The sequence below is a fragment of the Heteronotia binoei genome, chromosome 2, assembly GCF_032191835.1.
Source record: "Heteronotia binoei isolate CCM8104 ecotype False Entrance Well chromosome 2, APGP_CSIRO_Hbin_v1, whole genome shotgun sequence".
Taxonomy (NCBI): domain Eukaryota; kingdom Metazoa; phylum Chordata; class Lepidosauria; order Squamata; family Gekkonidae; genus Heteronotia; species Heteronotia binoei.
Genome location: NC_083224.1, coordinates 3,947,723 through 4,009,320, shown reverse-complemented (window position 1 = coordinate 4,009,320; position 61,598 = coordinate 3,947,723). Strand labels below are relative to the sequence as shown.

Below are 61,598 nucleotides of genomic sequence, written 5' to 3'. Positions count from 1 at the left end.
GGAAGTCAAGGTAAACAACATCTATTGGGTCTCCTTTGTCCACGTTTGTTCACCCCCTCAAAGAAATGTAACAGGTTAGTGAGGCAAGATCTTCCCTTACAGAACCCATGCTGAGTCTTCCTCAATAACCCGTGTTCATCAATGTGCCTACTCATTCTGTCCTTGATAATGCTTTCTACCAACTTTCCCGGTATTGAAGTCAGACTGACTGGCCTGTAATTTCCCGGATCTCCTCTGGAACCCTTTTTAAAGATGGGGGTGACATTTGCTACCTTCCAGTCCTCAGGAACGGAGGCAGATTTCAATGAAAGATTACAGATTTTTGTTAGAAGATCCACAAGTTCAACTTTGAGTTCTTTCAGAACTCTCGGATGAATGTCATCCGGACCCGGTGCCTTATTAGTTTTTGTCTATCAGTTGTAGGACCTCCTCTTTTGTCACCTCAATCTGACTCAGGTCTTTCACCACCCCTTCCAAAATTAGTGGTTCTGGGGTGGGCAAAAAGTTCTCATCTTCCACAGTGAAGACGGAGGCAAAAAATGCATTCAGATTCTCAGCCGTTTTCCCTATCCTTCTTCAGTAATCCTTTTACCCCATGGTCATCCAAGGGCCCCACTGCCTCCCTGGCTGGTTTCCTACTTCTAATATATTTGAAGAAAGTTTTATTGTTGGTCTTTATGTTTTTTGCAATATGCTCCTCATAGTCCCTTTTTGCCTGCCTGATCACAGTCTTGCATTTGATTTGCCACAGCCTGTGTTCCCTTTTACTAATCTCACTTGGACTGGTTTTCCACCGCTTAAAGAAGTCCTTACCTTTTACAGCTTCCATTACTTTGTTTGTTAACCACGCAGGCCTTTTCTTATGCCTGTTTGTGCCTTTCCTAACTTGTGGAATGTATTTTATCTGAGCTTCTAGGACCATGATGGCGAACCTATGACACGCGTGTCACTGGTGACACGCGAGGCAATTTGGCTGACACACCGGAAACCAAGGAGCGTGGCGAGCCGCGAGTCCTTCGGAGGCTGCTGAGCCCGTCTCGGAGGAGCAGCAGCTGCTAAGGTGAAGGCGAGAAGAGGCGGCAGCAGTGCAGCGGGCCGCCGCCTCTTTCCCCGGATCCAGGCCGGGGGTGGGGGTGGGAGGGAAGGTTGGCCGACGCTGCCAGCGCCTCGCCTTGACCTGGGGGTGGGAGGAGACAGCCTCCTGGCGCAACCCGTCCCCCACCCAAAGCAGAGGAAGCCAAACGCGCCTCCTCCTCCTCCTCGCAACAGGTCTGAGCTTTGCAACCCCCTTTTCCCGCCCTCCCCGGGGCCTGAGGAAATAGGTGGGTACAGCAAGAAAGAAAAAAAGAGCATTGCAAAAAAAGAGGAAGGGGGGGAAAGAAGTGCCCTCCTCGGCGGGTTGCGCCTTTGCAATGCCGGGGCTTTGCAAATGCAGGAGCAAGGCAGGCGTGTTTTTTTCTGTTTGTTTGCACGGAGCGGCTGGGGGGGGGGAGGCAGAGATGGCATTGCAGCAGTGTGTGTGGGGTGCAATGCCCGAGGGGGTGTCGCTCTTGGGCCTGTTGTGGGGCTGCCCCCCCTCCTCCTCCTCCTCCATCCGGTCCTGGGGTTTTTTTTTTGCAACCAACATGATCTTTCTCACTTTGCTCTCTCGCTCTTTCTCATGGCCGCCTGCCGGAGGCGGGGTTTCAGATTTAAAGGACAAGCTGCCCTTTTCAGCTTGGAAGAGGAGGAAGGGGGTGGGCGATGGGGGCTGTGTGTGGGTTGCAAAAGAGGGAGGGGAGCATTGGGTCGCCCCCCCTTGGCTTCCCTTGGCAAGCGCTGGAGGAGAAAAGGCGGGAAGAAAAAAAGATACACCCTTTCCCGCAGGATTACCAATCCCCAGGTGGGGGCAGGGGATCCCCCTCTCCCCAAAATACCCCCCCCCCCCAAGTTTCAAAATGATTGGACCAGGGGATCCAATTCTATGAGCCCCAAAAGATGGTGCCCCTATCCTTCATTATTTCTTATGGAAGAAAGGCATTTTAAAAGGTGTGCTGTCCCTTTAAATGTGATGGCCAGAACTCCCTTGGAGTTCAATTATGCTTGTCACACCCTTGTTCCTGGCTCCACCCCAATGTCTCCTGGCTCCACCCCCAAAGTCTCCTGGCTCCGCCCCCAAAGCCCCCAGATATTTCTTGAATTGGACTTGGCAACCCTAGTCTGACCTAGGCCGCAGACCGCGCACTGTGACACGTGACCCAAGGAAGACTACACTTTTTCCCGATTTTCGACACACCAAGCTGAAAAGGTTAGCCATCACTGTTCTAGGATTATAGTTTTAAATAATCTCCAAGCTTCCCCAAGGGTTTTGACCGAATTTACCTTTCCTTTCAGTTTCCTCCTCACATGCCTCCTCATCTCAGAGAATTTACCCCTTTTAAAGTTAAACGTGGTTGTGGTGGTCTTTTTGGGCAACTCCCTATTTATACAAATGGTGAAATCAATAACATTATGGTCACTGCTCCCAAGCGGCGCAATCACTTTTACATCTCTCATCAAGTCTTGGGCATTACTTAGGACCAAATCCAGGATCGCCCCACCCCTGGTAGGTTCTGAGACCATCTGCTCCATAGCACAGTTATTGAGAGCATCAAGAAACTCAATCTCTTTCTCTCGACCAGAACACATATTGACCCAATCAATCTGTGGGTAGTTAAAATCACCTATTATGACACAGTTTTTACGTTTAGCCGCTATCGTTAAGCTTTCCATCATATTATAATCGTCCTCTTTCTTTTGATTTGGTGGGCGATAACAAACTCCCATAGTTAAATTTTCTTTTGGGCCCTCTATTTCAACCCAAAGCATTTCTAAAAGGGAATCTAATTCTCTGACCTCAGTCTTATTGGATTGTATATCCTCTCTGACATACAGAGCCACCCCACCTCCAACCCTTCCCTCCCTATCCTTCCAATATAACTTATATCCAGGAATCACTGTGTCCCACTTATTCTCCTCATACCAACAAGTTTCTGAAATTCCCACAATGTCTATGTTTTCTCCCAACACTAAACATTCCAATTCACCAATTTTACTTCGAACACTTCTAGCATTTGCATACAAACATCTATAATTTCCCAGGCAAGCTAGGCCCGCCACCTTCCTCCTGCCACCTCGAGACTCTGGCAGACAGTCCATACTGTTTGTCACCATCACAGTGGACAACTCTGGTCCGTTACCTGGTAGAAAAATAGCAGCCAACCCTAAGATGAAAAAATGCGGACTTGGCAGTGGCTGCAACCTGGGCCTCCATAGTTAAGGCAGGCTCAAGTAGTACCCCCAAGCTCTTGACCCTGTGCGCCACCGTCAAGAACAAAAAGGGGAATTTTCCCTCCAAGACCATGGCGACCCAAGCAAAGGACCTCTGTCTTCGCTGGATTTAGTTTCAACCTACTCAGTCTGAGCCATCTAGCCACGGCTTGTAATGCCCGGTCCAGGTTTTCTGGGACACAGTCAGGCCGGCCGTCCATGAGTAGATAGAGTTGGGTGTCATCAGCGTACTAGTGGCAACCCAGCCCATACCTCCGGACCATCTGGGCAAGGGGGCGCATGTAGATGTTGAACAACATTGGGGAAAGAACTGCCCCCTGAGGCACCCCACAATCAAGCGTGTGCCTCTGGGACAACTCACCCCAAATCGCCACCCTTTGTCCCCGACCATCAAGGAACGAGGAGAGCCATTGTAGGGCCAACCCCAGAATCCCCGCGTCGGCGAGACGGCAAGTCAGTAGCTGGTGGTCGAACGCTGCCGATAGGTCTAACAACACCAGCACCGCCGAGCCACCTCAATCCAGATGCCGCTGGAGATCATCCATCAGAGCGACCAGCACTGTCTCCGTCCTGTGACCCGGACGAAAGCCGGACTGATGGGGGTCGAGGATGGAAGCATCCTCCAGAAAACTCTGCAACTGCAGTATTGAACGGGACATAGCTGGAGGAAACCCCCTCACCTGCTGCTCTGCCTGCCTCTTCTCCTCTGCCTGACTCAGGAGGAAACCTTCAGCCAAGGCCACCGCCTGGGAACTGGTCTCCGGCCCCACATCCTCTGACCCAGCACTGCATTTCCTGGGGCAGGAGGGCCAGGAACCGCTCCAGAACCACCACGTCCAGGACCTGCTTGTTGGTGCGCCTCTCCGGCTCCAGCCAGTGGTTGCAAAGGCGATGGAGCTGGCTGCAAACCTCTCGGGGCCCATCAGCCTCATGGTAGCAGAACTGCGTGAAGCGTTGGAAATGTGCGTCTGAGGTCACGGTGTCCTTAGGCAGGACCTCTGGCACAGGGCTTTCCCAGAATTCAACGTTGCTCCCAGCTTGGGTGGGATGGGGGCCTTTCCTTGCCGTCTTCCCAGCTACAGTTCCTTCTGGGTCCTGCTCTTCCATCTCCTTCCCTTTCTCTTGGGCCACCTCCAATTGTGTCCCTTTAGTGACTTGACTATAAAGAGAGGCTTCTTTCTGCGGTGGGGAAAAGAAAGACAGAGACAGTTACGTGTCACGAGGAAAGCAAATGAGAATTGCCCCGGTGGATCAGAAGAAAAGTGCTTCTTGTGGTTTGTAGTTCAGGCTTAGTTTCATTTTGCTATGTGATGTATGTAACATACCAAACTATTTTAGATATGGCTCCTTGGTTCTTTGGGAAAGTGAATTGTCTGCTTGGCTGTTGAAGGATGCTACGAGCTTAGCCTCTCCAGCAAAGAGGAGATCTTTGGGGGAGGCTGAAAACCAGCTCCTCAGGACTCTCCTCTCAACTAGAAAGAAACTCTCAGTGCACTTGCAGGGCTGAAGAGCATGACAACAGTTAATGACCCTCAGCATTCCACAATCAAAAAGGGTACATTTGCACATCAGTCTCCAATTTCCATATATTTATTTGCTTCCCCATGTTTCCCCCCAGAATTAGATACAAACAAATGCAGTCCCTACAATGGTCCGGGTGAGAAAGGCTCTGAGCTCCGCTCCCTTTACCCGTGCCAAGCTATACATCCTGAACCGTCCCATCCTGTAGCATACGAGGACCATATAAACTAAGCTTGTTATTCCTGTTGGGTCCTCACAATTAAACATCTTCACTGTGATGTGTGCTAATCTGCTGCTCACCCTCTTCCTATAGATATGGACTGCTAGCCTCCATTTCGGTGTATCTGAAGAAGTGTGCACAGCTCTAACGTGACCCTCTATAACCGGCATCTCCTGCCACCAAACTACACAAAATTGTGCTCGATGCCTAAAAAGAGCCCCTAAAACCAGTGCTGCTTGTTGTTTAAAGTGCCTGTATTCAAATGAGCCTGCTTCGGCGGGGAGGACCGGATACAAAACAAAAAAAAAAGTAAATGTAAAGTTTCACTGCTTCCCACCAATTCCCCTCTCAGGACTTGGCAGAACTCCCACCAACAGGTGCCGTTTCTCAGTACCCAGAAATACTGCCAGGAAAAGGGGGGGGGGGGGAGAGAAGGAGCCCTAAAGCTGCTTACAAGTACAAACAATGAGGTAAGGAGGATGACCCTCCACAAACATGAAAATAGTCATTGTAATATCACCCAAGCCCCTGAAAGCAGAGAATCCTAGAGTTGGAAGCGACCTCCATGGTCATCTAGCCCAACCCCCTGCACAATGCAGGGAACTCACAAGCACCTCCCCCTCAATCCAGAGGACCCTCATTGCTATCAGAGGGCCATGCAGCCTCTGTTGAAACACCTCCCAGGAAGGAGAGCCCAGTTAAAGCAGAGAATCCTAGAGTTGGAAGGGTCCTCCAGGGTCATCTAGCCCAACCCCCTGCACAATGCAGGGAACTCACAAGCACCTCCCCCTCAATCCAGAGGACCCTCATTGCTGTCAGAGGGCCATGCAGCCTCTGTTGAAACACCTCCCAGGAAGGAGAGCCCAGTTAAAGCACAGAATCCTAGAGTTGGAAAGGACCTCCAGGGTCATCTAGTCCAACTCCCTGCACAATGCAGGGAAATCACAAACCCCTCCCCCTAAATTCACAGCATCCTCATTGCTGTTAGAGGGCCATCCAGCCTCTGTTGAAAAACCTCCAAGGAAGCAGAGCCCAGTTAAAGCATAGAATCCTAGAGCTGGAAGGGACCTCAAGGGTCATCTAGTCCAACCCCCTCAAAATGCAGGGAACTCACAAGACCCTCCCCCTCAATCCAGAGGACCCTAAATGCTGTCAGAGGGCCATGCAGCCTCTGTTGAAACACCTCCCAGGAAGGAGAGCCCAGTTAAAGCATAGAATCCTAGAGATGGAAGGGACCTCCAGGGTCATCTAGCCCAACCTCCTGCACAATGCAGGGAACTCACAAGCACCTCCCCCTCAATCCACAGGACCCTCATTGCTGTCAGGGGGCCATCCAGCCTCTGTTGAAAAACCTCCCAGGAAGGCGAGCTCAGTTAAAGCATAGAATCCTAGAGTTGGAAGGGATCTCAAAGGTCATCTAGTCCAACTCCCTGCACAAAGCAGGAAACCCACAAACCCTGCCCCTTCAATCCATAGGATCCTAATTGCTGTTAGAGGGCCACCCAGTTTCTGTTGAAAAATCTCCCAGGAAGGAGAGCCCAGTTAAAGCATAGAATCCTAGAGTTGGAAGGGACCTCCAGGGTCATCTAGCCCAACCTCCTGCACAATGCAGGGAACTCACAAGCCCCTCCACCTCAATCCAGAGGACCCTCATTGCTGTCAAAGGGCCATGCAGCCTCTCTTTAGAAACCTCCAAGGAAGGAGATCCCAGTTAAAGCATAGAATCCTAGAGTTGGAAGGGATCTCCAGGGTCATCTAGTCCAACCCCATGCACAATGCAGGAAACTCACAGGCCCTTCCCCTTCAATCCACAGGACCCTCATTGCTGTCAGTGCGCCAACCAGCCTCTGTTGAAAAACCTCCCAGGAAGGAGAGCCCAGTTAAAGCAAAGAATCCTAGAGTTGGAAGGGACATCCAGGGTAATCTAGCCCACCCCCCGCACAATGCAGGGAACTCACAAACCCTGCCCCCTAAATTCACAGGATCCTCACTACTGTCAGAGGGCCATCCAGCCTCTGTTCAGAAACCTCCCAGGAAGGAGAGCTCAGTTAAAGCATAGAATCCTAGAGTTGGAAGGGATCTCAAAGGTCATCTAGTCCAACTCCCTGTACAAAGCAAGGAACTCACAAACCCCGCCCCTTCAATCCACAGGATCTTAATTGCTGTTAGAGGGCCACGCAGCTTCTGGTGAAAAATCTCCCAGGAAGGAGAGCCCAGTTAAAGCATAGAAGCCTAGAGTTTGAAGGGACCTCCAGGGTCATCTAGTCCAACCCCCTGCACAATGCAGGGAACTCACAAGCCCTTCCCCCTCAATCCACAGGACCCTCATTGATGTTAGACGGCCACCCAGCCTGTGTTAAAAAATCTCCCAGGAAGGAGAGCCCAGTTAAAGCATAGAATCCTAGAGTTGGAAGGGACATCCAGGGTCATCTAGTCCAACCCCCTGCACAATACAGGCAACTCACAAATACCACCCCCTAAATTTACAGGATCCTCACTGCTATCAGAGGGCCATCCAGCCTCTGTTTAGAAACCTCCCAGGAAGGAGAGCCCAGTTAAAGCATAGAAGCCTAGAGTTTGAAGGGACTTCCAGAGTCATCTAGTCCAACCCCCTGCACAATGCAGGGAACTCACAAGCCCCTCCCCCTCAATGCACAGGACCATCATTGCTGTCAGAGGGCCATGCAGGCTCTGTTGAAAAACCTCCCAGGAAGGAGAGCCCAGTTAAAGCATAGAATCCTAGAGTTGGAAGGGTCCTCTAGTCCAACCCCCTGCACAATACAGGAAACTCACAAACCCCTCCCCCTACATTCACAGGATCTTCATTGCTGTCAGATGGCCATCTAGCCATCTGCCTTATTTTCTTTCATTTTAATGGTTTTAACTGTTTAATTTTAAGTCTTATTGTGTGATTTAATTATATTATGATGTTGTAATCCGCCCTGAATCCGACTTGGGAAAGGGCGGACTAGAAATCTGCAAGATAACTAAAGAAAATAAATAAACCTCCAAGGAAGGAGAGCCCACCACCTCCCAAGGAAGCCTGTTCCATGCCGGACAGGCATTGCACACTGGAAGGGAGGAGTCTGGGGCGGAACAGGATATACGGCTTGGCATGGGGAAAGGGAGCTGCATTTAGATCCTCTCTCATCCGGACCATTGTACAAACTGGGAGCAAAAGCCCCCGCTCCCCGAGAAAGGGGGACCCAGGCTGTCTCCCGCACATCTCCCCTACCTGGACTGGAGGTAAAGCAGCCGTTTCCACACCTCCAGAAAGACAGCAGCTCAACAGCATCTCTCCACTGCCTGTTAGTGAGAGAAACGAGGAAGGGAGGGTGTTTGACTTCTTATTCCATTTGCTTTGTTGCTCCCTGCTTCACACCCCCTTCCCAGGTGTCCGACACGTTGCCCTGCGTACACTCAATACATTCTTTCACACTTTTTACTAAATCCTGGGAGAAGCAGAAGAGAAGAACCCATGAGCCTCGGGGTGAAAATCTCTGCCAACGTATTTCAGACTTCAAACGTGCCCTGGGAACTCTGGAGTTCCTAAAGTTACAGCATCCCTGCTGGATCAGAACACAAACCCAGGAATCCCATTCTTCTGCCGGCTGGGCCCTTGAGTCTGGGCTGGGGGTGGATATAATAATAATAATAATAATAACAACAACAACAACATTTTATTTATATCCCGCCCTCCCCGAGGCAGGCTCAGGGCGGCTAACAATATCAATTGATAAAACAGGTTATACAATAATTTAAGAACAATAAATAGCAAATTGATTAAAAATTCTAAAACAAAACATAATAAAATTAACATCGTGGTGCTATTTCAAATAGATGGTAGATCATTTAAGCAGTCTTTCAAGGTTTTAGTCGGTGAAGGCTTCACCAAAGAGGATGGTCTTGCAGGCCCTGCGGAATCGGTCAAGATCCCGCAGGGCCCGCACCTCCTCCGGGAGATGGTTCCATAAGTGAGGGCCTACAACGGAGAAAGCCCGAGTACGAGTACTCTGCAGCTTTACTTCCTTCGGCCCGGGGATAGTCAGCAGGTCCTTCCCTGCTGACCTCAGTGCTCTCTGGGGTTCGTATGGGGAAAGACAGTCCCTCAGGTAGGCAGGTCCTCGGCCATATAAGGCTTTAAAGGTAATGATCAGCACTTTGTAACGAATCCAGTGTGTAATTGGCAGCCAGTGCAGTCCGCGCAGCCCTGGCTGTATGTGCTCCCATTTTGGGAGCCCCAATAGCAGCCTAGCCGCCGCGTTCTGCACCAGCTGCAGCTTCCAGGTTCGGCACAGAGGCAGCCCCATGTAGAGGGCATTACAGTAGTCCAGTCTCGAGGTGACCGTTGCATGAATCACTGTTGCTAGGTCCCGGCGCTCTAGGAAGGGGGCCAACTGCCTTGCCCGCCTCAGGTGAAAAAAGGCTGACTTAGCAGTGGCTGCTATCTGGGCCTCCATTGATAATGAGGGCTCCAGTAGGACTCCCAAGCTCTTGACCCGGGGCGCGGCCTTCAGCGGCGCCCCGTCAAAGACCGGGAGAGATATTTCCCTCCCCAGAGCGCCCCGGCCCACGCAAAGGACTTCTGTCTTCGCTGGATTCAACTTCAACCCACTCAGCCTTAACCAAGACAGGTGGAAATGACATTGCATGAAATGTCACAATCGCTTTCAGCCCAAATCCCAGATGTCACTGGAGCATTTCTGGAGAATCCAGGGAAGGGGTGTCAAACACTCGGCCCGCGTGCCAGAAGTGGCCCGCCCAGGGCTTTGATTCGGTCCACGGAGCTCTTTTCTGCCCCTGTTGTCTTTACTCTTTGAACCCTGGAGGCTACCTCCCTTTCAGTTCTCAGGCTCTCTTAAGCTCTGAGGCAGAGTCTCCTTCAGTTGGCCGCTTCAAAAGCTCTTTGAAGACCTCCTTGAAGCTCCAAGGCTGAGTCTCAGTTCCTGGCTCTTCCTGCCTTTCTTTGCTGGCTGCTGCAAGGAAAACGTGGGTTGGATTTTAAGGTCAGTTCCATGTTTTCCTTGCAGCTTTGTCTTTGCTCTGCAATGGTTTTAAATGGAGTGGAGAGGGTTACATTTTCAGAGTTCCTATAGGCAGCTCAAACTCCCGCTTCCTGGAGTTGAGTCCTTGCAAACAAAAGGTTGATGCTTTCAGCCAGCTTATTTGTTGAATGGCCCTAATCTAGTAAGTACTCTAAGGTGGGAACCCACAGACAAAAAGGGATATTATACTGGAAAGCCATTGTCAACCTGAATAGACTTGGGGGTGGGCGAGAAGCTTACTTTTCTCCCTTTCTCACAATAGAAGAACTCCTGGCATTCAATGAAATTCATGAGCAGTCGGGTTAAAACGGATAAAAGGAAGTACTTCTTCACCCAAAGGGACTCACTGCCACAGGAGGTGGTGGTGGCTAAAGCATAGCCATCTTCAAGAGGGAGTTAGATATAAATATGGAGCAGAGGTCCATCAGTGGCTATTAGCCACAGTGTGCGTGTGTTTGTGTGTGTGGCCACTGTGTGACACAGAGTGTTGGACTGGATGGGCCACTGGCCTGATCCAACATGGTTTCTCTTATGTTCTTATGTAAGGAAGGTGAAATATGAATAATGAATGAGAGGACTTGCCCTCCACGAATCGGTCTGATCCCCTTGGAGAAGAATGAGGGTTAGTGGATATTGAGTGCTGTGTGTTCTGTGGAGACCTATTTAATTCTTTTCCTGGCCTTAATGCTCTCCCCATCACATTCACGGGGTGCCCCAATCGCCTCCAGGCACAAAGAGTCCTTACCAGAGGAGAGGGCATCTTGGGCACCCTCCTGGGCCTGCGCCCTCTGCCCTTGCTCCAAGGAAGCTCCGTCTGCCCCAGAGAATGCAGCTTCTGCCTTCACTGATGGTCCCCACATCTGAAACGGCAGGGAGGGAAAGGGGTCAGAGATGGGATGGAAAAGAGACTAGGCACTGGATCCTGCCCCACTCCCAGACTCTGCACCTTCCATCAGCAGACCTGGTCACTTATCTGGAGGGAGCAGAAATTATCTACTAGAACAGGCTGCTGAAAGAGGGATTTAAATCTCCCATTTGGAGGATTAACACTTGGACAAATTTCCCTCAGGGAAACCTCAGATTAGGTCAGATATGGAATGGGACGTAGCTGGAGGAAACCCCCTCACCTGCTGCTCTGCCTGCCTCTTCTCCTCTGCCTGACTCAGGAGGAAACCTTCGGCCAAGGCCACCGCCTGGGAACTGGCCTCCGGCCCACATCCTCTGACCCAGCACTGCATTTCCTGGGGCAGGAGGGCCAAGAACCGCTCCAGAACCACCATGTCCAGAACCTGCTTCTTGGTGCGCCTCTCCGGCTTCAGCCAGTGGTTGCAAAGGCGATGGAGCTGGCTGCAAACCTCTCGGGGCCCATCAGCCTCATGGTAGCAGAACTGCGTGAAGCGTTGGAAATGTGTGTCTGAGGTCACGGTGTCCTTAGGCAGAACCTCTGGCACAGGGCTTTCCCAGAATTCAATGTTGCTCCCAGCTTGGGTGGGACGGGGGCTTTTGCTTGCGATCTTAGAAGCTCCAGGTCCTTCTGGATCCTGCTCTTCCATCTCCTTCCCCTTCTCTTGGGCCACCTCCGACTGTGTCAATGTCCCTTTAGTGACTTGGCTATGAAGAGAGGCTTCTTTCTGGGGAGGGGGAAGGAGAGACAGAGAGAATTACATGTCACAAGGAAAGCAAATGAGAATCGCCCCGGTGGATCAGAAGAAAAGTGTTTCTTGTGGTTTGTAGATCAGGTTTTGTTTCATTTTGCTATGCAATTAGATCCAAGTAGTCAGCCATGTTGGTCTGAAGTAGTAGAACAAAACAGGAGTCAAGGGGCACCTTTAAGACCAACGTAGTTTTATTCAGAACATAAGCTTCCGTGTGCTCTCTAAGCACACTTCGTGAGACGAGGAATCCGGTACAGGGAGCAAAGCCACAAACAGCTGGTAGTCAGTGGCTCAGAATGCAAACTGGTACAAATTTAAGATCCAATCACAGCACAGTAAAATTGTCCGGTAGGGAGTGGTTTAGAATGCAAATTTAAGATTCAATGGCAGAATAGTGAGATTAACAGATGGAGCAAACCTTTGATCTGAGTAGCATGAGCATGCAAAAGCAATAAAACAGTAATATGTCAAAATGTGAGAATGTCTGTTAATGACTATATTGTACTAATCTGAGATATAAATACCTTCCTTTTGAGCCAGGCTTAATACCATAGAGTCATTGAGATTTTATTGTATCTGTAAATGTTTTAAATGGAATTGTATGAATCATTGTGTTGTGAGCCGCCCTGAGACACTTCGGTGAGAAGGGCGGGATATAAGTCCATCAAATAAATAAATAAATAAATAAGTATATCAGATTATAAACAAACAGATAAACAGCTGCAGAAATAATAAAACAGTCATATGCAGCTATTCTGTCATTGAATCTTAAATTAGCATTCTAAACCAATCCCTACCAGACAATTTTACTATACTGCGATTGGATCTTAAATTTGTACCAGTTTGCATTCTGAGCCACTGACTACCAGCTATGTGTGGCTTTGCTCCCTGTACCGGATTCCTCGTCTGATGAAGTGTGCTTAGAGACCACATGAAAGCTTAATGTTCTGAATAAAACTAAGTTGGTCTTCAAGGTACCACTTGACTCCTATTTTGTTTTGCTATGTAATGTAATGTAATGTACCAAACTATTTTAGATATGCCTCCTTGGTTCTTTGGGAAAGTTCACTGTCTCTGCTTGGCTCTTGAAGGATGTTACGAGCTTAACCTCTCATTACACTGGTCCAGTCTGTCTGATGGGGCTGATTCTTAAGGCAATCTGGGGCCCCCAAAGGGCCAGGGAGACTGGTGACCCCTTCATCCTTTTTTCTCTCCTTTCAATAGATGTGAAGTACTAGGAAGAGCACCTCTTCCAAGCACCAAGGAGGGGGCCCCCCTTCGATCTGTGGGGCTCACTTGGTCAGATCCTGGTCAGGTCTCCAGCAAAGAGATCTTTGGGGGAGGCTGAAAACCAGCTCCTCAGGGCTCTCCTCTCAACTAGAAGGAAACTCTCCGTGCACTTGCAGGGCTGAAGATCAAGACAACAGTTAATGACTCTCGGCATTCCACAATGAAAAAGGGTAGATTTGCACATCCGTCTCCAATTTCCATATATTTATTTGCTTCCCCATGTTTCCCTCCAGAATTAGATCCAAACAAATGCAGTCTCTACAATGGCCCGGGTGAGAAAGGCTCTGAACTCCACTCCCTTTACCCGTGCCAAGCCAGTCATCCTGTAACATATGAGGACCATATAAACTCAGCTTGAACGTGACCCTGTATAACCGGCATCTCCCAACACCAAATTACACAAAATTGTGTTCAGTGCCTACAAGGAGCCCCTAAAACCAGTCCTTCTTGTTGTTTAAAGTGCCTGTGTTCAAATAGAAAGTTTCACTACTTTCCACTAATTCCCCTCTCAGGACTTGGCAGAACTCCCACCAACAAGGGCCGGTTCTCAGTATCCACAAATACTGCCACAAAAAAGGGGGGGAGGGGGCAGAGCCCTAAAACTGCTTGCAAGTACAAACAATGAGGTAAGGAGGATGACCCCACACACACAGGAAAATAGTCATTGTAATATCACCCAAGCCCCTGAAAGCAGAGAATCCTAGAGTTGGAAGGGACCTCCAGGGTCATCTAGTCCAACCCCCTGCACAATGCAGGGAACTCGCAAGCCCCACCCCCTAAATCCACAGAACCCTCATTGCCGTCAGGGGGCCACCCAGCCTCTCTTGAAACACCTCCCAGGAAAGAGAGCCCAGTTAAAGCATAGAACTCTAGAGCTGGAAGGGACCTACAGGGTCATCTAGTCCAACCCCCTGAACAATGCAGGGAAGTCACAAGACCCTGCACCTCAATCCACAAGACCTTCATTGCTATCAGATGGCCATGCAGCCTCTGTTGAAAAACCTCCCAAGAAGGAGAGCCCAGTTAAAGCATAGAATCCTAGAGTTGGAAGGGACCTCCAGGGTCATCTAGTCCAGCTCCTGCAGAATGCAGGGAACTCACAAACATCTCCCCCTCAATTCACAGGATCCTAATTGCTGTCAGATGGCCATCCAGCCTCTGTTTAGAAACCTCCAAGCAAGGAGAGTCCATTTAAATCATAGAATCCTAGAATGGGAAGGGACCTCCAGGGTCATCTAGTGCAACCCCTGCTTAATGTAGGGAACTCACAAACCCCTCCCTCTGAATCCGGAAGACCCTCATTGCTGTCAGATGGCCATCTAGGCTCTGTTTAAAAAACCTCCCAGGAAGGAGAGCCCAGTTAAAGCACAGAATCCTAGAGCTGAAAGGGACCTCCAGGATCATGTAGTCCAACCCCCTGCACAATGCAGGGAACTCACAAGCCCCTCCCCCTCAATCCACGGGACCCTCATTGCTGTCAGAGGGCCATGCAGCCTCTGTTGAAACACCTCCCAGGAAGGAGAGCCCAGTTAAAGCATTGAATCCTAGAGTTGGAAGAGACCTACAGGGTCATCTAGTCCAACCCCCTGAACAATGCAGGGAAGTCACAAGCCCCTCCCCTCCATCCACAGGACCCTCATTGCTGTCAGGGGGCCCCGCAGCCTCTCTTGAAACCCCTCCCAGGAAGGGGAGCCCAGTTAAAGCATAGAATCCTAGAGTTGGAAGGGATCTCCAGGGTCATCCAGTCCAACCCCTGCACAATGCAGGGAACTCACAAGCCCCTCCCCTCAATCCACAGGACCCTCATTGCTGTCAGGGGGCCCCCGCAGCCTCTCTTGAAGCCCCTCCCAGGAAGGAGAGCCCAGTTAAAGCATAGAATCCTAGAGTTGGAAGAGACCTCCAGGGTCATCTAGTCCAACCCCCTGCACAATGCATGGACCTCACAAGCCCCTCCCCTCAATGCACAGGACCCTCACTGCTGTCAGGGGCCCCGCAGCCTCTCTTGAAGCCCCTCCCAGGAAGGAGAGGCGGGTCCTTCCCTGCAGGCTTCCGGAGCCCTCCCTGCTTGCCAAGCCCTCCCGCCTCCTTTCGCTGGGCTCCGTGCATTGAGCGAGCGGGGCTGCCTTCGGGGAGCCAGAGCCGGCGTGCAAGAGCAGCAGGAGGGGGCTGCAAGACTCACCAGTCCGCCGGCTCCGTTCCCCCAGGGCCTCCGGGTGCAGCAGCCACAGCGCGCCGCCCTCGCCGGGAAACCCTCCCCGGCCCCTGGGTTCCGTCCCCAAGAGTTCCGGCCTCCTCCAAGAGTTCTGGCCCGGCGGCACCGGCCTCCCTCTTTCCCTCCCTCCCTGTTCCTTGCTTCCTACCTCCCTCCCTCCTTCTTCCTTCCTCCCCTCCTGCCTGCCAGTCCGCGGCTCTGTTCCCCCAGGGCCTCCGGGTGCAGCAGCCACAGCACGCCGGCCTCGCCGGGAAACCGCTCCCCGGCCCCTGGGTTCCGCTCCAAGAGTTCCGGCCTCCTCCAAGAGTTCTGGCCCAGCGGCACCCGCCTTCCTCCCGGGGACTTCTTCCTTCTTTCCTCCCTCTTTCCTTCCTTGCAGGTGGGGGGAGGGCGAGGTCCTTTCCATTCGCTATCTTTTAGCCCCGGCCGGGAAACGCAACGGGACCTTCTCCTGCTCCCGTTTCCTTGCAGAGATCCCGCGCTTGGCTGCCTTGCAGCAGGGCAGGCAGAAACTCTGCGGGTGAAGTTCGGCGCCTGGCATTAGGGTTGCCAAGTCCCATGCAAGAAATATCTGGGGACTTTGGGGGTGGAGACAGGAGCCTTTGGGGGTGGAGCCAGGAGCAAGGTTGTGACAAGCACCGTTGAAGTCCGAAGGGAGTTCTGGCCAGCACATTGAAAGGGACCACTGCACTCTCTTTAAATGCCTCTCCTCCTTTGGAAACAATGAAAGATACGGGCCCTTTCTTTGGGGGCTCATAGAATTGGACCCCCTGGTCCAATCTTTTTGAAACTTGGAAGGTGTTTTGGAGAGAGGCACTGGATACTGTGCTGCAAATGTGGTACCTTTACCTCAAAAAACAGCCCCTCCCCGAGCCCCTTCCTTCCTTCCTTGTGGCTCTCAAACATCTCACATTCATGTCTTGCAGCTCTCAAACATCTGACATTTATTCTTTGTGGCTCTTAAATTAAGCAAGTTTGGCCACCCCTGCTGTATAGCATCTCAATCCAAATGCCAAGAAGAAGAATTGCAGATTTATACCCCACCCTTCTCTCTGAATCAGAGACTCAGAGCAGCTTACAATCTCCTTCAACCCCCACAACAGACACCCTGTGAGGTGGGTGGGGCTGAGAGAGCTCTTCCAGCAGCTGCCCTTTCAAGGACAACTCCTGTGAAAGCTCTGGCTGACCCAAGGCCATTCCAGCAAGTGAAAGTGGAGGAGTGGGGAATCGAACCTGGATCTCCCAAATTAGAGTCCGCACACTTAACCACTACACCAAATTGGCTCTCATCTTGCTGGCTCGTACTGTCAACTAAATATTGCAACTGGTTTTTATTGTGATTTTATTATTACTTATGTTGATGCACTCCGCCCTGAGCCCCCCCGGGGAAATGGGCGTAATAATAATAATAATAATAATAATAATAATAATAATAATAATAGTTCGAAGTGCTTACAATAACAGTTGAAACCGTTTTCATTTTAAAATATTTTTAAAAACCCCTCATCCTCCCTCTCTTTAAAGAGACGCCTGCCAATTCAAACCGATCTCTAAAATACAGAGTTCAGTTCCCCCTAAAGAAAATGGCTGCCTTGGAAGGTGGCCTCTGTGTAGGGTTGTCAAGTCCAACTCAAGAAATATCTGGGGACTTTGGGGGTGGAGCCAGGAGCTTGGATATCTGTTTCTCAAATGCTTCCTCAGGCGCAAGTGAGTTGTAGGGACTCAGACACCGAATCACATCACTCTACAATTCAAACAATATCAGTCATCAATGGCTGGCGTTCCTTGCCACTCAGGAAGGCAAGGAATTGTAGAGATCCAGTTTGGTGTCGGGGTTAAGTGTGCGGACTCTTATCTGGGAGAACCAGGTTTGATTCCCCACTCCTCCACTTGAACCTGCTAGCATGGCCTTGGGTCAGCCATTGCTCTGGCAGAGGTTGTCCTTGAAAGGGCAGCTGCTGTGAGAGCCCTCTCCAGCCCCACCCACCTCACAGGGTGTCTGTTGTGGGGGAGGAAGGTAAAGGAGATTGTGAGCCGCTCTGAGACTCTTTGGAGTGGAGGGCGGGATATAAATCCAATATCTTCTTCTTCTTCTAGAGTGATGTGATTCAAAGCATTCGAGAAACAGATATCCAAACGGTGTGCTGGACCTAGGGACTGCCTGTGGATTTTTTGAACGAGATGTAGAATCCACCCTGATTTCAAGACGAACTGTGTATGCGCCTTCAATGAGCTGTTTTGGAATGCTGGAAGCTGAAGGCTCCATGTACGGTGCTCCATTGAAGGTGTCAGTGAGTCATCATATGTGAAACAAATTACCGTACATGATATCAAGTGTTTACGAATAGATACAGCATTTTGTAATATTTGCAGTGTTTTGTGTTTGTTTTGCCGACAGGTTTTTGGTTTAGTCCCACCTGGAGCCAGCAAGCCTCCATCTCCCATCCCCCACTGATGGCCATGGGCGACCTGTCCCCCCTAGCTTGGGATGGTTACAATTCATCTAATTAAGCTTCACCTTTCCTTATAGTTAAGTGCCGGCCCAACAGGTGAAGAGTTTGGGAGTGATTCTGGATGCCTCTCTTTCTATGGAGGCCCAGGTCACGAGGGCTGCTGGGTCTGTCTTTTACCATCTAGGGCAGATCAGGCAAGTAGCACCATCTCGGTCACCCCAAGACCTGGCTGCAGTGACCCCTGCAATGGTCACCTCCAGGCTGGACTCCTGTAACTTGCTCTACGCTGGCTTGCCCTTGACGCTGATCCGGAAACTGCAGCGGGTGCAGAATGCGGCAGCTCACCTGCTGACTGCATCACCTGTATGGGTGAGCATATGGCCGGCACTCCACGGCCTGCACTGGCTGCCTATAGAGTACCGGGTCCGTTTCAAGGTGCTAGTTTTGACTCCTAAAGCCTTGCGTGGCCTGGGACCAACATACCTGCGGGACCGTCTCTTCCCGTAGATGCCCCGGGGGTCGCTTCGTTCAGCTTCCCAAGATCTTTTGACCGTCCCTGGCTTAAGAGATGCCCATCTTGCCTCTACCTAGTGGAATCAGCTTCCTATGGAGATCCGGGCCCTACCTGGCTTATTAGCCTTTCGTAGGGCCTGTAAAACAGCTGTTCCACAAGGCTTTTGGATGATGATGAAGAAGAAGATATTGGATTTCTATCCCGCCTTCCACTCCGAAGAGTCTCAGAGCGGCTCACAATCTCCTTTCCCTTCCTCCCCCACAACAGACACCCTGTGAGGTGGGTGGGGCTGGAGAGGGCCTCCCCTACTGTATCATTTTGCTGTACTATCTTGCTATATCATCCTGCTATAAGAAGATATCGGATATATATCCCACCCTATACTCTGAATCTCAGAGCGGCATACAATCTCCTTTACCTTTCTCCCCCACAACAGACACCCTGTGAGGTAGGTGAGGCTTAGAGAGCTCTTACAGCAGATGCCTTTCAAGGAGAATTCTTACAAAAGCTATGGCAGACCCAAGGCCATTCCAGCAAGTGAAAGCGGAGGAGTGGGGATGTTTGTATGCAAATGCTAGAAGTGTTCAAAGTAAAATTGGTGAATTGGAATGTTTAGTGTTGGGAGAAAACATAGACATTGTGGGAATTTCAGAAACTTGGTGGAATGAGGAGAATCAGTGGGACACGGTGATTCCTGGATATAAGCTATATCGGAAGGGTAGGGAGGGAAGGGTTGGAGGTGGGGTGGCTCTGTATGTCAGAGAGGATATACGGTCCAGTAAGACTGAGATCAGAGAATTAGATTCACTTTTAGAAATGCTATGGGTTGAAATAGAGGGCCCAAAAGGAAATTTAACTATGGGAGTTTGTTATCGCCCACCAAATCAAAAGAGAGAGGACGATTATAATATGATGGAAGGCTTAAAGATAGCGGCTAAACGTAAAAACTGTGTCGTAATAGGTGATTTTAACTACCCGCAGATTAATTGGGTCAATATGTGTTCTGGTCGAGAGAAAGAGATTGAGTTTCTTGATGCTCTCAATGACTGTGCTATGGAGCAGATGGTCTCAGAACCTACCAGGGGTGGGGCGATCCTGGATTTGGTCCTAAGTAATGCCCAAGACTTGGTGAGAGATGTAAAAGTGATTGCGCCACTTGGGAGCAGTGACCATAATGTTATTGATTTCACCGTTTGTATAAATAGGGAGTTGTCCAAAAAGACCACCACAACCACGTTTAACTTTAAAAGGGGTAAATACACTGAGATGAGGAGGCATGTGAGGAGGAAACTGAAAGGAAAGGTACATACGGTCAAAACCCTTGGGGAAGCTTGGACGCTATTTAAAACGATAATCCTAGAAGCTCAGATAAAATACATACCACAAGTTAGGAAAGGCACAAACAGGCATAAGAAAAGGCCTGCGTGGTTAACAAACAAAGTAATGGAAGCTGTAAAAGGTAAGAAGGACTCCTTTAAGCGGTGGAAAACCAGTCCAAGTGAGATTAGTAAAAGGGAACACAGGCTGTGGCAAATCAAATGCAAGACTGTGATCAGGCAGGCAAAAAGGGACTATGAGGAGCATATTGCAAAAAACATAAAGACCAACAATAAAACTTTCTTCAAATATATTAGAAGTAGGAAACCTGCCAGGGAGGCGGTGGGGCCCTTGGATGACCATGGGGTAAAAGGATTACTGAAGGAAGATAAAAGGATTACTGAAGGAAGATAGGGAAATGGCTGAGAAGCTAAATGAATTTTTTGCCTCCGTCTTCACTGTAGAAGACGAGAACTTTTTGCCCACCCCAGAACCACTAATTTTGGAAGGGGTGTTGAAAGACCTGAGTCAGATTGAGGTGACAAATGAGGAGGTACTACAACTGATAGACACCGGGTCCGGATGGCATACATCCGAGAATTCTGAAAGAACTCAAAGTTGAACTTGTGGATCTTCTAACAAAAATCTGTAATCTTTCATTGAAATCTGCCTCCGTTCCTGAGGACTGGAAGGTAGCAAATGTCACCCCCATCTTTAAAAAAGGTTCCAGAGGAGATCCGGGAAATTACAGGCCAGTCAGTCTGACTTCAATACCGGGAAAGTTGGTAGAAACCATTATCAAGGACAGAATTAGTAGGCACATTGATGAACACGGGTTATTGAGGAAGACTCAGCATGGGTTCTGCAAGGGAAGATCTTGCCTCACTAACCTGTTGCATTTCTTTGAGGGGGTGAACAAACATGTGGACAAAGGAGACCCGATAGATGTTGTTTACCTTGACTTCCAGAAAGCTTTTGATAAAGTTCCTCATCAGAGGCTCCTTAGAAAGCTTGAGAGTCATGGAATAAAAGGACAGGTCCTCTTGTGGATCAAAAACTGGCTGAGTAATAGGAAGCAGAGAGTGAGTATAAATGGGCAGTCTTCGCAGTGGAGGACGGTAAGCAGTGGGGTGCCGCAGGGCTCGGTACTGGGTCCCATGCTCTTTAACTTGTTCATAAATGATTTAGAGTTGGGAGTGAGCAGTGAAGTGGCCAAGTTTGCGGATGACACTAAATTGTTCAGGGTGGTGAGAACCAGAGAGGATTGTGAGGAACTCCAAAGGGATCTGTTGAGGCTGGGTGAGTGGGCGTCAACGTGGCAGATGCGGTTCAATGTGGCCAAGTGCAAAGTAATGCACATTGGGGCTAAGAATCCCAGCTACAAATACAAGTTGATGGGGTGTGAACTGGCAGAGACTGACCAAGAGAGAGATCTTGGGGTCATGATAGATAACTCACTGAAAGTGTCAAGACAGTGTGCGTTTGCAATAAAAAAGGCCAACGCCATGCTGGGAATTATTAGGAAGGGAATTGAAAACAAATCAGCCAGTATCATAATGCCCCTGTATAAATCGATGGTGCGGTCTCATTTGGAGTACTGTGTGCAGTTCTGGTCGCCGCACCTCAAAAAGGATATTATAGCATTAGAGAAGGTGCAGAGAAGGGCAACTAGAATGATTAAAGGGCTGGAGCACTTTCCCTATGAAGAAAGGTTGAAACGCTTGGGACTCTTTAGCTTGGAGAAACGTCGACTGCGGGGTGACATGATAGAGGTTTACAAGATAATGCATGGGATGGAGAAAGTAGAGAAAGAAGTACTTTTCTCCCTTTCTCACAATACAAGAACTCGTGGGCATTCGATGAAATTGCTGCGCAGACAGGTTAAAACGGATAAAAGGAAGTACTTCTTCACCCAAAGGGTGATTAGCATGTGGAATTCACTGCCACAGGAGGTGGTGGCAGCTGCAAGCATAGCCAGTTTCAAGAGGGGATTGGATAAAAATATGGAGCAGAGGTCCATCAGTGGCTATTAGCCACAGTGTATATATATTTTGGCCACTGTGTGACACAGAGTGTTGGACTGGATGGGCCATTGGCCTGATCCAACATGGCTTCTCTTATGTTCTTAAACCCGGATCTCCCAAATTAGAGTCCGCACACTTAACCACTACATCAAATTGGCTCTCATCTTGCTGGACCATTCTGTTGTACTGTCAACTAAATATTGTAACTGGTTTTTATTGTGCTTTTATTATTACTTATGTTGATGTACTCCGCCCTGTTAAAGGTGGGGGAATGGGTGGAATAATAATAATGATGATGATGATAGTTCAACATGCTTACAATGACAGTTGAAACCGTTTTCATTTAAAAATACTTTTAAAAACCGCTCGTTCTCCCTCTCTTAAAAGAGACGCCTGCCAATTCTAACTCCCTGAAAAGCCCTGGCAAACAGACGGGCCGGGCAGCTCCTCCTGAAGCTGAGGAATGCCAGCCAGGGTCTCCCAGCCTCCGGTTGCCAGCTCTGGGGTGAGGAGACGTAGATCTGGGATGCAGCCTGGCCCTCAGTCACTTCTCCGTGCAGCTAGTGGGGCCTGGAGGTCTCCCACAGTTACAACCGATCTCCAAAATACAGAGTTCAATTTCCCCTAAAGAAAATGGCCGCCTTGGAAGGCGGACTCTGTTTAGGGTTGCCAAGTCCAACTCTAGAAATATCTGGGGACTTTGGGGGTGGAGCCAGGAGCAAGGGTGTGGCAAGCACGATTGAACTCCAAAGGGAGTTCTGGCCATCACATTTAAAGGGACCGCATGCCTTTTAAATGCCTTCCTTCCACTAGAAATAATGAAGCATAGGGGCTAAGCATTCCACAATTAAGAAGGGTACATTTCATCATCATCATCAATTTTATTTATATCTCGCCCTCCCCGCTGAAGCAGGCTCCGGGCGGCTAACAACATGAGTCAATACATACATTGTACAGTATTTAACAATACTAATTTAAGAGTTTAATTAAAATTCTAAAATAATAAAATTAATTAATATGTTAGTGCTATTATACAGATGGTGAGTTTGCTTAGCAGTCTCTCTCTTTAGTCTGTGAAGGCCATGCGGGAAAGGATGGTCTTGCAGGCCCTGCAGAACTGTTCAAAGTCCCGCAGGGCCCGCATTTCTTCTGGAAGCTGGTTCCATAGCTGTGGAGCCATAACAGAGAAGGCCCGAGTACGGGTACGCTGTAGTTTTACCTCTTTTGGCCTGGGAAATCTCCAATCAATCTCCAATTTCCATATATTTATTTGCTCCCCTATGTTTCTCCCCAGAATTACCGTAAATCCAAACAAATGGGGACCATGTAAAGGAAGCTTGTTATCTCTGTTGGGTCCTGGCATCTCTTAAACATCTTCATTATGTTGTATGCTAATCTACTGCTCTCCCTCTGCCTAGAGGTATGGACTGGTAGCTTCCATTTCAGCGTATCTGAAGAAGTGTGCGTGCTTACACCTCGGATAAAACTTTGCTGGTCTTAAAGGTGCCACTGGACTCAAACGCTATTCAAAATTTCCTGGAAAACTCTACTGAAGAATGAAAAGCTTTCTGAGCATGAAACTGATTGGAACAAGCTGTGCGAAGTGTGGGATTCAATACGAATAACAAGGAATTTATTTAGTTTTCTATCCTGCGCTCTCCCCAAGCGGACTCAGGGCGGCTAGCAGTCAATTGGAAAACAATTTAAGGTTACAATCTAAAAACAGTAAGATAACAATTGAAATATATTTCATGGTGCTACTCAAAATCTCAGTATAGGCGGGATCATAACTTTCTTTCTTCACACAGCGATCCTAATTCCTCATGAGTGACGTCGCTCAGCGGTGTAGGGTGGCAGTTCCTTCCCAGTTAGGTCTTAAAGGCCTGTCTAAAGAATTCAGGATCCAGAGGGAGCAAGTGGATTCCTGCACTTTAGTCATCCTGCTAAGTCCACAGAGGGGAGTTCAACCCAGAACACAATAACGTGTGCAGCAGCTCACAATTTTAATGCCCCCAAGGGGAAATGGGCACAATAATAATAATGACGATGATAGTTCAACATGCTTACAATGACAGTTGAAACTGTTTTCATTTAAAAATACTTTAAAAAACCCCTCGTCCTCCCTGCCTTAAAAGAGACGCCTGCCAATTCAAACTCCCTGAAAAGCCCTGGCAAACAGACGGGCAGGGCAGCCCCTCCTGAAGCTGAGGAGTGCCAGCCAGGGTCTCCAAGCCTCCGGTTGCCAGCTCTGGGGTGAGGAGACGTAGATCCGGGATGCAGCCTGGCCCTCAGTCACTTCTCCGTGCAGCTAGTGGGGCCTGGAGGTCTCCCACAGTTACAACCGATCTCCAAAATACAGAGTTCAATTCCCCCTAAAGAAAATGGCTGCCTTGGAAGGTGGACTCTGTGTAGGGTTGCCAAGTCCGACTCTAGAAATATCTGGGGACTTTGGGGGTGGAGCCAGGAGCAAGGGTGTGGCAAGCACGATTGAACTCCAAAGGGAGTTCTGGCCATCACATCCAAAGGGACCGCACGCCTTTTAAATGCCTTCCCTCCACTGGAAATAATGAAGCATAGGGGCATTTTCTTTGGGGGCTCATAGAATTGGACCCCCTGGTCCAATCTTTTTGAAACTTGGCGGTTATTCTGAGGAGAGTCACCAGATGCTATGCGGAAAATTTGGAGCCTCTACCTCAACAAACAGCCCCCCCCCTCCCCAGCCCCAGATACCCACAGACTGATTTTCCATTATATCCTATGGCAGGGTTGGCCAAAATTGCTTAAAATAAGAGCCACACGGAATAAATGTCAGATGTTTGATAGCTGCAAAATGGGAGGGAGGTGGAAATAAAGCAACTTTAAATGCATTCTCCAAGCCACCGACTGGCTTCGATTGACAAAGTGATTTAAAGAGAGAAATACCTTCTCTAAGCCAGCTGATTGGGGGGGGGGGGCTTCAAGAGCCACACAATATATGTGAAAGGGCCACATGTAGCTCCTGAGCCACAGGCTGGCCACCCCTGCCCCATGGGAGCCGATCTCCATAGGGTATAATGCCGTGCCCAGCAGACATTTCCCTCCCCCCAGCTTTCTGATGACCAAACCGGGGGATCCCCTGCCCCCACCTTGGGATTGGCAACCCCAACTCTGTGCCCTGTCAGGACTGGGTTCCAGCAGGTGTCGTTTGTCGTGTAGCCTGGGGGGGGAGGGGTAGGTGACTTTGACTGGACCTGGGGAGGGACGGTGGCTCAGTGGTAGAGCATCTGCTTGGGAAGCAGAAGGTCCCAGGTTCAATCCCTGGCATCTCCAAAAAAGGGTCCAGGCAAATAGGTGTGAAAAACCTCAGCTTGAGACCCCGGAGAGCCGCTGCCAGTCTGAGAAGACAATACTGACTTTGATGGACGAAGGGTCTGATTCAGTATAAGGCAGCTTCATATGTTCATCTTTGCAATGGTGAAAAGGTCACCCTCTTCAGAGAAGACCGAGAGGCCTCGGGCAGCTTTTCCTGGCACAGACTGGCGTTGCAGTGCGCAGATGTGTGTCTGAAATGCATTTGCATCGAACAGGGGCTCAGTAGAGCCAGGTAACAGCTGGCTCGGCACTACTAAATGCAAGTGACTCTCTGCAGACATTGATGAACCTTCTTCCACTCGTTTTACTAAATTGTCTGGGACACAGTGGATCACGCTCGCTCTAATGGGATCTTGTAGTCTTTGGACCGGTTGGTAAGAGAGCCAGTTTGGTCTAGGGGATAAGTGTGTGGACTCTCATCTGGGAGAACCGGGCTTGATTCCCCACTCCTACACTTACAGCTGCTGGAATGGCCTTGGGTCAGCTATAGCTCTCGCAGGAGGTGTCCTTGAAAGGGCAGCTGCTGTGAGACCTCTCTCAGCCCCACCAGCCTCACAGGGTGTCTGTTGTGGGGGTTGAAGATAAAGGAGATTGCAAGCTGCTCTGAGTCTCTGATTCAGAGAGAGAGAGAGAGAGAGAGAGAGAGATAGATAGATAGATGATAGATAGATAGATGATAGATAGATGATAGATAGATGATAGATAGATGATAGATAGATGATAGATAGATGATAGATAGATAGATAGATAGATAGATAGATAGATAGATAGATAGATAGATAGATAGATAGATAAATTTATTGTCATTGTTCTCCACAAAAAGAGAGCAACGAAATGAGGTGCTCTTCCACACATACCAACACATCGAACACACATATTCATATTCATACCATATAAATACATCTAAAACCATTAAAACCATTAAAACCATTTAACTACATCTAAAACAGATAAACTTTCATAAAACCATTTAAACCACTTAAATACATCTAAAACAGATAATCCTTCATAACCCTGCATTTAACCTAACCACAGCACTTGGATAGAAACTGTCCTTAAATCTGTTTGTCCTAGCCTTCAACACTCTGTATCGTCTACCTGACGGTAAGATCTCAAATAGCAAATGGCCCAGATGTGAAGGGTCCCTTAGGATCATTTGTATCTTCCTTTTACATCCCATATTATACAGATCCACCAATGAGGGGAGAGAACATCCACAAATCTTTTGTGCTCTTCTCGTCACTCTTTGGAGCACCCTTCTCTCTGCTTCCGTGCAGCTCCCAAACCACGCGCAGAGGCAATAAGATAAAATGCTCTCAATGGAACTACGATAAAAGGCAACCAGCAGACTCCCTGACAGTTGTAGTGATCTTAAGAGTCTTAAGTAGTATAGTCGTTGCTGGGCCTTTTTCTCTAGAGCTAAAGTATTTGCCCCCCATGTTAGATCTTGTTTCATGGTAATTCCCAGAAACTTCCATTCTGTGATTCACTAGGTGATTCACTAGGCAGAATTCCTGAAAACTCTTGGTCTTCATTAGAAATCTGGACTTTAATAACGTTCTGCATTCCTCAAATGTATATCTTCATTTGCTCTTTTAATGTCATTTACAGTCAAGTTTACATATCAATCTTCCTATTTAGCTATTTGGTGAACCTCTTACCTGTGGAAAAAGGCATCTACATGCTCATCTATTTTATTTTTTGCCTTTATAGTATCTTGTTAGATACTATACACAAATGTAGCCACACACAAATGTAGGTACAGCCTTCCTGCCCTACATAAAAACTGTCACCGACCGCATTGGCAAAATTCTCAAACACCACAATGTGGACACAGTCTTCAAGCCCACACAACAGATCCGCTACATGCTGCGCTCTGCCAAAGATATGAGAGATACACTTTCAACCCCTGGAGTCTACAAAATACCCTGCTCCTGTGGTGCAGTCTATGTTGGCACTACCCAACGCAGTATCAACACCCGCCTCACCGAACACAAGAGACACTGTCGCTTGTTTCAGCTAGAAAGATCAGCTGTTGCTGAACATGCACTTCAAGAAGGAGACCATGTCATCCACTTTGAAAGAACTGAAGTCCTTTCTACGGTCTCACATTATCACACCCGCCTGAACAGAGAAGCTATTGAGATTTACAAACACCAGCACAACTTTAACAGAAAGGAAGAAGGCATTTCCATCCACCATTCTTGGCATCCAGCTCTGCAAAACACCCTACAGACTACAAATTGCAGAAGGTCACAGAACAACCAGCACATTCCAGAGAACAATCAGCACAATCAACAACCATCTTCCTTATCTTCATACCCCTTCCAACCCTCCCATCCAGCAGCTGGAAGTGGAGGAGTGGGGAATCAAACCCCGTTCTCCCAGATTAGAGTCCGTGCACTTAACTACTACACTAAACTGGCTATCAAAGTTACATTTGATATCACTCTTGCGCTTATCAGCTGCAAGGGCAAAAAAAGAGACTCTATAAGATACATGAGCATCATTGTCAGATAACAGAGACAAAAAGTTTCAAACTTTCAGGCCCAGGTAACCAGGAGGGTAAAAGGCTAATCCCCCTAAAGGAAGGCCTCCAGCAGGATTAAAGAGCCAGCCAGCCAATCAAGGCCAAAAGATAAAGTATCATTTGCAGGTGTGGGATGCTTAGGGAGAACACACCAAAGCCCCAGCTGGAATACTTCACAGGTGGTTAGAACAGGACTCCTTTGGCAGCTGGAGCCGAAGCAACTTACGATTTGTGTTGCTGGTGAAACATCTGAGAGGGAACAAACTTCAATAACAAATGATACTTCTCTTCACCCCAGCCCCCACAATTAGATGGGGAAAAAAATTACAGTTTACAATCTCTCTCTCGGCTTGGCTTCGCGAACGAAGATTTAAGAAGGGTGCAGTAGTCCACGTCTGCTGCAGGCTCGCTGGTGGCTGACAAGACCAATGCGGGACAGGCAGGTCCGGCCACAGTGGCTGCAGGGAAAAGTCTGATTTGAGTTGGTGCTGTAGCAGTGCGATTCTTCCTCGATCTCCTTTTGTCCTCAAGACCAGTTATGCGTGCGTTCTCAAAGGAAGAGACAGCCTGGTGGATGGTGTGCCTCCATGCTTTGCGATCTGAGGCTAGGTCAGACCACTGGTGATGGTTGATGCGACAGGTGCCAAGGGATTTCTTCAAGGAGTCCTTTGTACCTCTTCTTTGGTGCCCCTCTATTTCGATGGCCGGTGGAGAGTTCGCCATACAGGGCAATCTTGGGAAGGCGGTGGTTTTCCATCCTAGAAATATGCCCTGCCCAGCGCAGCTGCGTCTTCAAAAGCAGTGCCTCGATGCATGTAACCTCCGCCCGCTTGAGGACTTCAGTGTTGGTGTGGAGAAACGCCATCTGAGAGTGTTGGTGCTTCATCCAAAAAGGCAGGGATCAGTAAATCCATTCAGCAGGGCTTTGTAGCCTTCCCCTCACTCCCCCCCCTCCCTTCCAGAGCCAAACCAACAACGCTAGGGGGAAGATCCCCTAGAGAGGCAGGAAGTGCTGCTGGTCCATGCATGTGTTAGGCAGGAAGAGAAGCAGATTTGAACTGGGGCTCGAGCGAGCATGTGGTGAGCAATGGAGGCTCCTGCCTGTGGGGGAGGCCTGCTCAGGAAGATGAGGCCTCCAGGCAGGCAGACTAAGTAAGTACTTCACAAGGCAGAGTATGTTTAGATCAGGGCCAACCGGATGCGTTTATAATCAACTTTATTTTGTTATGCTGTTTGCTGTGCTGTGCTGTGCTGTGCTGGGCTAACTTTTAAAATGCAACTGTTTTTGGTTTGTTTTTCTTTTCCTATCCTTTTCCCTTTTTAAATAAATATTTTTTTCTTACTGTTTAAATGCTGGCAGTCAATCTCTGTACCACATAGATCCCCAGACCGCTTTAGACCACGCTGTTTTATAAAGGGGGCCCCGGGGAAGGCATGCAGTTGGATAAGGTGCCAATCCTCCAGGGGTGCCCCAAAGAAGTGCTGAGGTCTCTGTGAAACCCAAGGGCAGGGTGGCAGAGGACCTGGAGGCCTGGCCTCACAGCTGGAGAGGGGGATTGGGAGTCCTGTTCCTCTCAATCTGAACCCCGGGACTGAGCAGGTGGTGGCAGCGAGCCCAAGGGGCAGGAGGAGAAATAGCTCCCTTCAGGAGTTGGCGACTCCATAGGGAGCTGACGGGACCGGGTCTGAAGGTAGAATCGGGCCGGTTCCGCCACACTTGGTGGCAGCGGTGGGATGAGAACAAACAGAGAACTTGATTGGCCAGGCATTTTTGTTTTTTGATACGTGCAAGCACCCAGAGAAAGCAACAGCAGTTTTGTTTTATTTTCGGGTCAACTGGAGTAGGGAAAGTTTAGCTAGTTAGGATGGAGCGTGCTAAGAAACTGGAAATCCTGAAGATGACCAAGTCACAGCTCCAGGAAGAGTGCGCAAAGCAAGAGCTGGAGTGTGACAACCTGACTGTAGTAGATATGCAAGTCCTCCTGTTGGAGCATCTTGAGCATGCAGGGGCACCTGCAAAAGTGGCCCCCACCCAGTCAGACGCAACCTTGCGGCTACAGATGGAACTGGAGAGAATGCGTATCGGGGCGGAACGAGAGAGAGAGGAACGACAAGCAGAGAGGGATGCAGTCCGCAGACGGGAGGAAAGAGAGAGAGAGAACCGACAAGCAGAGAGGGATGCAGTCCGCAGACGGGAGGAAAGAGAGAGAGAGAACCGACAAGCAGAGAGGGATGCGATCCGCAGACAGGAAGAAGCTGAGATCCGCAGACAGGAGGAAAAAGAGAGAGCTGAGATCCGCAGACGGGAACAGGAAGCGCAACGTCGCCATGAGCTTGAGGTGCTACGTCTGGAAGCTGAACTAAGCAAAGAGATCCAAGTCACCCCCAAAGACTTTGCAGTGTACAAGGAGGGAGAAGACCCCTCCACATACCTCTCCAACTTTGAGAGGGCAGCCAAACAGTGGGGGATTGCAGAGGAGGACTATATGTCTTACCTCTGTAGCAACCTGACTGGAGAACTCTCAGCCATCTATCACAGCATGCCTATGGAAGATGGGGGGATAACTTTTGCAGGCTATAAAGCCACTGTATTTAAAAGGTTTAAACTGGGGCCAGACCACTCCCGAAAGCAGTTCAGGGGTTTGGCTCCACAAGAAGGTAAATCCTATTCTGAATGTGGGGTAATGAAGGAACAAACAGTTCCAGTGTTATTGGGCCGGGATTTGGTGGTTGGCCAGTACTCTATCAAGGCTGTACCCCGCAGCCAAACCCCCAGGGGGAAGTGGGAGGAGGAAGGCAACTTTAAGGAAGCCACCTCACCACCAACCAGGGAGGGGGAAATAGCCCAGGTTACTGAGGACGAAGAGAGGGCAGTCACCCAGGAGGGGGAGGACCCGCCTATCTCAAGCCCCGGAGGAGGGTGTTCTCAAGGGGAAAAGGGGTGTAGCTTTCCCCAAGTGCAGCAAGAGGCTGTGGATGTTCCTAGCGAGGAAGGGAACCTGTCTAGCATAAGGGTTGTGCATGCTGAAGAGACCGAGGTGGAGAGTGGAGATTTCACAGGAGGTTCTGAGAGCAGCAAGGCTAATGTGGGCTCAGAGGAGCACATAGCTGAAGGCTTGGGGGAACGGGAGCGGTTCCAGGAGGGGGTCCGGAGCGGCCTTAGGTTGGAACCGGTTCACCAAGTAGCTGTGGATCAGGAAGTGGGATCGTCCGAGACGCTCTCAAAACAGGTCGTCTTGAAGCAGGGCAGACAGGAGTCCTGGGAAGCTGTGGGACCTTCCAGGCAAGAAGGGGGTCAGTTTGGTAGTGCTGAAAAACCAACCGAGGGGACTGAGAACCCAAGCCAAACCCTCAGGGGAAGGTGGGGGGAGGAAGGCAACGTTAGGGAAGCCACCTCACCACCAACCAGGGAGGGGGGGGACCAGCCTGTCTCAAGCCTTGCAGGAGGGTGTGCCCAATGGGAAGAGGGGTGCCAATTTCCGCAAGGACAGCAGGAGGCTGTGGGACCTTCCAGGCAGGAAGGAACTCAGTTGGCTGACACTGAAAAAGCAACTGAGGGGGTGGAGAACCCAGATCAAACTTTGGCTGAGTGTTCTGGAAACAGTGGGACTAGGGGTGGCTTGAAGGAACAGATGATAGGAAGTCTGGGGGAGCCAGAAATGTTCCTGTCTGAGGTTCAAAGTGACCCTAGGCTGGAACCACTGGGTGAGGTGGCAAGCGACCAGAAAGTGGAGTTTGCAGAAGCTGAGACAGGGGATAGGGTGATGGTTTTCCTGCCCCTTCATACTGGTGAACGGAAAGTGGAATGGGAGGGACCCCATGTGATTGTGGATGATCTAGACGATGCTACCTGTGTGGTGGCTATGGAGAAGACAGGAAAGGCAGTTAAAGTGGTGCAGGTGAATATGCCACAGCCATTCTCTGCGAGGTCCATGGTGGTGCATATAGGTAGGAAGGAAGGAGACAAAAAGAAGCTGGGACAGCAATTGGTTGCAGCACCAGAGGTAGTTTTCTGGGAGGACAGAGTGGACAGAGGGAACATTCCACCAATGAGGGATAAAGAAGGAGCAACTGTGTGGGAACTGGGCAGTTTCCAACCCCATATGTGGGGCCAGGAATTTCCTCCTTTGATGGACCACTCATCCCAGCAACAGCAGCAACGGAGGGAGAGCACCAAACTCCAGAGGTGGTCCTGGGAGATGGAGGAGTACATCTTAAAGACTGGACATTCCTTCCGACTGCAGCAATGCGACTTGTCCAGAAAGGACATGGACACCCAGGTTATGGGACTTTGTGTATTATTGGAGAAATACCTGAATGTTTGTGTAATGTTTTGGTTAATGGGTTTCTCCTTGTTTGATTGGATTCTGCTACGGGGTCACCTCTGTAGGAGGCAACCCCTCCGGCTCAGAATTTAAGGAGGGGGACGTGTGGAGAAACGCCATCTGAGAGTGTTGGTGCTTCATCCAAAAAGGCAGGGATCAGTAAATCCATTCAGCAGGGCTTTGTAGCCTTCCCCTCACTCCCCCCCCTCCCTTCCAGAGCCAAACCAACAACGCTAGGGGGAAGATCCCCTAGAGAGGCAGGAAGTGCTGCTGGTCCATGCATGTGTTAGGCAGGAAGAGAAGCAGATTTGAACTGGGGCTCGAGCGAGCATGTGGTGAGCAATGGAGGCTCCTGCCTGTGGGGGAGGCCTGCTCAGGAAGATGAGGCCTCCAGGCAGGCAGACTAAGTAAGTACTTCACAAGGCAGAGTATGTTTAGATCAGGGCCAACCGGATGCGTTTATAATCAACTTTATTTTGTTATGCTGTTTGCTGTGCTGTGCTGTGCTGTGCTGGGCTAACTTTTAAAATGCAACTGTTTTTGGTTTGTTTTTCTTTTCCTATCCTTTTCCCTTTTTAAATAAATATTTTTTTCTTACTGTTTAAATGCTGGCAGTCAATCTCTGTACCACATAGATCCCCAGACCGCTTTAGACCACGCTGTTTTATAAAGGGGGCCCCGGGGAAGGGGGAAGGCATGCAGTTGGATAAGGTGCCAATCCTCCAGGGGTGCCCCAAAGAAGTGCTGAGGTCTCTGTGAAACCCAAGGGCAGGGTGGCAGAGGACCTGGAGGCCTGGCCTCACAGCTGGAGAGGGGGATTGGGAGTCCTGTTCCTCTCAATCTGAACCCCGGGACTGAGCAGGTGGTGGCAGCGAGCCCAAGGGGCAGGAGGAGAAATAGCTCCCTTCAGGAGTTGGCGACTCCATAGGGAGCTGACGGGACCGGGTCTGAAGGTAGAATCGGGCCGGTTCCGCCACAGTTGGTCACAAAGTCACTCCAGTGGATGTTGAGAATGGTGCGAAGGCAGCGCTGATGAAAGCGCTCAAGGAGTCGCAGGTGATGACGGTATAAAACCCACGATTCGGAGCCGTATATGAGGGTTGTCATCACAACCGCTTTGTAAACATTGAACAGTTTACAATAATAATATAGTAATTTACAATAATTTCATAGCAGTATTCATCAACATTAAAACTAATTTCAAAGGACCAGATAGCTATGTATAAGGAGTATAAGTCTGACGTACCTGATACACATAATAATCTCTTAAACAACATATAAACATTCCTTAGTTCAGCTTCGTTTTCTCAGATTAATTAACAATCTAGGGTTGCCAACTGCCTGGAAGAAGAGTCTGGTGTTCTCCTAAGATCATATGGGGTAGTGGGATGTATTTGAAGGCTTCAAACACGGCTAAAATTACTTCCATATTTAGAGCATTTTTAAATATTTCTTCCTGGTTACACTAACATTTCTTTATAGATTCAAGCTTTCTACTATATAGTGCCAGTTCTTTAAACGGATTGTGGCTCTTTTTTAGTTATAAAATAAGATAAAAGCTGCTTTAAAAGGCTAAGCAATTACATGGTTTCTATTCTTTGAGTTCTTTGGTGCCGCTGCAGAGTGTCACTCCGACTAAATCTCTTTCCACATTCTGAGCATTGGAAAGGTCTATCCGTGGGGTAGGTTTTCTGATGATTAGGAAGAATGCAACTCCCACGGAATCTCCTTCCGCACACTGAGCATTCAAAAGGTCTTTCCCCTGTGTGGGTTCTCTGAGGGCGTTGAAGATGGCCACTGTGACTAAATCTCTTTCCACACTGTGGCGGAACCAGCCCGATTCTGCCTTCAGACCCGGTCCCGTCAACTCCCTATTGAGTCGCCAACTCCTGGAGGGAGCTATTTCTCCTCCTGCCACCTGGGCTCGCTGCCACCACCTGCTCAGTCTAGGGGTTCAGATTGAGAGGAACAGGACTCCCAATCCCCCTCTCCAGCTATGAGGCCAGGCCTCAAGGTCCTCTGCCACCCTGTACTTGGGTTTCACAGAGACCTCAGCACTTCTCTGGGGCACCCCTGGAGGATTGGCATGTTATCCAACAGCATGCCTCCCCCCCCCCTTCCCCGGGGCCCCCTTCTCAACGCAGCGTGGTCTAAGCGGTCGGGATCTATGTGGTACAGAGTTTGACTGCCAGCATTCAAAACAGTAAAAATATTTGTTTAAAAGAGAAAAAGAAAGGGAAAGAAAAACAAAACAAAAACAGTTGCCTATAAAAGGTTAGCACAGCCCAGCACCCGCACAGCAAACAGCATGACAAACAAAATGGTGGTTTTAAACGCATCGTATTGTCCCTGGTCTAAACACGCCCTGCCTTTTTGGATGACTTACTTGGTCTGACTGCCTGGGGGCCTCATTTTCCTGACTAGGCCTCTTCCCCGGGCAGGAGCTCCCATGCTCACATCCTTCTCCGTGGATCGCTAGCTGAGAACTGCCTTCTCTTCGTGCTAACTCCAATCCCCAGAACAAAAGAACTTCCTGCCTCTCTAGGAGACTTTCCCCCTAGAGGTGTTGGTTTGGCTCTAGAAGGGAGGGGGGGAGTGAGGGGAAGGCTAGGCCCAAGCCTGCTTAGGAGTTTCATGTTTTCCCTCCCAATGAAGCACCAACATTGAATAAAATGGCATTTCTCCACACACACTCTGAGCATTCAAAATGTCTCTCCGTTGTGGTTTCTCTGATGACTTTGAAGATGGCCACTCTGACTGAATCTCTTTCCACACTCTGAGGATTCAAAGGGTTTCTCCCCTGTGTGGGTTCTCTGATGCCTGTGAAGATGGCTACTTTCAGTGAATCTCTTTCCACACTCTGAGCATTCAAAAGGTCTCTCTCCTGTGTGGGTTCTCTGATGACTTTGAAGAGAGTCACTCCGACTGAATCTCTTTCCACACTCTGAGCATTCAAAAGGTCTCTCCTCTGTGTGGGTTCTCTGATGACTTTGAAGCCTGCTACTGTGACTGAACCTCTTTCCACACTCTGAGCATTCAAAAGGTCTCTCCCCTGTGTGGGTTCTCTGATGACTTTGAAGATAGCCACTCCGACTGAATCTCTTTCCACACTCTGAGCATTCAAAAGGTCTCTCCTCTGTGTGGATTCTCTGATGAGTTTGAAGACTGCCACTCCAACTGAATCTCTTTCCACACTCTGAGCATTCAAAAGGTCTCTCCCCTGTGTGGGTTCTCTGATGACTTTGAAGAGAGTCACTCCGACTGAATCTCTTTCCACACTCTGAGCATTCAAAAGGTCTCTCCTCTGTGTGGATTCTCTGATGAGTTTGAAGACTGCGACTCCAACTGAATCTCTTTCCACACTCTGAGCAATCAAAAGGTCTCTCCCCTGTGTGGGTTCTCTGATGACTTTGAAGAGAGTCACTCCGACTGAATCTCTTTCCACACTCTGAGCATTCAAAAGGTCTCTCCCCTGTGTGGGTTCTCTGATGACTTTGAAGACTGCTACTTTGACTGAATCTCTTTCCACACTCTGAGCATTCAAAAGGTCTCTCCCCGGTGTGGGTTCTCTGATGACTTTGAAGACTGCTACTGTCACTGAATCTCTTTCCACACTCTGAGCATTCAAAAGGTCTCTCCCCTGTGTGGGTTCTCTGATGACTTTGAAGACTGCGACTCCGACTAAATCTCTTTCCACACTCTGAGCATTCAAAAGGTCTCTCCCCTGTGTGGGTTCTCTGATGATTTTGAAGACTGCCACTGTGACTGAATCTCTTTCCACACTCTGAGCATTCAAAAGGTCTCTCCCCTGTGTGGGTTCTCTGATGACTTTGAAGACTGCCACTCCGACTGAATCTCTTTCCACACTCTGAGCATTCAAAAGGTCTCTCCCCTGTGTGGGTTCTCTGATGACTTTGAAGACTGCCACTCCAACTGAATCTCTTTCCACACTCTGAGCATTCAAAATGTTTCTCCCCTATGTGGGTTCTCTGATGACTTTGAAGACTGAAACGCCGACTGAATCTCTTTCCACACTCTGAGCATTCAAAAGGTCTCTCCCCTGTGTGGGTTCTCTGATGAAGTTGAAGATGGCCACTCTGACTGAATCTCTTTCCACACTTTGAGAATTCTAAAGGTTTCTCCCCTATGTGGGTTCTCTGATGCCTTTGAAGACTGCCACTCTGACTGAACCTCTTTCCACACTCTGAGCATTCAAAAGGTCTCTCCCCTGTGTGGATTCTCTGATGACTTTGAAGACTGCCACTCCGACTGAATCTCTTTCCACACTCTGAGCATTCAAAACGTTTCTCCCCTGTGTGGGTTCTCTGATGCCTTTGAAGACTGCAACTGTGACTGAATTTCTTTCCACACTCTGAGCATTCAAAAGGTCTCTCCCCTGTGTGGGTTCTCTGATGACTTTGAAGATAGTCACTCCGACTGAATCTCTTTCCACACTCTGAGCATTCAAAAGGTCTCTCCCCTGTGTGGGTTCTCTGATGACTTTGAAGACTGCTACTTTGACTGAATCTCTTTCCACACTCTGAGCATTCAAAAGGTCTCTCCCCGGTGTGGGTTCTCTGATGACTTTGAAGACTGCTACTGTCACTGAATCTCTTTCCACACTCTGAACATTCAAAAGGTCTCTCCCTTGTGTGGGTTCTATGTTGCTTTTGAAGAGTGCCACTCTGACTGTATCTCTTTTCACTCTCTAAACAGTCCAAAGGTCTGTCTCCTTTGTGGATTCTCTGATGCTTGTGAAGATTCCTTGTCTCACTGAATCTCCTTCCACTCTCTGTGCATTCGAATGCTTTCTCCCCTCTTCGTTGTCTTTGGTGCAGAGGGAGTTTTGATATGATTTTGAAGTGCTTTACACACTGAACGGATGTACTTGCCCTCATTATCTTCTGCTTTGGAAAACGTGCATTATTTCGTCTTCCATCTCTCTTCTCAGCTGTATGGCTGCCTTTCTTTCTCTTAGGTCTGCCTGGATTCCTGATGTTTTCTTTCAAGTCCACGTTTTTAACTCGATCTGGCAACTGCTGATCCAGTTCCTCACCCTCCTCATTGCTCTGATCATCCTGGGCTGGAATAAGGAGAGAGATCTCATTATCACCTGGAGTGCAGGTAATTTCTAAAGGCATCGATGTGACTGCAGGAGGAAAGGACTGAGGGCCCTTCGGCCTCCTTTGGCTTGCCTGATCTTAACCTCTCTCCCACCCTCCCCAGATATCTAGTCTTTCAGGATACCTCATCCCTACGAGAGCCACACCTGAGCTCTTGCTCAGAGGGAGCTCCTGACCCTACAAGTCCCAGTCCCCAGAAGGCCTCCTGTCCGTGCAGGGGGCTGTCTGATTGTACCAACTAAATGTTGCTCTGAACTCAGTCCAAAATCCCCCATGGCTATTCCTTGCCTCTTCCAGAGCCAGTTTGGTGTAGTGGTGAAGTGTGCGGACTCTTATCTGGGAGAACGGGGTTTGATTCACCACTCATCCACTTGTAGCTGCTGGAATGGCCTTGGATTAGCCATAGCTCTTGCAGAGCTGTCCTTGAAAAGGCAAAACAATGCAAAAGAACAATAGCAGCACAATATATGGAATACAAAAATATCAACAATATTGTGTAAAAACACTCTTGACTAGTATGTACAAAATTAAGTAACTTATATTATATCATATAATAAACAGCCTACAAAAGTAGGCATACATTCATATTCATCCAATAGAAATTAAAGACAAACAGGAGTCTCGAATACAGTACTACAGGGAGGACCCCACACAGTCTCTTAATTTTCCAAACAGAGTACTGAGACTCAACAATAAAGTTCCACAGGAGTCCCTCCGTTTCTTGTTGACTTCTGAAGGAAAAATTCTTGCCTTCATGCAAACTCCGGCTTTGATTGCGTTCCGCTGCTCCTGCAGCTTCCTCATAAGCCAACTGTAAACAACAGAGGTGACCGATAAAAACCACCCTAAACAAAAGCAATATTGACAAAAACATACAGAAACAGTTGATATAACGGCCTGAAAGTTCCAGCCAAGTTCTCTCTCAAACGCCTATTTTGGTATCTTAATTAGCGACTTAGGCTAACTGAGCACACGGCTTTTTTTAAAAAGGACGGTCACTGCTGTTGTTACTCAACCATTTAAAGGAGACATCACCAAAATCTAACAACATACCCCAGAAACAACATACATTATATAAAACAAGAGAGATCATTGTATTGATTCAGACCAAAGGGTTCAATAGTGTTTAAATGATATAATATAAGTTACTTAATTTTGTACATACTAGTCAAAAGTGTTTTTGCACAATATTTTTGATATTTTTGTAGTCATAAGAACATAAGAACATAAGAGAAGCCATGTTGGATCAGGCCAATGGCCCATCCAGTCCAACACTCTGTGTCACACAGTGGCCAAAATATATATACACTGTGGCTAATAGCCACTGATGGACCTCTGCTCCATATTTTTATCCAATCCCCTCTTGAAACTGGCTATGCTTGCAGCTGCCACCACCTCCTGTGGCAGTGAATTCCACATGTTAATCACCCTTTGGGTGAAGAAGTACTTCCTTTTATCCGTTTTAACCTGTCTGCTCAGCAATTTCATCGAAATGAAATTTCTTTAAAAGTCCTTTAAAAGGCAGCTTCTGAGGAATGCTCTCTAAGCCCCACACACCTCACAGGGTGTCTGTTGTAAAGGTAAAGGAGATTGTGACCGCTCTGAGACTCTTGAGATTCAGAGTATAGGGCGAGATATAAATCCAATATCATCTTCTTATTGACATCCCCAGAAGGACTCCTCCCCCCGTAGTGGGCTGTATGATTGCACCAACCTGCACTAGAGACGCTGCACAGGTTGTCTGTAGTGTTCTGAGCCCGGTTCAAAGTGCTGGTTTTGTCCTTTAAAGCCCTATATGGCCTTTAAAGCCCTTTCTGGACCGCCTTTCCCCACACGAGCCCCAGAGAGCACTACGATCAAGCTCGTTAAATCTGTTCAAGATCCCTGGGCTAAAGGAGGCCCGTGTGACCACGACAAGGGCAAGAGCCTTTTCCGTGGCTGTGCCTGCCCTCTGGAAGGCCCTGAGGAGACCAGGGCCCTGCGGTATTTATCACAATCCCGCAGGGCCTGTAAGACGTATCTGTTCTGGCAGGCTTTTAATAAATAATTGGAGGTACTTTTAAGATCTATGGGGGGGTGTACTATCTACCCCACAAGAGCATCATAAATTAATTCAAAACAGACAGAGCGCGCCATCTGAACTGCATTTAAACTGTTTTAATATTTGAATGTTTTAATAATGTTTTATTGTTATAATGTGAATCTGTCATCGAATTGTGACCGTTGTTAGCCGCCCTGAGCCCGTTTGGGGAGGGCGGGATACAAGTGCAAGAAATAAAACTAAAATAAATAACTAAATGTTGCTCCGAAGTCAATCCAAACTCCGCCATGGCTATGCTTTGCCTCTTTCTTTCTTTTCTTTTTTTAAAGAACTCCTAATATATTTTATTGACAAAACAAAACAAGACAAACAAAACATTACAAAAACATCATGAAGACAGAAATTGATAACAGATAAAGGAACTAAGAATCAAGTCCGTTATATATATCATATACAAGTTTCTTTACATTTTTCTAAATTACCTTCTCTCAATTTTGTCGTTAAAAGGTCCATTTCTGCGGCTTCGTACAGCTTTTGCAGAAATTCCTCTCTTGCTGGTATCTGTTGGGTTTTCCAATATCTAGCGTACACTATTCTGGCTACTGTCGCTATATGTAATAAAGCTTTTGAACTGTTTTGGGTATAGGGTTTTTCTCGCTCTTTGCTTGGCTTCGCGGACGAAGATTTAAGGAAGGAGCAGTAGTCCACGTCTGCTGCAGGCTCGCTGGTGGCTGACAAGACCAATGCGGGACAGGCAGATCCAGCCACAGTGGCTGCAGGGAAAAGTCTGATTAGGGGTTGGTGCTGTAGCAGTTCGATTCTTCCTCAATCTCCTTTTGTCCTCAAGACCGGCTATACGTGCGTTCTCAAATGAAGAGACAGCCTGGTGGATGGTGTGCCTCCATGCTTTGCGATCTGAGGCTAGGTCAGACCACTGGTGATGGTTGATGCGACAGGTGCCAAGGGATTTCTTCAAGGAGTCCTTTGGTGCCCCTCTATTTCGATGACCAGTGCAGAGTTCGCCATACAGGGCAATCTTGGGAAGGCGGTGGTTTTCCATCCTAGAAATATGCCCTGCCCAGCGCAGCTGCATCTTCAACAGCAGTGCCTTGATGCTTGTAACCTCCGCCTGCTTGAGGACTTCAGTGTTGGTCACAAAGTCACTCCAGTGGATGTTGAGAATGGTGCGAAGGCAGCGCTGATGGAAGCACTCAAGGAGTCGCAGGTGATGACGGTATAAAACCCACGATTCGGAGCCATAGATGAGGGTTGTCAACACAACCGCTTTGTAAACATTTATCTTTGTGCCTTTTTTCAGATGCTTGTTGCTCCACACTCTTTTGTGCAGTCGGCCAAATGCACGGTTTGCCTTTGCCAGCCTGTTGTCAATCTCCTTATCGATCTTGGCGTCTGAGGAGATGATGCACCCCAGGTAGCTGAACTGCTGGACTGTCTTCAGAACTGACTCACCCACAGTGATGCAGGGAGGGTGATAATCTTCCTGGGGGGCAGGCTGGTGGAGAACTTCTGTCTTCTTCAGACTAACTTCTAGGCCGAATAGCTTGGCAGCCTCTGCAAAGCAGGACATCATATGCTGCAGAGCTGATACCGAGTGGGAGATGAGTGCGGCATCATCAGCAAACAGTAGCTCTCGGATGAGTTTTTCCATTGTCTTGGAGTGGGCCTTTAGTCGCCTCAGATTGAACAGGCTGCCATCGGTGCGATAGCGGATATAGACACCATCTTCATCATCTAGATCTACTGTGGCTCTTTGAAGCATCATGCTAAAGAAGATCGTAAGGAAAGTTGGCACGAGAATGCAGCCTTGCTTTACACCTGTGCCTATTGGGAAGGGCTCCGAGAGGTCGTTGCAGTGTCTGACTTGGCCTCGCTGGTCTTCATGTAGCTGGATGATCATGCTGAGGAACATGGGTTCTTAGGAACACAGGGTTCTTACACATATTCAATAGATATAATTCAGGTACATGCTGGATATTGATTTTTAATATTTTCTGGATCCATACATATATTTGTCCCCAGTATTTCCTAGCTTTATCGCATTGCCACCAAATATGGTAAAATGTTCCTTTCGCCTTTTTGCATTTCCAACATTTGTTGGATATGTTAGGATATATTTTGGATAACTTTTCAGGCGTAAAATACCAGCGGTATACCATTTTATAGAGATTTTCTTTAAATATTGATGACTTTGCTAACTTTTTCTCCCCAAATTTTCTACCATTCCAACAATTCTATGTTATAAGCAATATCTTGCATCCACCTTATCCAGCTTTCCTTAAGAATTTCATCTTGCATTTTAGCCTCTAGCAGCCAATTATAAATTTTTGAGATCAATTTCTGTTCAGTACCTAGTATTATGGAATCAAATTCATTCAACTTTTTCACAAAACCCATTTCTTTGTCACATTTGTATCTTGATTTGATTTGTAATTTAGTCCACCAATCTAGTTGGACATATTCATCCAATTTTAAATTGTCTCTTTCGTCCAATAAAGCCTCAAAAGCATAACTATATTCCCACCGAAATAAATTTGGGTGTAATGAGGCTTCTACTGGTGATAATCATCTAAATCATCATATAAATTTGAGATTTTATTCCCATGCAGGTTCTATATGCTGATTTTCTTATTTCATGTCTAAAAAAATACTGTTTTTTGGGGGGGCTTGATACCATATATAAGAGTGCCAACCCCTTGTTAGATCTGCTCCTTCCAGTACCAATAATCTTTTATTTTTTAGTAATAACCAATCCTTAGCCCACATCAAAGCACACGCCTTATAGTATGTATGCCAGTCTGGCAATGCTAAACCACCTCTTTGTTTACTATCTTGTAAACTCTTTGGTTTTATCCTCGGTCTTTTATTTTCCATACAAAAATTGTTTTTTTTTGTTTTTTTTGGGACCAAACTTTTTATTTTGCAATATATTGAAATAAATTCATCTCTACAAATCCAAATATATTTCTCCAATACATTACATATTTTTCCTCCCTCCCCCCCTCTTCTTCATGACCTCCGCCGGTACTTAAAACACATTAAAAGCATATTAAAGGTAATTTCACACTTATAAAATCTTTAGAAAGAGAAAAAAAATTATCATTCACTAACCTAATCTCTAATAATCACTTAGCACTTATTAAACACAACGCTCATAATTATTAATTCAGTTCCAGAGTTCCCCCTATCTTAGTCTTATCTTAACTCTCATATATATATATATATTTACCAAATAACCATGTTCTACTAATGCTTTTATCACAATATCACAATTCCTCTTTATCATTAAAAGTTCGATTAATGTTGTCAAACACTACTAAATATCTTTTCACCATTATAAAATTTTTATACAAAGAGTAATTTTTCAATAACCTTTTCTCTATAATTCTCTTGATATTCATTACGCACAAAACTCATAGTTATAAAATCAACTCCGGAATTCCAGCTATCTTATTCTTATCTTAACTTATATATGTATAATTACCATATAACTATATCCTACTAACTCAATAATCACAATTCTTCTTTATCATTTAAAGTTCAATTATGTTGTCATAAATGACTAAATGACTCTTCACCCTCCATTATATTTCCACGTAACTTTGGAATTTACTCCAGTCTTCTTTAAACTTCTCCAAATTATTGTCATTTAAGATTCTAGTAAGTTTGTCCATTTCACTCCAGTTAAGAACCTTTAAGGCCCAGTCCCATTTTTCAGGTATTCTATCTTGCTTCCACATTTGCGCATACAGTGTTCTTGCAGCTGAAAGCAAATACCACAACAATGTTCTATCTTGCTTCGGAAAGCTTTCCATTTGTAATCCCACCAGAAAGACATCTGGTGCTCTCCTAATATTATAACCCAAGATTTTCGAGATCTCCTGTTGAATCATTATCCAAAATTGTTTCACTACATCCCTGGGTAGTTTACGCTTTCTGGCAAGCTCTGAATTGACTCTGTATGCAAAATCACATAAACGCTCCATCTCCTCTGGATCTTTTTCCAAAAATTCAGCTGTAATTGTGACAATATGAGTCTTCACATCCTCTTGTTCATTCTCAGGCACTCCCCTTAGCCGAATCATATTCTCCATCAACTTACAGTCTTGTAGTATTGCTTTTTCTTGCATTTTCTTAATAGTGGCATCTTGATCTCTAATTTTCACTTCTATGTCAACAGTCTTTTTAGCTATTGCTTGAGACTCTTTCCTTAGGTCATCAATTTCCTTCTTAAATTCTTTCTTTACCTCTTCAGCACTGGATTTTATTTCCTTAGTTAATTTCTTCTCACTACCAGTTATTAAATCACTCATTGCCTTCAATATTCTTGCTTCCATAGCGTACAGTTGATCATGAACTTGTTTAGACATTTTACCGTCTCTCACTAAGGCAGCTCTTAACCTTGTAATTCTTGATTCCAACTTTTACTCAGACATTACTGATTGCCCATTACAAATAATGGGTTTTTAATTGGTATCTTCAATCCCCAATCTGATAGTTGCATTTAGCAGAACAGATCTTGCCCTTTTCAACAAGCCTAAGAATGCCGTCCTCAAAGCTTCCTAGCTCAAGATATTAATTTTTAAAGTTCCAAGCCTCTCTTTTTAAAAAGTTTTCCTTTTACCCTCTAGGGCTTATTTTCCAATTTCAAGCACATAGTCCATGTTATTTAGCCCTTAGGGGATTGTTTATATATATTTTGAATCCTTTTATAGTCCACTTTCAAGTTATTTAGTGAAAATATTTTGGCCTTTCTGTAATTAGCCTCCAATGTTTCTCTATGGTTACTGACTCTTGCAAGTATCTGGATACTTGGATGCTCCTCTTCACTCCGCACTTACTTCCTGACTCTCTAGCATTGAAGTCTTACAATGATTGTAGAAAACCTCACTTCCTGTTTTGAGGAGAGAGACTGCAGCTTTGTTATGACTGGGGGTTTTTTCCGAAGCCACAAGAATTCATAACAGCAAGTATTTTTCTGCACTTTTCTGCTTTCTTTTGAGTCCAAAAAAACCACTTCTACCCCCTTCCACTTCTTGATTTTCCACTTTGAAAAATAGTTCTGGGTCCCAGATCTTCCCTTTTAACAAGCTTAAATTTAACCCGGAGTAGCAGATAAGGATCGTTACCTTATTAGCGACGTCTATTCCCTCATTATACCATCCACTTTATCTCAGATGTTGTTATAGTCCATAGGAAGTTGAAGCCTTAGTGAGTTTATGTTGAAGCTTGAAGCTTGGTGAGCTGACCTGTTTCCCTGTGTGGAGCAGACCAGGATCTTTGTTTTTGGACAGAAAAGGCTTTATAAAGCCTACTGTCTACTCTTTCCAGTAAAGGAAATTGTCTACGGCATGCATGTTTATTTCGAGGGGGATTCACTTTGGCTGACGAACGATCCCAGGAGGGGTTTTTTTTCGGCTTTGAAGATTCCCCCGATGAAGAATTGCATTCTATCGCCTACAAAGAATCCTTGGAGTCATTAAATTGAATTGCCATACAAAATTTGTTATTATCTTGTTTAATTGTTGAAAGAAGGCTCTCGGTAATATGACAGGAATCATTTGAAATAAAAATAAGATTCTAGGTAGCAAATTCATTTTGACTGACGCAATTCTTCCTAAAATAGAGATTTGTAAATCATTCCATCTTTCTAGGTCTAATTTTATCTCTTTTAGAATCTTATCAAAGTTATCATTTTTTAGGGTTTTCAATTCCGTTGTTAAATGGATACCCAGATATTTTATCTTTTTTTCATAGCCAAATCCAGATTTCCCCTCTAATTCAATAATTTGTTCTTTTCCCATACTTTTTGCTAGAAATTTAGTTTTTTGATAATTTACTTTAAAACCTTCTACTTCACCATATTGTTTCAATCTTTCTTTTAATTTCCCAATTGAATTTGTGGGTTCTTCCAATATAAACAACAAGTCATCAGCAAAAGCTTGAATTTTGAAACTTTCACCCTTAATCTTTGTACCTCTAATCGCCTGATCTTTTCTTCTCGAGTTTATCAAAAATTCTAGCGTCAAGACAAAGAGTAAGGACGAGAGCGGGCATCCTTGTCTAGTACCTTGCACAATAGTTATGAAATCAGAAAGATACCCATTTATATTTATTCTAGCTTTTTGGCTGGAGTAAATGGCTTTCACTAAATTTCCACTAAATTTCTCTGGTTTCTCTTCAGATCGCATAAATCTTTTGCATTGCGTCTTTCTTGGCCTAACTGAATGATACTTACTGTCAGATAGCTCATTTGGGGAAGAAATATGCTCTTGAGATCCTCTTGAGAAACTCCCCAGCTTTTCTTTGGATGCAAAGCGATTGTCTTTCTCCACCAAAGTCTCTCTTATACTTCTGGCTTCATTTGCAGAGAGAGAGAAAGAAAAAGTAATCCTTCTTCTATCGGGAAGGAAATAAATTCAAGAGTAAAGATTCTTCTGGAATCATGGTCAGGATCTTAGACGCAATCCCAACCAGTGTAAGAGGGACAGATCTGTGAGGCAAGACACCCTAGTTCACATCAAGGGTTAATGTGAGTATTAAATGGTCTGTCTGACTTGCAGGTGTTGCTGATTTAACCCCCTCCACCCCCCCCCCCCCCAGCTTATCTTTCTCAAGGCTGGCTTTGGTGAATCCTGAGAACCTGTATCCAGTTGTGTAAGCAGGAGTTAGGGGGGACTGGGTGGGTACTGACAGCTTCTGGAAGATTCCATCAGAGAGGACCCTCGATAGGGTCATTCAGACTACCTGACACTACAGAGGTAGAAGTATAACACCAGGGGGACCCAGGCTTGGAAGATTCCATCAGAGAGGACCCTCGATAGGGTCATTCAGACTACCTGACACTACAGAGGTAGAAGTATAATACCAGGGGGACCCAGGCTTGGGTTCTTGACAGGATCTTTTCCAGGTCACAGTCAAAGGGGATGTTTGTAATCCCATTCAGGGGGCAGGGGGTGTTGTAAATGTAAGCAGCAGAGAAATGAGGATCCAGATTCTTTCTCAGGGTCTCTTTCATCACCTTTGCCTCCGGCCGAAACACCTTCTCAGTAACACCAACAAAATGGGATCACACTTCACATTACACGCAACAAGAGAAACAAACCCTGTGATGTCCTGGCTAACAATGTTTAGTAAAACCTTTTTAGAAAAACCATACTTTTTTTATACATTACAACAGCACAAGAAAGGTCCAATGTGCACCCAGAAACTTACCATTGAATCCTTTTGGAGCTTGCTTTCTGCCATCAAAAGGAAGGGCTTGCTCCTAATAAAAATATTGTAGAGAGCAATTTGCCAGCAAGCTCCAGAAGGCTTTTGCATCTGGTTAAAGAAGTGGTTCAGGACTGGTTTCAGCTCCAAGTAAATATATATACATACACTTAAGTGGGTTAGGGTTAGGATTAGGAGTGGCAAGGATTAGTGGGTTAGGGTTAGGAGTGGCAAGTTTTTAACAAGAATTAACAATATCTTAAAATTTAAAAATTATCTATTTCCATTCAGTTTTGTGGCGTGTCCTGTTGTTATCGCCCTGGTTTACCCCAGGATGAGAGAACTTGAAAAAAGCAGATGTTGCAGAAGAGCATTTACATTCAATTGTTACAAGAGGCTGACAATCCTGAAAGAAATAAGGACTACTCTTGAGGAATAACTTCATTGACAAAATGAGCCAATATCTCATCTAAATCTGAGAGGCTCACTGGACCTCTCTCCAGGCCCGTAGCCAGAAAATTTCTGGGGGAGGGGCCCCAGAGGAAAAAATTTGGTGGGGGGGCTGCGGAGCAGCAGTGGGGAATTCAGGCGGGGGCCACAAGAGCGGTGATGAGAGTGGGGGCCACCAGAAAAGGGGCGGGGAGATCAAACGGGGGCAGCTAGGCAAGCAGTGCGGAGATCGGGCGAGGACCGCAATAGCAGCGGTGGGGGGATCGGGGGCCGCAAAAGCGGCGGGGAAAGGAGGGGCCATACATGTTGAGGGGGGGTTGGGTAGAGGGGCCGTGCCCCCCTGGGGCCACCCTTAGATACAGGCTTGCCTCTCTCGTAATATTGTAATGTGAGAATGGACCTTTCTTGTGCTGTTGTAATGTACAAAAAGATTATATGGTTTTTCGAAAAAGGTTTTATCAAACATTGTTATCTGGGACACCTTTTCAGGCTTCGGTGATGGCCACAACACTGGTCTCCGTTGCACCTCATCAATTAGGTGGAAAGGCCTCAATATGATGTATTGCTGTTCTACACTTTGATTCCCGCATCATCCCAGGGGCACCAACTCACACCTCTGACCTTTGTGAAAAATCCGTACCCAGAGAGATGACGCTCCTGTAGTTCTCCCACATGACTTCCCTGTAGAGAGTTCTCTGGCCCGGATCCAGCAGGGCCCACTCTGCTGGGGTGAAGCAGACAAACACCTCCTCAAAGGAAACGGGGCACTGAAAGAAAAAGCAGATTCCCTCATCAGAGATCACAAAATCCTAGAGTTGGAAGGGACCTCCAGGGTCCTCTAGTCCAACCCCCTGCAAAATGCAGGAAACTCACATATACCTACCCCAAATTCATAGGATCTGCCTTGCTGTCAGATGGCCATCTAGCCATCTAGCCATCTGCCTTATTTTCTTACTTTTTAATGGTTTTAACTGTTTAATTTTAACTGTTTCATTGTGTGATTTAATTATTTTATTATGTTGTAATCCACCCTGAATCCGACTTGGGAAGGTGGACTAGAATCCGCAAAATAACTAAATAAAATAAATAAACCTCCAAGGAAGGAGAGCCCGCAGACAAACATTGCATACCGGAAGAGAGGAGTCTGGGGCGGAACAGGATATACGGTTTGGCATGGGGAAAAAGAGCTGAATTTAAATCCTCTCTCATCCGGACCCTTGTAGAAACTGTGGGAGCAGAAGCACCCCCTCCCCGAGAAAGAAGGGGGCCCCAGGCTGCCCCCCGCTCATCTCCCTTACCTGGACTGGAGGAAAATCAGCCGTTTCCACACCTCCAGAAAGACAGCGGCTCAACAGCGTCTCTCCACTGCCTGTTCATAACAGAAAGGAAGAAGGGAGGGGGTTTAACTTCTTATTCCATTTCCTTTGTCACTCCCTGCTTCACGCACCCCCTTCCCAGGCATCTGAGACCAGCCCTGTGTACACTCAGCACATTCTTTCACACTTTTTACTAAATCCTGGGAGAGGCAGAAGAGAAGTACCCATGAGCCTCCGGGTGAAAACCTCTGCCAACATATTTCAGACTTCAAACGTGCCCTGGGAACTCTGGAGTTCCTAAAGTTACAGCATCCCTGCTGGATCAGAGCAAAACCCAGGAATCCCATTCTTCTGCCGGCTGGGCCCTTTCGTCTGGGCTGGGGGTGGATATACACAGGGGTGGAAATGACGTTGCATGAAATGTCACCATCACATTCAGCCCAAATCCCAGATGTCACTAGAGCATTTCTGGGGAATCCAGGGCAGGGGTGTCAAACACTCGGCCCGCATGCCAGAAGCGGCCCGCCCAGGGCTTTGATCAGGACCACAGAGCTCTTTTCTGCCAAAGAGGGTGATTCTTAGCGACGCAAGAATGAAGGTTGTACACAGTAGCTGTAAAACCACTATATACATTTATTTACACACCAATCACTCTTCTCTCCGACAGTATGCTCCGCTGCAACACCAACTCCATTAACCCACACACACCATAGTTACTCTGTACATATATACATTGGACAGCCAATCAGCAACTTGCTGTGTCATGCTGACTGTGCTGGCTGATGCAATACCTCTGGCACCCAGCCACCTGCTGTCATCTAGATCATCTAGCCTCCAGATCTACTTTCACTTCTACAGCACATGCTATAAGCTGTCACTTCTCATATATACCAGTGACACTCCTCCTCAGATTATAGGCTTGTACTGTAATCCATATATTACAATATTCCATATTCGTATTGTTCATATTACCATTAATACATTCAGTTACATTTCTTTCCATATATACATTAGTTACAGTTCAGCATTTTATTCCCTGAACTCTTGTGTTAACACACACACATTTTGCTCCGCTTGCTAATTACCCAGCAAGCACATTCTTACTGGCTTACTTCCCAGACTGACCATATCTTATCAGTTGGCTCTCTTCCCAGACTGAGCACTCCCTTTATCTCGTTGCTGGCTCGGTCTGTTAGAAACGATACCGTACCTTGTCTGGTATAAAGGTATATTCTTTTCCCAGCACACATATTTGCTAACACATTTTCACAGCTTTCAGTTTTGTACATTTAGCTTAAGAGTTACAGTTTGGAATTGTTACATTTCAGTTTCAGCTTTACAATCACAGTTTAGTTGCAGCTTATTATACATTTTGAAGCAGCATGTTTGTTTAATGTTACAGCATTTCTTTTACATTCCAGCATTTATTCATTTGCACATTGAACATTTGCACATTTTAAGTGGTTACTGCTTAAAGCCTCTCTTTCCAGGCTTTTGCTTATGTGTCTCCCTGTTCTTTAGAAGACTTGCCATATAACAGTTCCAGCACACTAGGATACGTTTTAGGGTTATCATCATATACATATGTATAACCTCCTTCCTCCTTAGTGAAAGAAGTATCCACCTTTAACTCTGGTGCACTTACACAGCCCCTCCATCAGGCAAACTATCTCCATTGCCCAGATAATTTATATCAGTATCATAACCATATCTTTTGGGCGGCACACCTTTATTTTCTCTTGCAGAGACCCTGATTTCAACCGGCTCCCTTTTTACAGCCTCAGAAGTCTCCTGCTGTTTAATGCTTTCAGAACTACTCGCACTGTCCTCCTTCTGCTCCAGTGAGGGAGCCTGCTTGCTTTCTGGTTTTTGCCCCTCCTCACTTGTCAGAGACAGTTGCATTTTAGTTTCTTTGGGCATTTCATTGGCATCGATTTTGGTCCAATTATCATCCTCGCAAAACGAGGCAGACCTACTCAGTTTTATTAAGTCATTACCGTCCACGAATCTATAAGACTTCATGCCGTTCTGATACCCCACGAACACAAGTTTCCTGGCTTTAGCACCTCCCTTCCTCCTCTTATCTAGAGGAATGTTCACCCATGCCTTAGACCCAAAAATTCTACGGTGATCCAGGGTTGGCTTTCTCCCATACAAGACCCTGTAGGGTATGACATTTATAGCCTCCGTCCACAAACGGTTAGAGATGTAACAGGACGTTTTCAAGGCTTCACCCCAGTATGCCAGCTTTAAACCACTGTCTTCTAGCAAAGCATGGCAGATACCCTGGAGTACCCCTGCTCTCCGTTCAACGACCCCGTTTTCCCACGGAGAGGAAACTTTGGCAACTCTGTGTTTTATGCCCTCTTGCCTCAGATAGTTGGCAAAGTCTTTGCTTTGGAATTCGCCCCCTTGATCTGTTTGAAGTGAGGCTATTCTGGCATTTAACTGCTTCTGCACCCTTCTAGCCCAGTACTTGAAAGTTGCACATACATCGCTTTTATGCTTAATAGCGTACACCCACGCAAATCTGCTGTGGTCATCGACCAGAATCAAAGCAAACCTATTTTTAGAAACACTAGGTGCATACGGCCCTATCAGGTCTGCATGTATTAATTGGAGCGGTCTCTCAGACACACGTTCACTCCTTTTAGAAGACGGAAATGACTTTGACTTGGCTTCCTTACAGACATTACAATCTAGGAATGCATTACATTTATCCACTTTCACTCCCTGCAATATCTCCAGGGTTTTATTAATTGTGTTATAGCTGGCGTGGCCCAGTCTTCTATGCCAGCGGTGAATGCACCTGTTGTGTGGCTGTCTATTCCACACAGTTTGTGCCTTTCCCACTGTTTGCACAAGCTCATACACATTCGCTTTTAGCATTCCCTTAGCCAGCCGTTTACCCTGCTTTAAGATTTCACAGCCCTTCTTATCAAACAGTACTGTGAACCCAGCTGTTGCCAGGACGGAGACACGCAACAAATTAGTCTCTAACTCTGGCACGCATAACACATTATCAAAAGTATGATTAAGTCCGGGAAAACAGACCGTGCCTTGGCAAAGCACGTCTGCTTGTCTCCCGTCAGCCAAGCTTACAGTTTTCTGCACAGCTGGTCTGCAGTCCTGCAGCTGTTCTTTCTGGCAGCAAAAAATCTGCGTAGCCCCGGAGTCGACAACCCAGGGCACACTCTGCAGTCCCGGACCAGTTCTTACCAGAGTTGCCTGAGTTCTTGAAGACTGCTGCCGGCTCTTTCTCTGTTGCTGCTGAGGACAAGACCTTCGCAAATGTCCGAGCTGGTTGCACAGATAACAACGTCTCCTCCGCACTTGCAAGGCTCTTTCCTCCTCTTCTTTGGCTTGCCAGCTGGAACCAGCCCCCACAGACCTCTGCTTATCTTCTTTTTTGCGGTGAGTCTGCTCTTTCCTGCTCTCCAGCTGCCTTTGCTCTTCTGCCAGGAGTTTGCCGGTCACGTAAGGCAAAGTTAGCTTGTCGGCATCTTGCCCTTCAAATGCTATCACCAGCATATCATATCTCTCGTCCAGAGAGCTCAATATTATGTGGACTTTATCTTCCTCAGCCACCGCTTTACCCCTTGCTTCTAGCTCTTGGAAACAGATAGACATACCGTCGAGGTGGTCCCTCATCGACTCCCCGGCCAGCATACGTTTCCTGTAGAGCCTCCTTGTCAGGGATATCAGCGAACCTGCTGACTTCTGCACATACACAGCCTTGAGAGCTTCCCAAGCCTCCTTCGCTGTCTGATTACCACGGACATGCACCAGCTGGTCGTCTGAAATGCTTAGTATGATAGTGGCTAGAGCCTTTTGGTCCTGAACGGCCTCTGCCGGCGTGGGATCAGCGGGAGGAGCTGACACACAGTCCCAAAGCCCCTCTCTCTTCAGGAAATGCTCTAACCTGAGCGACCAGATGTTGTAGTTGGTAGTGGTGAGCTTCTCCACCAGCACGGTAGCTGCTGCTGTAGCCATCCTGCTCAGACTCCTTTCAGCCACTGCTGGTCTCACCTCCTAGGCAGCCTCTGGAGCAACTCAGTGTCCTTTCTTTACCACCTCTCTCAGGTCTTCTATGTGCAGCGGAAGCGTGCTGGGCCCATAACCCTGTGATGCACTTAGAGTCCAAGAGGGTGATTCTTAGCGACGCAAGAATGAAGGTTGTACACAGTAGCTGTAAAACCACTATATACATTTATTTACACACCAATCACTCTTCTCTCCGACAGTATGTGTCAGCGTAGTGTTCATTGAGATTCCAGAACAAAAGAACTCTTTCTTTAGAAATAAGTTTCTTTATTGGATACACAATGTTTCTACTGGAGAAGACCATTGAAAGTGATAACATGCATTGGATGGGTACTATCATATATTGGGGGTACATCAAAGGCAGGGCCCTGCAAATCACTCCTTAAAACAAAAGCTGCTTTCTCCCTCAGGGGTGTTTGATTCACACGCTTGCTATCTGTCTTTCCTGAGTCTGCCCACACTCCCCCTTCCGCTTGGCGGCCTTGCCTGGCCTGGGAAACGGCGCGGTGTCTCTCTGTGTTCTGCTAGCCGTTTATTACCCCTGGCGCCCAAGGCCTCCCTCCCTCTGACATACCTTGCATTCTACTACAGGGCAAAAGGGTTAGTCTTGAACAAATAAGCAGTATAGGCAATATGGTTAGTATCAATAGGAAGCGATTGAACGCAAGCTGACATACTGCCCCCCCTAAGCTCTTGCTCGGGGTTTGTCTGGGTGCAGTAGGTAAAATTGCTTAAGCAGTTTAGGAGCATTGAGGTCTTGGGCTTTGACCCATTCATCGCAGCTGGGCGGGAAGTAGCGCCAGCGTACTAAATACTGGAGGCCCCCCCGGTGCATTCTAGAATCGAGAATCTCTTTCACTTCGTGGTGCTTCTGGCCCCGAACCATCGTGGGTTCCGGCTCGGGGCCCCGAGGGTGCCACTTCGACCCACCCGGATCTCGACGGATAAGACTGCAATGGAAAACAGGGTGTATTTTACTAAACAGTTTGGGCAAGTCCAATTCAACAGTCACTTTATTGATCACCCGTTTGATCTTGAAAGGGCCAAGGAATCGGTAGGCTAGCTTCTGAGAGGTCTGGGGGAGCGGGAGATTCTTGGTTGACAAAAACACAGTTTCTCCGACCTTAAAGTCCCACCCTGGGCTGTGCTTTTTGTCGAATTGGGCTTTATAGTCTCTTTTGGCCTCTTCCAGGTTCTCCTGGATGACTTTCCAGGACTTTCTAAGGATTTCCACCATTGCTGGCATTCTGGCGAGATAGGGGGGTTGTTTCCGCCCGGGAGCATTGGGAAAGGCTTCCCCTCGTACCCGTGCACAGCCTGGAACGGGGAGACCTTTATCGAACCATGCAGGCTGTTGTTATAACTGTATTCGGCAAAGGGTAACAGCTCTACCCAGTTGGTCTGCTGGAAGTTCACATAGCACCGGAGGTACTGCTCCAGAAGCCCATTCACCCGCTCACTCTGCCCGTCCGTCTGCGGGTGGTAGGCAGAGCTTAGTCCCTGTTCCATTTGCTCAAATTCGAGAGGCCGGGGTAGGCGCTCGCGCCCGATTCCTAACATGTCCAGAAATCGCGGGGTGATCAGCTCCCGCGTGCACCCCGAGTCTATGAGCGCTCGGGCGTGTACAAAGCGCTTCAATTCCACATTAAGTAAAGTCAGTGGGATGAACCTCAGTTCCCCCGAAATTCTCACCCGTAATGGTGCCGCTTTCTCCGGGACCTGCCGCTGGGCACCCTCTAGTGCAGGTCGTCCTTGTTTCCCGACGGCTCGGTCTCCCAGGTGTCGTCCCCGAGATCTTCTAGCATTATAGAATCCTCGTCAAGCACCATCGACAGGGCGGTGCTGCTGCGGCTCGACTCTTTCGGCTTGCTGGGTTTCTTGGTGTTGCTGCTCGGCCCTTTCACGGCGGGGGTGCTGGATCTCGCCCGGTCGGGGCAGTTGGCGGCTAGGTGGTTCGGGTCCCCACATTGGTAGCACTTGCGGGGCCCCGAGGAGTGTTTGGGACTGGTCCCTCCTCCCGCTTTTTTGGGCTCCGCTTTCGCCGTCGGCCGCCCGTCCCGGCTGGATCACGGCTGGAGCCCCTGGCGTTGGATCGCCACCTCCTTCATGTTGTTTTCGATCTCACCCGCCAGCTGGATCCAGCCCACCAGAGTGTCAGGGCGGACTTGCCCCAGCGCCCGATCCAGGATGCCCGGGTTCAGCATTTTGTACGCCCGGGATGCCCGGGTTCAGCATTTTGTACGCCCGGGTTCAGCATTCTTGTACGCCCGGATCTTCATGGCCTCGCTCCAGCCCGTTATTTTGTGGCTGTGGTTTCGGAACTCTAGGGAGTACTCACGGATCGACTTCCCCCCTTGGCGCAGCCCCTCGAGGGCCGCTATGGCGATGGTCTCCCTCAGGGGGTCTTCGAACTGGGACAGGAGGGCTTGCAGGAACGCCGCTACGGTGGCCACTTCCGGCCCGTTCGCCTCGAAGAGGGTCACGTACCACAGCTGGGCTTCCCCTTCCAGTTTCGACCCCAGGTAGGCTACTCGGTTGCGCTCGTCGTGGAAGGACGCTACCCAGTAGTGCATGTAGGTATTGGCCTGGATGATGAAGTATTCCACCTTATCCGGGCTGCCGTCAAACGTGACGAGTAGCTCCCGGGTCTTCACCCAGGGGGCCGGGGCTTGGGGGGCACCCGGCGCTGCGGGCGCTGCTGGCGCAGCCGGGGCCATCGGGGCTGCCCGGACGACTGGCGCGGGGGTTGGCCGCGGGATCAGGGCCGCTGCTCCTCCAGCGCCCGCGATGGCGCGGTCCACTTGATTCTGCACCTCCTTCAGTATAAGGGTCATGTTAAGGTTCATCTCCCGGTGGAGGTCGCAGCCTAGTATCTCGACCTCCCGCCGGAGCTCGTCTACGGTGGAGGTTTTCGGGGAGGAGGCTCGCGAGTCCTCGTCCTCACCCTCTCGGGAGTCGCAGCTGTCCCTGCCTCGGCTCGGCCCCGGACCATCCTCGGGTTCCCCCCTTCCATCAGCTGGCTCAGGCGAGCCGGGAGGCGCCTCCGGATCTCCGGGGTTGCGGAGGAGATTGGCGTGGCGTTGCGCGGTCTCTTCCATCAGGGTGGTGGAGGTGCGGTGCTTCCACTTCTGTGGGGTGATGAAGAGCACTTGGCTGCTCACCTTCCTTGGCTTGCGTTTCTCGGTAACGTACCAAGCCGGGGACCCTGGCAGTTCTGGTATGCAGGGCTCTTGGTCGTCTGGTGCCTCTGTAGCCATTCGCTAGAAGTAACCTTCGCCGATAAGCCCCTTTGTTGGGATCACTTTCAAAATATCAGCGTAGTGTTCATTGAGATTCCAGAACAAAAGAACTCTTTCTTTAGAAATAAGTTTCTTTATTGGATACACAATGTTTCTACTGGAGAAGACCATTGAAAGTGATAACATGCATTGGATGGGTACTATCATATATTGGGGGTACATCAAAGGCAGGGCCCTGCAAATCACTCCTTAAAACAAAAGCTGCTTTCTCCCTCAGGGGTATTTGATTCACACGCTTGCTATCTGTCTTTCCTGAGTCTGCCCACACTCCCCCTTCCGCTTGGCGGCCTTGCCTGGCCTGGGAAACGGCGCGGTGTCTCTCTGTGTTCTGCTAGCCGTTTATTACCCCTGGCGCCCAAGGCCTCCCTCCCTCTGACATACCTTGCATTCTACTACAGGGCAAAAGGGTTAGTCTTGAACAAATAAGCAGTATAGGCAATATGGTTAGTATCAATAGGAAGCGATTGAACGCAAGCTGACAGTATGCTCCGCTGCAACACCAACTCCATTAACCCACACACACCATAGTTACTCTGTACATTTATACATTGGACAGCCAATCAGCAACTTGCTGTGTCATGCTGACTGTGCTGGCTGATGCAATACCTCTGGCACCCAGCCACCTACTGTCATCTAGATCATCTAGCCTCCAGATCTACTTTCACTTCTTCAGCACATGCTATAAGCTGTCACTTCTCATATATACAAGCGACACTCTTGTCCTTACCCTTTGAACCTCGAAGACTACCTCCCTTTCAGTTCTCAGCCTCTTTGAACCTCTGAGGCAGAATCTCCTTCGGTTGGGAGCTTCAAAAGCTCTTTGAAGCCCCCCTTGAAGCTCCCAGACAGAGTCTCAGTTCCTGGCTCTTCCTGCCTTTCTTTGCTGGCTGCTGCAAGGAAAACGTGGGGTGGATTTTAAGGTCTGTTCCATGTTTTCCTTGCAGCTTTGTCTTTGCTCTGCAATGGTTTCAAATGGAGTGGAGAGGGTTACATTTTCAGAGTTCCTAAAGGCAGCTCAAACTCCCGCTTCCTGGAGTTGTGTCCTTGCAAACAAAAGGTTGATGTTTTCAGCCAGCTTATCTGTTGAATGGCCCCAATCTAGTGTGTACTCTAATGTGGGGACCAAAAAAAGGGGGGGATATTATACTGGACAGCCATTGCCAACCTGAGTAGACTTTGGCGTGGGGGAAAAGCTTACAAGGGCAACTAGAATGATTACAGGTTTGGAACACTTTCTCTATGAAGAAAGGTTAAAACGCTTGGGGCTCTTTAGCTTGGAGAAACGTCGACTGTGGGGTGACATGATAGAGGCATGGGATGGAGAAGGTAGAGAAAGCAGTGCTTTTCTCCCTTTCTCACAATACAAGCACTCATCGGCATTCAATGAAATTGCTGAGCAGTCGGGCTAAAACGGATAAAAGGAAGTCCTTCTTTACCCAAAGGGTGATTAACATGTGGAATTCACTGCCACAGGAGGTGGTGGCGGCTACAGGCATAGCCAGCTTCAAGAGGGGGTTAGATAAAAATATGGAGCAGAGGTCCATCAGTGGCTATTAGCCACAGTATGTATATATATGTGTGTGTATGTATATATGTGTGTGTATATATATATAAAATTATTGGCCACTGGGTGATACAGAGTGTTGGACTGGATGGGCCGTTGGCCTGATCCAACATGGCTTCTCTTATGTTCTTATTGTTTCCACAGAGTCAGACCCTTTGTGCTTTTTCTTGATGTTTTATTTTAAAAATTGCACTGCCAAATTAAACTGTCCCCCCATCTTTCCAACTTAAAAAAAATTGGAAAAGTTTTAAGCATGTTCGTATTTTAAGTTTAAAAATATCTTTTAACTGTGTTTGTCTGTGTCCGTTATAAAGTTCATATCTCCACCAATGTTCCTCCTAAGCTGAGTTAGTGTGAGCCATCTCACAGCTTTTTAGCCTCCAGCTCACGTATTTTTGTCTTAGCTCAGGAAAAATGGCCCCAGAGCAAGTTAATTTATGCAGTAGCTCATAACTTTAATACCAACAGCTCACAAAGTAGATTTTTTGCTCACAAGACCCCACAGCCTAGAGGGAACATTGATCTCCTCTACCTGGTATTATATTTTATGAGACACACGGCCGGGCCCCACGAAGTCCCATTTGTGTCACTCCAGGCCTCCTAACGAAGGAGTTTGACACCCCTGATCAAGGGTACTATCCGTGCCAAGCTTCACACCAAGGCCTCCCCAAATCTCCTGGGGTTCCGGCCAAACCCTGTCATCCCAATTGCACAATCCTGTTTCCCACAGTGGCCCCTCAGATGCCCCTATAAGCACAGGCACAGAAGCCACATCTCCCCCTTGATTATTGGCCTCGAGGAACTGGTTTCCAGCGCTGTGACCTTAATGCTCTCCCCATCACATTCACGGGGTGCCCCAATTGCCTCCAGACACAAAGAATCCTTACCAGAGGAGAAGGCATCTTGGGCACCCTCCTGGGCCTGTGCCGTCTGCCCTTGCTCCAAGGAAGCTCCGTCTGCCCCAGAGAATGCAGCTTCTGCCTTCACCGATGGTCCCCACATCTGAAAGGGATAAGAGATGGCATGGAAAAGAGACCATGCACTGGATCCTGCCCCACGCCCAGACTCATCACCCTTCCATCAGCAGACCGGTTTCCAGTTATCCGGAGGGAGCAGAAATTCTCTAGAAGAAGATGGATGATCTCCGACGACATCTGGATCGAGGCCGCCTGGTCGGGGAGGGCGGGATATAAATAAAATGTGAAATGAATGAATGAGGCGGTGTGGCGGTATTGCTGTTGCTAGACCTATCGGCGGCGTTCGATGTGATCTATCACCAGCTGCTGTCCCGCCGCTTCGCCGACGCAGGGATTCGGGGGTTAGCCTTACAGTGGCTTTCCTCTTTCCTTGAAGGTCGGGAACAAAGGGTGGCGATTGCGGGAGAGCGGTCTCAGAGGCATCCACTTAATTGTGGAGTGCCTCAGGGAGCGGTTCTCTCTCCAATACTATTTAACAGCTTTATGCGCCCCTTTGCCCAGATTGCCTGGGAATATGGGCTGGGTTGTCACCAGTATGCTGACGACACCCAGCTCTATCTATTGATGGGAGGCCGAGCTGCTGATGCCCCTATAGATCTGGACCGGGCATTGCAAGCCGTTGCTGATTGGATCAAGCTGCGCGGGTTGAAACTGAATCCAGCGAAGACAGAGGTCCTTTGCCTAGGCTGCGGCGCCCCGGAAGGGGGGATTCCCCTCCCAGCTTTTGACGGGACACCACTGGTACCAGTGCGTGAAGTCAGGAGCTTGGGAGTGGTACTGGAGTCCCCTTGACAAAGGAGGCCCAGATAGCGGCCACTGCCAAATCCGCCTTTTTTCATCTCAGACAGGCGAGGCAGTTGGCCCCCTTCTTGGAGCGAGGCGACCTGGCAACAGTGATCCATGCGACGGTCACCTCGAGATTGGACTACTGTAATGCCCTCTACATGGGGCTGCCCCTGTACCGAACGCGGAAACTGCAGCTAGTGCAGAACGCAGCAGCCAGGCTACTAGTGGGACTACCTCGGTGGGAATACGCGTGGCCTAGGCTGCGGGAACTGCACTGGCTGCCAATTGTATTCCGGGTTCGTTACAAGGTGCTGGTTATCACCTATAAAGCCCTATGTGGCCAAGGACCTGCCTACCTCAGGGACCGCCTCTCTCCATATGTTCCCCAGAGAGCACTGCGCTCCAGTTCACAAAATCTCTTGGAAATCCCTGGGCCTAAGGAGGCCAAACTTAAAACAACCAGGGAGCTGGCCTTCTCCATAAAAGCCCCCCAATGGTGGAATCAGCTGCCGGAGGAGGTGCGGGCCCTGCGGGACCTCAATCAGTTCTGCAGGGCCTGCAAAACTGCCCTCTTCCAAGAAGCCTTAAAGATGTAACCAGAATAAATATTATGCTGCCGGATAAATAGAGACTGTAGCACCACTATATTGTTTTAACTTTTTAAAATTAATTTATATTTGTACTTATATTGCTATTGATTTTATCTGTCATTGTGACATCATGATTTCGTATCATGCTCTGTAAGCCACCCTGAGCCTGCCTCGGCGGGGAGGGCAGGGTATAAATAAAAATTTACTTACTAACTTACAGAAGGAAGCTGAGAAATCTCCCATTTGGAGGATTAACACTTGGACAAATATCCTTCAGGGAAAACTTAGATAAGATCAGATGTGGAATTGGACGTAGCTGGAGGAAACCCCCTCACCTGCTGCTTTGGCTGCCTCTTCTCCTCCGCCTGACTCAGGAGGAAACCTTCGGCTAAGGCCACCGCCTGGGAACTGCTCTCCGGCCAACATCCTCTGACCCAGCACTGCATTTCCTGGGGCAGGAGGGCCAGGAACTGCTCCAGAACCACCACGTCCAGGACCTGCTTCTTGGTGCGCCTCTCCGTCTTCAGCCAGTGGTTGCAAAGGCGATGGAGCTGGCTGCAAACCTCTCGGGGCCCATCAGCCTCATGGTAGTGGAGCTGCCGGAAGCGTTGGAAATGTGCGTCTGAGGTCAAGGTGTCCTTAGGCAGGTTCTCTGGCACAGGGCTTTCCCAGAATTCAGCGTTGCTCCCAGCTTGGTTGGAATGGAGGCCTTTGCTTGCCATCTTCCCAGCTCCAGGTCCTTCTGGGTCCTGCTCTTCCATCTCCTTCCCCTTCTCTTGGGCCACCTCCGACTGTGTCAATGTCCCTTTAGTGACTTGACTATAAAGAGAGGCTTCTTTCTGCGGTGGGGGAAAGAGAGACAGAGACAGTTACGTGTCACGAGGAAAGCCAATGAGAATCGCCCCTGTGGATCAGAAGAAAAGTGCTTCTTGTGGTTTGTAGATTAGGTTTAGTTTCATTTTGCTATGTAATGTAATGCATGTAACGTTCCAAGCTATTGTAGATATGCCTCCTTGGTTCTTTGGGAAAGTTCACTGTCTCTACTTGGCTCTTGAAGGATGTTATGAGCTTAGTCTCTCATTAAACTGGTCCAGTCTGTCTGATGGGGCTAATTCTTAAGGCAAACTGGGGCCCCAAAAGGACCAAGCGGACTGGTGACCCCTTCATCCTTTTTTCTCTCCTTTCAATAGATGTGAAGTACTAGGAAGCGCACCTCTTCCAAGCACCAAAGAGGGGGCCACCTTTGATCTGTGGGGCTCACTTGGTCAGATCCTGGTCAGGTCTCCAGCAAAAAGGAGATCTTTGGGGGAGGCTGAAAACCAGCTCCTCAGGGCTCTCCTCTCAATTGAACATATGAACATATGAAGCTGCCTTATACTGAATCAGACCCTTGGTCCATCAAAGACAGTATTGTCTTCTCAGACTGCCAGCGGCTCTCCAGGGTCTCAAGCTGAGGTTTTTCACACCTATTTGCCTGGACCCTTTTTTGGAGATGCCAGGGATTGAACCTGGGACCTTCTGCTTCCCAAGCAGATGCTCTACCACTGAGCCACCGTCTCTCTCAGTGCACTTGCAGGGCTGAAGATCATGACAACAGTTAATGACCCTCAGCATTCCACAATGAAAAACTGTACATTTGCACATCAGTCTCCAATCTCCATATATTTATTTGCTTCCCTATGTTTCCCCCCAGAATTAGATCCAAACAAATGCAGTTTCTACAATGGTCCGGTTGAGAAAGGCTCTGAGCTCCTCTCCCTTTACCCGTGCCAAGCTATACATCCTGTACCGTCCCATCCTGTACCGTCCCATCCTGTACCATACGGGGACCATATAAACTAAGCTTGTTATCCCTGTTGGGTCCTCACATCTCTTACACATCTTCACTGTGTTGTGTGCTAATCTGCTGCTCACGCTCTTCCTATAGATATGGACTGCTAGCCTCCATTTTGGTGTATCTGAAGAAGTGTTGATCATGACCTTCTATAACCGGCATCTCCTGCCACCAACCTATACAAAATTGTGCTCGATGTGTAAAAGGAGCTCCTAAAACCAGTGCTTCTTGTTTAAGGTGCCTGTATTCAAATGAGGCTGCTTCAGCGGGGAGGACCGGATACAAATAAAATAAGTAAGTAAATATAAAGCTTCACTGCTTCCCACCAATTTCCCTCTCAGGGCTTAGCAGAACTCCCACCAACAGGTGCCGTTTTTCAGTACCCACAAATCTCTCTCTCTCTCGGCTTGACTTCGCGAAGATTTAAGAAAGGTGCAGTAATCCACGTCTGCTGCAGGCTCGCTGGTGGCTGACAAGCCCAATGCGGGACAGGCAGGTCCGGCCACAGTGGCTGCAAGGAAAAGTCTGATTTGAGGTTGGAGCTGTAGCAGTGCGATTCTTCCTCAATCTCCTTTTGT

General features: G+C 48.0%; 1 protein-coding gene across 1 annotated transcript; it reads right to left on the bottom strand.

Annotated features, from left to right (window-relative positions):
* Positions 1-13,526: 13,526 nt before the first annotated feature.
* Positions 13,527-53,530, bottom strand: LOC132590291 (zinc finger protein 14-like). The gene is made up of 6 exons (XM_060263329.1): positions 53,277-53,530; positions 49,654-50,489; positions 47,909-47,979; positions 45,817-45,990; positions 34,603-36,433; positions 13,527-13,603 (listed from the first exon to the last, which is right to left on the bottom strand). The coding sequence occupies exons 1-6, from the start codon at positions 53,528-53,530 to the stop codon at positions 13,527-13,529; spliced, it is 3,243 nt and encodes a 1,080-aa protein (XP_060119312.1).
* Between the last annotated feature and the right edge of the window lie 8,068 nt (positions 53,531-61,598).

Bases quoted from the DNA above. Each gene is read 5' to 3' on its own strand.
- LOC132590291 (XM_060263329.1), bottom strand. From the start codon at position 53,530: ATGTTAGGAATCGGGCGCGAGCGCCTACCCCGGCCTCTCGAATTTGAG. The intron at 50,490-53,276 runs GTACGAGGGGAA...TTCTAAAAATAG, and splicing joins CCGTTCCAGGCTGTGCACGG to GTTTGCTTTGATTCTGGTCG. The intron at 13,604-34,602 runs GTAGCCATCTTC...TTTTTGTGGCAG, and splicing joins TGGAAAGAGATTCACTGAAA to TATTTGTGGATACTGAGAAC.